Source organism: Ciconia boyciana, chromosome 8 (assembly GCF_034638445.1).
Source record: "Ciconia boyciana chromosome 8, ASM3463844v1, whole genome shotgun sequence".
In the NCBI taxonomy this organism is placed as follows: domain Eukaryota; kingdom Metazoa; phylum Chordata; class Aves; order Ciconiiformes; family Ciconiidae; genus Ciconia; species Ciconia boyciana.
In genome coordinates, this window is record NC_132941.1 from 29,115,794 (window position 1) to 29,185,730 (window position 69,937).

At 45.4% G+C, this 69,937-nt stretch overlaps 2 protein-coding genes across 3 annotated transcripts; one reads left to right on the forward strand and one right to left on the reverse strand.

The window, feature by feature from the left end:
* The first annotated feature begins 3,495 nt into the window (after positions 1-3,495).
* SGPL1 (sphingosine-1-phosphate lyase 1) lies at positions 3,496-36,083 on the forward strand. Of its 2 annotated transcripts, none has more exons than XM_072869770.1 (14): positions 3,496-3,616; positions 12,382-12,547; positions 14,510-14,577; positions 16,539-16,686; positions 18,350-18,429; positions 19,943-20,071; positions 27,067-27,155; positions 28,335-28,440; positions 28,917-29,015; positions 30,074-30,223; positions 30,473-30,711; positions 31,389-31,535; positions 32,569-32,689; positions 32,785-36,083. In XM_072869770.1, exons 1-14 carry the CDS (start codon positions 3,614-3,616, stop codon positions 32,923-32,925), a joined length of 1,686 nt encoding a protein of 561 aa, XP_072725871.1. In that variant the 5' UTR covers positions 3,496-3,613; the 3' UTR covers positions 32,926-36,083. The 2 variants fall into 2 exon arrangements, with proteins under 2 accessions (XP_072725871.1, XP_072725870.1); XM_072869769.1 differs by lacking the exon at positions 3,496-3,616 and adding an exon at positions 6,739-6,783.
* Positions 36,084-36,687: 604 nt separating this feature from the next.
* On the reverse strand, positions 36,688-41,696 carry PCBD1 (pterin-4 alpha-carbinolamine dehydratase 1). The gene is made up of 4 exons (XM_072869771.1): positions 41,556-41,696; positions 38,366-38,497; positions 37,922-38,002; positions 36,688-37,367 (listed from the first exon to the last, which is right to left on the reverse strand). Exons 1-4 carry the CDS (start codon positions 41,556-41,558, stop codon positions 37,269-37,271), a joined length of 315 nt encoding a protein of 104 aa, XP_072725872.1. The 5' UTR covers positions 41,559-41,696; the 3' UTR covers positions 36,688-37,268.
* Between the last annotated feature and the right edge of the window lie 28,241 nt (positions 41,697-69,937).

The window sequence follows — 69,937 nt, forward strand, 5'->3', positions numbered from 1 at the left end:
CATGGGCAATGCTGGCAGAGTGGAGGTGGCCAGACTGTGCCTCTGCAGGAGAGGTCCTCTTGGCATTGCTGGGAGGCTGCAAGTGCTAAGAGTGATCATCTTCCAGCAAACCCACCCTCCTGGCTGCCTTCTGCACCAGGCTTTAGGGCAGCTCAGGCCATGCAAGCAGCCTGGCCACTGTGCTCCTCAGCCCCAGGCTCCCCTTTCCAGCCCTTCATGGGGCCAGCAGCAGCAGAGATGGATGGAGAGCGGGGCCAGGAGCTCAGGTGATGGCTGGCTGCTCCTGGGAAAGGCAACTCCCTTCTCTGTGCGAGAGCAGCTTCTCTGGCCCAGCTACAACACTAATCCTGCCACCTGCAAGGAGAAGCCAAGGTACTTTCATTTTTTTTCTTCACCCAAATATTGGCAAAAGTAATTTCTGCCTGGGCTGCAGAAGAGCTGTGTCATGGACCAGAGAAAAATGGAAACCCTGGCTTAAATAAATATGGAAAACCTAGTCTCCATGGAGTAAGTCTCCCAGTTTCAAGATAGGTTCTTAAACTCAGATGTAAAGCTGTGAAGAAGCCATGGTCCTTTGCTGTAACATGCTTTGGAGAAGTGGCTCTGGCTTTTGAGGCTTGTAAGTTGTTATTACTCTAAAGAAAAGGCTGTTGCAGAACCTCAGCTCTCTAATGGCTACAAACCTTCTTCCAGTTCTCAGCCTAAACGGGTTCAGGGCCAACCCGCATCTATTTGTTCTCATGCCACCATTGTCCTTTCACTCAAAACAGCTCCTCTCACTCCCTGCTGTGTCTCTTCCTCCCCCACCCATGTATTTATAGTGAGATACAGTATTCCTTTCTACCTGTGCTTTTAGCCAGATTAAACAAACCAAGCTCTTGGCTTCCTGGCATTATGTGAAGGTGTGTGTAAAGATTAGCAAGGCTTGCAATGATGTATCCTAAGAGGCTTTTTTCAGGGTTGAAGGAACAAATAAAACTTCTTTTCACCCCCTTGAGAGCAAAATGTTACTTAGACATAAATGTTTTTAAGGATATTTTCCAAATAGCAGCATTTTTTCTGGAAGTTTGGGGGCCTTGATGCTTATTGCAGAGGTTTTTTCAATCAGAAAACACAGCATTTTTGGGGCTGAGATGCCTTCTTGCTTGGCAAGCGCATGGGAAGAAGACCTACTTTGTGAGACTGATAGTGGGTTAGTAACAGATCTGTTTGTTCCCTTTTCTGCTAAAAAGAACATCTGATATCTAGGAATACTTCTAAAAACAATCCCATGAGGGCAGTTTTCTTGAGATAAAAGTACTGTCTGGTGACTTATGTAAGATGCCATCTTCTGTGAGGAGACAGCTTGGATGGCATGGTGACAGCTCACAAAAACAGTTACAAAAACTAGTAAATACAGCACAGTTAAATATTTGTACTAACTTCAAGTGCCAAGAGCTGATACTTGTATACTCATTTCAAAATATTGTAAAAATAAAAGTATGGGAGATTAAATGCAATCATCTGAAAAGCCACACCTGAATCTGTGCAAGAGAATGTACAGATTTATACACTTTAAAACCAAGATGTGTTCTGGAGTGACTAACCAGAAATCTTTGGTTTTAGTTTAGTTTAACGCAATGTCTTAATAGGTTTGGAAGCTTGCAACAAAAGGTGCATCTCAAACACTTTATGGATACAAGGGGCATAAACCCTGCAGGTTTCAATTCAACTCTGGCAAAGGCACCAATGGTTATTAAATAACTGGCTTGAGTGTGGCCTTCAGACTCTGTTCTCCAAGAGCTCCTGTGTAGGCTCAGGTGAAGATGGGCACTTGTTCCTGCTGCCATCTCCAAGGAGAGGGACAATTGCTCAAGGTAGTGCACCAGGCTGGTGACAGAGGCAGCACCCTGTAATGCACTGAGCTGCAGTTGCCCCACGCATTAATTTTTGGGCTGGAAATGAGCCAAATGCTACTGTGGTATTTGTCCAGTTCATACCACTTAATGGCAACCAGAGCATTCACATGTGTGTTTGCCCTCAAAACACAACCCTACCTGAAGCTAGGCTGCTCTGCTGTCAATGCACAAGAAGCTACTTATTTGAAATGTTTCCCTTTTTGCCATTCCCCATCTCTCCCTCTTTCCAGGTTGCTTTTGGCTCCCCAGAGGCAGCCTCCCACTTCCATGCTGCTGTCCTACCCCTGGGGCATGCTCCCTAGAGCTGTGGAACATTGCATGGCTACCTCCCTCTTTGCCAACTGGATGCCACATAACTGGAAGCACCTGATGAGGAGTGACTAAGGACTCTGGGTTAGTCTAGTTTGGAGAAAAGGAGGCTGAGGGGTGACCTTGTTGCTTTCTACAGCTTCCTGAGGAGGGGAAGTGGAGAGGGAGGTGCTGAGCTCTTCTCCCTGGTACCCAGTGATATGACATAATGTGTGGGAATGGTTCAAGGCTGCATCAGGGGAGGGTTCAGACTTGACATTAGGAAATACTTAGAGGGCGGTCAAACACTGGAATGGGCTTCCTAGAGAGGTGGTTGATGCCCCAAGCCTGTCAGTGTTTGAGGCATGTGGACAATGCCCTTAATAATACGCTTTAACTGTTGGTCAGCCCTGAAGTGGTCAGGCAGTTGGACTAGATGATCATATAGGTTCCCTTCCAGCTGGAACTATTATGTAACATGATTTCTAAATGTTGCTTCCCACAACTTAAATGCCCTTTGGATGTTTGCCAGGTGGTGTTTGCCCTGGATGCCTAAAAATTGCTATGCTTGTATGAGGTTGGTCCCAAACAATATTCTGCTTGTGTTTGAAACCCAGCACCCAACCTTTGCCTTGTGGGGTCACACCTGATCCACCCAGAACAGTTTAATGCTATATTGACCAGTAGCTCCTGCCTTACATATTGCACAGAATAAAAACTTTTTTCCAAAAAATGCAGGAACACTGCACATCTAACAAATGTATCATAAAACTGGTAATATAGGTTAAGAGCAACTGGATGCTGGAATAATCTCTGAATAAAATTTCTCATCAGCTGATCTTGTGCTAACCAAGTGCTTGTCATGCACAAGGATGACTGTGTGTTAATGCAGAGCTCTTGAAGCAAGGGGGTCTCCTTGTCTTTTGCAGCAGCTGATTAAGCTCAAGCTCTGAGAACTGCATGCTTGTTAATCCCCTAAATCATCATTATCAGGAGCTCCTCTCTCTGTGGAAGCTGAGTGAGGAAGCAGTGGTGTGAGGAAGCAGTTCCTCAGAACCGGGGTGTCAATACTGGGCAGGGATCAGAACGAGTTTATAAACCCCCTTTTTTGGCCTTTGCAGGCTTTTAACCAAAAGTCTGTGTGTTCCCATGCTGCAGCACTGACTTCGCAGCCCTTATATTGAGGGAACGGCCTCAAATTAGGCCTCGCCAAGCTGCCGTGCCGCCTGCCCTCCGCTTCCCGTTTCGCGCCGCTCCTCCCTTTCGGCGGGAGCGCGCGTTGCCCGCGGCGCGCCCAGCAGGGGGCGCCGCCGTGCGGGCGCGGCGGGGAGGCGCTGGGCAATCTCGGTGCCGGGGCGGGGAGGAGCGGGGCCGCGCCGGGGCCCTGCGAAGGCCAGGAGACGGCGGCGGCGGCGGCGGCAGCAGCGATGGTGAGCGGGGAGTGTGGGGTGGTGGGGCCCCGCCTCGGCCGGCGCACGGGGGAGCGAGAGATGGGGGCGTCCCGGCGCGGCCTGCGCCGTCCCGACCCTGATGCAGCGAGGCCGGGGCCTTGTCTGGCGGGGGGCGGGTGTGGGCCGGGGGCTCTCGGTCGCCTCTCGGGGGCCGCCTGGCCCCCGCCGGGCCGCCGGCGGGGGTTCGGGGTTCGGGCCCGTTCTCGCCGGAGCCGCCCGCCCCGGCCCCCCGCCGGCGGCCGGGCGAGGCCCATGCTGTGCCCCTAAACGAGGGGGGAATGACTCTCGCAGGCCTGCTAGCCGTGCAGTGCTTTCCTTGCCTCCCACAGGTGTCTCGTTTCAGGGTAGGGAGGGTTAGAAATGGTATTTTCTGCTGGCCCTGTGGATTTATTTCAGCGGGCTGGGGTAGAAATTGTATTTTCCGCTTGCTCTGGATTTTGGTGAAGGTGCCTAAGCTTCTGCTGAAAGTTATCTGGCTAATAGAGACCCTGTTTATTTTATTATTTTTTTTTTTTGGCTAGACGTAGTAGAGAAGCAAACTGTTCAGTTGCAATCGGGATTGCTTGAAATATAGTTGGCTCTGGCACGCAGTGGTGTGGCATGCAGTTTCTGAGTCTCAAACCTGGAAGGGGTGCTATGTTCCCCCCCCCCGCCCCGGCAGGTACCTTGAAATTGTGGCTGCTACTGGGTAGTAGATGAAAGAGCATCATCTCTGGCCGACTGCCTTTTCCCACTTGGTCACGAGGCGCGGGTGTCGGTGCCCAGACACTCAAGTGCCGCTTCCTCTTCCCACTCTGGCGTGGAGCTGTGCCCAGCAAGTGTATCACCACCTCCGTGTGGGGACAAAGGCAGGGCCCATGGCATGCCTTGGCATCCGTCAGCGTGCGTAGCCCAGGAGGGCATCAAGAGTTTGCACGGCTTGTGCTTCAGTTGCTTTCAGTTGCCAAAAGTTAGATCTTTTGGAACAGAGCAAATACTGCGCACCTTGTGCACAGCGTGGTCTAGACTGGCCTGGGGTTGCTGGAAGCATGCTGCGTGGTCAGGCTGTTTTCACCTTAGTCTCTCCGTGCCGAGGCTTCGCAGAGAAAACAGCTACTTACTGCGTCTAGAAGACCTGTGCAGGTTTGCTGTTTTATTCATTAGACTAGATGGCAGCTTTTGCACAGGGTTCCTGGCTTCTGGAAAGCTAATGAAGTTGGCTGTATACTCAGGGCTTGAAGGTTTCTCTGGAGAAACACTGATACATGGCATTTTTCCTAAATTGTGGTTTGAATCTGCGATCTTCCCCATGACCTTAGCAAGAGGGATTGTGAGGCACTGGAAATTCTCTTACCTAGAAAAAGAAAAATCTTGCTTCTCCCATGCGCTGCTCACTTCCAGCCTACTAAGCACAGTTTTCTACTCTCTTGCTACCCTTACAAGTTATAGATGAATTGCTAACCCGAGCAGGGGAGGATCTGCTGAGACGATGCCTTGCTCCTTGCCTTTAATTTCTCCAGCACATGCTTCCACTGTTTGGTGGTGTTAAGATAAACCTAATCATAGTCTTTATTGTGTATATATAGTTTAATTGCTGTGGCAGTGATCAAAACCTTGTTGTGACTGTCTTGGCAAAAGGGATTCAGTAGAGCCTGTTTCCGTGAATACAGATTTTGAGGTGATGCTTGCCTCTTCTGCCAAACACATGGTTCCGGTGATAAAAAGGTATAGTTTCAATCTGATCTCTTGCACCAGCTATTTCCCACCGCAGACCCTGGCGTGCAGTGCAGGTTGTTTCAGAAGGCCTGATCTGTTCACGCTCTTTGGTTTTTGGAAACGAAGTGATGCGTTTTTGACCTAGAACCATTGCTTTCATTCCCTGCATCCCAGGTGGTCAAAGACATTCCCCTTCAAGTATTAGCAGACCTTCCTTCTGGAGTATTTAGTAGTGAAATCTGTTTGCGTACTGACTAAATGGCTATGGCCCTTTACTGGTTAGTGTAGAGATAGGGGCTTTGAAGTATGTTTTAGTATTGTCCTTAGAGCGTGATGTGTAACTGAGATTTGGATTCTGTTGATCGATGTTGTAGCAGGTTAGTTGGTCTCTTTGCAGTGGGCTGTGATGACTGTGATACGATTTTCTTTATTTTTTTTTTAGGAAAGATTTGTGTTTCCTAGAAATTTACAGGTAAAAGTCGCTTGGAAGCCCTTGTGTTCTGAGCATTTCAGTTTCCTTTGCCCCTCCTAGCTCATCGAGATCCATCCATGCCACGTATTGGGAATAGCATGCGACTAGGTATCACAGGGGCCAAAGGGTTTTGTGCGTTGGTGTTGATAAGATAGTCTTTAAGGATCCTGCACTGTGGTCAAAGTTGCCCAAGAACAGGGCCCTTCCTGTATAATAGCGGCATTCAGTTTGTGCTGATACTAGGGGTTTTGTCGGAGGCTTGCATAACCCTGCTAGGAAGCTGTGCCAGGTCTTGGTGCTGCCTTTGTTCGCGGATGCCTGTTCCCAGAACAATTGCCATGCTATCATCTGCTTTCAAACAGCTCCCGCCAAGACTTTATCTTTTAATGCTGCGTGTACCTCTGCATGGTACTGAGCTACTTGCAAAATGTTTCAAATAAATACCCGTTTTGTTCTCCAGAAGGCATGCAGAAAGGACTTCGTGATCCGCATGAGAGGATGCTGAGTGGAGGAATGAACAAATGTGTCCAGATGAGTCCTAGCACACAGGGAACTGAGCGCTGCTTTTATCCTGATTATTGCGGATGCTGGGAGAGGATGTTTCCTTGCAGAAACTGCACCTTCTTGGAGCCAGTGGCCCATATGGAGATCCATAATGGGTTCATGTAGGGCACCTATCGAGTGAATCTTGTCTCTTATGAGATTTGAGATCTGTGCTACCTGGAGCGTGCTTAGATGTGTGCAGAGACTTTGCTTTTATAAAGTGGTTTGTTGTAGTGAGTAAAGTGAACAATAGGTAACAATATCTTGTGCGTGTTTTGGGTTAAATTAAATTTGAAATTGCACCTAATTTTGAAAGTCCTTTGGGTTCTTGTAAAACTACACATTTTTTGAGCCTTGAATCAGCCTTTTTCCATCTGCTTTGATAGTTTTATGTTCCTTCTCTGCAATGGAAGCTGGGATGCTGCTGGTCTTACTTGTGAGTTGCTGTCTTCTTTGTTTTTGTGCTGAAGCTATAATTAGCCGTTGTCTAGCCAGTCCCCTTGAACTGTCGGGGCTGGTGGGATAGTACATATGCATTCATTTTGCATACACTGTATATGGCCAAAAAAAAAAAAATTGCCATCCCTCGGGGGGAAGAAAAAAAAAGGTTTCAGTTCAGCAGTGGTGGAAATAAATGCAGCGCAGAAGCAGCTGGTGGTACCAAGGAGCTGTGGTAAGACAAGCATTACCTGAATGTGTTTTTCTTTCACATAGTTCAGCCTATACATCTAAAGGTTCATGATTCTTGATTTCTGAGAGATCCTGTGTCTGGTATCACTCTGTATGCCCACATCCTTTGGTGAGGGGGCCAGCACGCAGTCCAAACCTCAAACTATAATTAGGAGCTGACTAACAAATATTCTCTGCCTGGTGCTTGTGTAAAGATGTTTGTCACGCTGGGGGTGGCAGGGAGGGACGGAGGAGCAGATTCATTACTGGGGTGCGAATCAAAACACTGCAGGCACATGCAGCAACTAGCACCCTCTGAGGCTGAGGTGGCATTGCTCAATCCCATTTCCTGGCTCTCTGGTAGGAAGCTGGCTGGCTGAAGGCTGCAAGTCCAGTACTTACCTGCAGCTAGGCCAGTTATGCTGCGTAGTTACGCTGGTCAGACGTGCCTTTTGTGGCCAGAGCCTGTACTGGCAACAAGGTGTTAGCTAAGGTACTGCTAATTGAAGTATTCCTTCTTCATAGGAGCAGAATAAACAAACAAAGCTGCTGTGTTGTTGCAGGTTTTGTGCAGTCAGGAAGCCTTCTCCTTGGAAAAACTTGCTGCATAGGAGCACAGGCCTTAATTATAGTGGCAATACCCATATTCCGTGCATTACCCTAATCGGAGTTGACCTAGCTCGTGCAGTCGCTGTGAGCAATCTCCCTCTGCCTTGATTTACTAGGTGCTGAGTTGTGCGACAGGCCGCCTCGTTCATCCGCTCTGAAGTGAGGAGAGACAAATGGCAAACACAAACGTTAGGGTCTGGGCATGGAGAGGTGGTCAGAGGGTCCCTGATTTGGGAAAATTCAGGTGAAAGCTGAGGATGTGGTTTGATCTTAGCAGTTTCTACTCACACAGTGAGCCTAAAACTCATGCTATTGCTTAGAATAAGCTTGCCTTTAAAAGCTGCTTTTATTCTGTGGCCCACTTTAGATGCTGTCCCGGGGGAAGGAAGATTCTGCTGATAAAACCTTTTTTTCTGACTCTTCCCACAGGTAAACTTTAATGGTGCTTCCACATTACCATGTCAGAAACAGGAGGCACTTGTAACAAAAGTGTGAGGTCCTCCAGTTTATTGCCTTTTTGTTTTTCTCTCTCTCTCCCTTTTTTTTTTTTTTTTTTTTTTTGGTAAGGCTTGTTTGAGTCCTAAAACTTGCAGCCAAAGAAGTGCTGTTCTGGCAAAACTGCAAAATCTGCTCTTGTTAGTTTTGGCATTTTTTCCCCCCTTCTTTCTTTAATATCATCTGGGACAGAAGAGCATTACTGCAGTTAATTTGTCCTCTTTTGTAGTGGCATAAGTGCTATCCCTGGAACCAGCTCAACTAGCTAATGGCTTTTAGAAATAAAGTACTAAGGATGTATTCCTAATCTGTGGAGCTAAAAATTCAATATGTAAACTGCTTGGGTTGCTGAGTGTGTTAATATCAGTACAAATGAACACTGCAAGTCCTAATGATAGCAATTAGTATTTTGTCTGATACCTGGGCCTGTCTTAATGCTCTGAGAATTAAAAACAAATCCTCCAGTGGAGATTTTTCCCGCATGCTTTTTAGTCTGCTCAAAAGTCAGGCTTTTAAACTGCTTCTAAAATAATCCTGCGTCTTGTGAAGCTTTTGTGGGGGGAAGGTTCTCTTAAAGAAATAAAACCAGCTTATCTACTCTCCTATAATGGGAAGGGAAACCTTTTTTTTTTTATGTCTTCACAAATAATCAGGTGGTTGTTTTACATGAAATTCTGTCCTGTAGATAGGCTTAAAATCAGGCCAGCTTGTTGTCTTTAGCCCAGCTGGGTCAGTGGTGATAGCAGGGGCGAATGGATACTATAATACCGTGAAGCTGGAAGTGCATCCTTTCTTATTGCATGTGACGAACATTTCTTTTGGCTGAGGTTGATTGGAAAAAAAAAAAAAAATCCCTGTTTTTCACTCTGTTATGAGCAGCTCCTTCAGGGCTGCAGGTGAAGGGATTCAAATTGCTTGGCTGAATGTAGGCAATATATTTTGCCTCCTATATTTGCCTTCTTTGCAATATAATTCTCTGCCTTCTCCCTGTAAAATAAGGAGGTGGTGTAGGGCCACAGCAGTGGGGCTGCAATCACATGTTGTTGGGTGTAATAAAAACAGAATACATTTGAATGCAACCTTCTAAATGCCCTCTAGTTTCTATAGGATTAAGTTAGTAATTTGGAAAGTAGAGGTCTCTCATATCTTGCTGGTTGCTTTGGGGCAAAGAGGCGCTTTAAAAACACTGAGTGTGTAGTTAGCCAGGGAGCTGAGAAATTGTATTTCATTGCTAACTTGTCTTCCGTGCCAATTTTCACTTTTTTTAATCCCTCTTTTTAGTATCTTCCTAAATTGATCAATCTCATCCTTCAAACTCTTTTAAGTATGAAATGACTGAAGAAGGAGAAAGTGAGAAATACAGAGAAAACTTTACCCTGTCAAACTGTATTCTTTGTGGAGTGATCTCAGATTGTTTTTTAAAGCAAGAAAGGGAAAGAAATTCTTTAAAGGCTTAGAATTAACATAATGAAAATAATCTCTTATTTGTTCAAAACTTGGACATACCATTGAGTTGCCATATATCAGTGCTGGTGTGCATGCTTCTAGCTTGGGCTAAACTTAAGGTAAAATATTTTGTCTTGCATGTCAATAATGGAAAAGTGAGCTGAGGCAGAGGCACGGTGCCTTGTATATGTGGTAGGCTAAGAGCAGAAAGGTGGGTGTTGCTCATTCATCCATGATGTCTTTGTTATGCATCTAAGCCTTTTTTTGCTGGTAATCTGGCTGAGAAAATACCTTCGTGCAGTAGCAGGCTGGGGTTACTGTGGTGTCACGCATTGCAGATGTCCTATCTGTACTTTGCTTGGGATCACCTGAAGTTCAGAGTCAAGCAGCCTGAATTCACAGACCAGAGTGCTGGTTTGATGGGCTCTCAGAAAAGAGGACACAACAGCTTTTCTGAGGGTCTGCTTATCCCTGCGGTAGGATGCAAGATTTGCCGTTGGTATTTGTTGCGTCTAGAAAAAGTGACTTATTTTTTCCTCCTGTCCCAGTGGAGAGCCGATGTGCTGCAGAATGCAGTGGTTTCAGTGAGGAGTGTGTGATTTGACAACAAAATGTGCAGTTGGCTAGGGTCTTCTGTCCAGAGCTTTTTCCAAGAGTGAGATCAGTCTCTTGCCAGATTAATTTATTTTAACTTGGTCATTGACTTAAGTGACTGCTGTCTAGAAGGTCATGTTCCATTTTGATTTTGGGCTTATACCTTACAACATCCTCTATCTTCAGGAAAAAAAAGCACAACCTACTTTATATTTGATGCTGCAGCATTTTCTTGCTATCAGTTGAGAACAGCTGTCGAGACACCAGCATGTTAGTGGCTCCATTTCCATCCTTTATGTGCAGTTCCAAAACTGGATGATGTCCCGGCATTAGCTCCTAGGCAATGAACCAAAGTTGCCGTTGATGGTTAAGCACGCCTTTCCAGGGATTTTTCAGAGAAGATTGTGCAAACTCGATGAAACTTAAGTACCACCTCTGGTTAGTTGAAAAAGGTAGCTCTTGCCTTAAATTCTAGGGTTAAATCAGCTTTGTGGTGACTGGATTGGAGGACTGGGCATGAGCTAGGACATTGCCTAATTGCAGTGGTTTATGTGGCTGTCTTGTTTTCAAGGCTGAAGTAGCTGGTGTATTTTTAAATTGCCCTTTGCCAAGCGGGTGGGTGCTAATTTGACTTCTCATAGCTGATTGCTGCTCCTCCTTAGACCTGGTTTCGCCCAGTTCAGTCCATGTCCTTCAGCATGTGCTGGGATGTGGGTGATACTAGTCCTCTGCAATGGGTTGACTGTTGTTTTGCTGGAATTTTTTAGCTTTATGTTTGGGTTGCTTAAATATTTTTAAACTCCTGAATTACATGCATTTTAATGCTTTTCCAAAGTAGTGAATATTCATTATTGGGGTTTTTTTGTAAGGAATCTTGCCTTTTTCTATTGATTATTTGGAAGAACTTGGCTTTTTGTAGGCTGTTTGTAGCCTTTTCAGTTGCATTGAAATGACACGTTTACCCCTAAATGTGATGTAAAAAAAAATTCAATGCTGCTTCTCTTGATCCAGAAGTGAGGTCTGTAAAGGGTGCTGAGAAGGGAAGTTTTAGCAGCTTTTAATGTAGTGGTTTATTTCTATCCATCTTTGCAAGCCGCTCTAAACCCACCAAGAGTGCAACAGCAATAGGTATCAATGATGTATTCTTCCAAGGTTTATTAACAAGTCTTCTGAAAGGCCCCATGTACTTTCTCTGTTGCTTGGAGGGTGAAGCTTTGTAGTGCTGAAGATCCCCCCAGAAAACTCTGCAGCAAAACTTGGGAAAACTAGGCTCGGTGGTAGGTTAAAAGGGGAGAAGGGTTGGGAAGAGTGCTCTGGGGGCGACTGAAGAAGCTTTAAAAAAAGTAAAGTAAAAATGCACAAACTTTTGTCTGTAACATGTGACAACCCCCCAAATACTTATTTTTGGTCATAGCTCCAAACAAGGTGTGGTTACCTGGATTCTCCTTATCTCTAGAAACCTTTTTCCAGAGAGTTGTACTGAAGACCCCTGTTTTGGGGCCTTTTGCTCTTGTGTACATCCGTTTTCCCCCACCCTGTTCTTCTGAGACTCTTGAAGAGAGTGTGGTTTGAAGATATTGATTAGGTACTTGGGCTCTGTCCTGACAGTAATTGCCAGCTTGACATTGTAATTGTTATTGCATCACAGTGTTCTGTTTTTTTTTTTTGGTAGCAGCAGTGTTTGTCTCTTCTGTCCTCCCTTTGTATGGAAAGTACTAATTAGATCTTAAACTTAAGGAGTTGCTGAGTACTTACATCTTCTTTAAAAATCCAGCCCTGGGTACTTAATAGACCTGTTTTGGTGGTACCTCATGAACGGTGGCTCCTCTGATGGGTGTATTGTACTAGTTCAGTCTTCACTCACCACCTAATAATTCCTTGGAAAAAATATTGAGATTAACACAATTGCTTCTCTCGGGCCATGGTAAGATCTTGTGATGAGTCTTGGGGCTGTGAAGCTTGCACATCTTACTCATCTGCCCTTGGCCCTTCTCTCTGAATATTTGAAATCTCTCAAGATGTTTATTTTTATCAGTAGCTCTTGGCTAGAAATGAATGATAACTATCTCCTACCTGTTCTGTTTACAGGAATTAAGGAAAGCATGGGGTCTGCGTACTGAAAAGCACCTTTTTAATAGACAATAGGCTCATAGACTTTTTGATGCCCTATTTGTATGCATTTGAACTTCTCTTAATATCAGACTCATTTTCTTTTGTACAGGATGCCATTATTCCCTACAAGGACATCCTCCAGATGTATTGGGAGAAAGCAACGAGCTTTGTGAATGCCCAGTGTGATGGACTTGAACCCTGGCAACTGGTTGGGTTGACGTTTTCTTCTACGCTTATAAGTGTATGGCTGCATGGCTTCCTCTTCCAGTCTGAGAGTAAGTATTTGAAATAGGGGATTTTCTTATGTTTGGGGGGAAGGGAGGGGGGACAGAGTTGTTCCTAAGTAGTGAAGGGAAAGAGGATGAAACAAGGCTAAACACTTGCTAAAACAGGCCTCTGCTGTCAAGTAGTATGAACAAAACTTTCTTCCAAATTAAGGTCAAGGCCTGTCTGACCAATGAAACACCTCCATTCCTTCAGAGGGTGCGGTAGGCCATCCTGGAATGCACCTGCATCTCCTTCCCTTCCTCTTGTCTCCTTTTTGCTTTTGGCTAAACGATTTACCTGTCACAACACTCTCTTCTTGCTCAAAACCTGGGGAAATTTATCTGAGAGCTGGGTTCTTGTGAACTTAGTCACTGGTGAAAAGTGTCTGGATAACTCTTGCTCTTGATTGTTTCCCTTCCTGCTGGGGGAGGAGACGTGGTTTTGATTTGGTGTTGGAAGCACGTTTCATCCTCAGGATATTCAAGATAATTGCATGTGGTATTGTTGTGTGGATTCCACCCCTCCTTCCCCCCCCAGAGCATCTTCCTGTTTTGAGCAGTTTCTGATATTGACAGCTCTTCAGTGAGATCTCTTTTGATGAACCTGCAGTTTTCTCTGTCTGTGTGATGGTCAGAGGTAACTACATTGCCCTCAGAGGAGAACATGGTGCTTTGCAGTTCCCAGAGGCCTTAGGGTTACAATCCAGTGGCAGTTTGTTAAAAATAGCTGAGTTCTTAACTTGGTGTTCACTTCTGTGTCTCTCCTCTGTTCCTCAACCAGCCTTTTTTCTTTTTAAAGACGGGAGTAGCTGAATAGTGGGAACATCTATGGAAAGAACAAAATGGGATGAAGCTTTTGCTCAGTACAGGATTATGTTAGCTTCTTGGCTAGTGTTTGTACTGTTGCACAGTGTGTTTTTTTTAAGTATTGACTAACTGTTACAAGATCCAGTTAGATTGTCTGAGTTTTTCAGGAGTTTGCAGTCCTCTCTTACTGTGGAAGTTATTAATGAAACAGTGTGCACACTGAAATGTTATTGTCAGAGTGTTAACGAGTATTTGCTACAGAATGTGCCACACTGCAATTACTATCCTTCTGTAGCTTTTCAAAATATATATGAAATGAAATATGTATGAAGTGGCGGGGAAAATGTAGATAAATATGCAAAGTTCTAAAATGGTTGATTTTTAAAGTTTGTTTAGTTATTTCTTGCTGTAAGTGTCTTGTAACTGCTGGTGCTCAATTGAAATGCCTGTAGGACTCAAAAGGCGTTTTTGGTGGCTATAAAGCATCTGTGTCATCCTGCTTTCATTCCTGCCTTTAGAGCTAGCCCTGGAGTTTTCCGGTGTTTGTCATCAGTGGTTTCTCTCATTTCAGTATTTGGATTGTGGTGGAATTTCTGCTCTTCCCTCTGTCCGTCCCTTTCCCCTGAGTCGCCTCCCATTGCATCATGCGTTTCCTATATTGGATGGCCAGACACCGGGTGAATCCTTGTCACGTTATGGCTGAACCACTATTTCCTCCTTTGGTCTGGGAGCCTGTTTCACGTTGCTGGGTGTTTTCATGTTACAGTATTATTCTGGTTAGAAGATGAAGAAAATAATTTCAAGAAGCTTTTTCCCTTTTTGCTGGAGACCTTGCTGTTAGCAAATCCTAGAGTCCCCCTCTTCTCTGTAAAATTCCACATGTGGGTGCAAATTCCCATATAAGTAAGAAAACGAGTCAAATTATTGATTCCCATAGATGGCTACTGTTCTGCAAGTCAGGTGTTTCTGTAGCCTGGTCCATTTCTGAACCTTGCGCTTTGATACACTAACCTATCTCACCATGTCCCCTTGGTTAGAGTGTTACTTTAGCTTGGATCAGAAATACTGAGCCTGTATCATGGGCTGTATCGGAAATATTGTACCCAAGTCCATTTTTTTGTTTCTTGAGTCTTATTAGGTTAATTTCTGACTTTTGTCTTTCAGGTTTAATGTCCCGAACTAAAAAACAGTTCTTTAAACTACTAAGAAAAATGCCGTTTATTGGGGCTATGGTAAGTATTTGAACAACTTTTCTTAATATTATCCCAGGTCCTTGTTTCAGCCTGCATAGTGCTCTCTGAGACCTTACAGTTCTGTGCATCTTTGCTGTTATGTTACTGTGATCCTAATGATCCAAGGATATAGGTATGGAAGGTTTTCTACTGCCACCTGGTTTAATGAAAGTTATAATTTCTACCTAGTCTTTTTGTCATAGTATCACTCTCGTAAAATGGGGGTGCCACCTTTTTTTTTTAAACCAAGAATCAGTAAGTGCAGTTACAGAATTTTCCAGTAACATTTCCTCATTGTTAAATTTTAAGAAAATAATTTTATTTATGGAAGAAGGGGGACAGGATCGAACTGGAGTTGTTCTTCTGAAACAATGTCTAATTCTTGAGCAAGTCTGAGATAACGAGGCATTTGTTGTGCAACACAGAAAGATAATTTTTTTGATCAGATGGCTGGCCATGATTAGTTTAGACCTCAGATACCTATTAGCAATAGTTAGCATTATAGCCCAAAGATATCAGAAGTTTGTGTAATCATTAAAATGAGACAAGCTTTAGTGTTTGGGAGATGGGTGTTTTTTGCATAAAACCTTGACATTACAAACGTCAGCATGTTTTAGCACGTTAATGACTTAATGATCGAGAAATGCACATCTTGGTTTATTTTACATAGTACATGGTAGTATCATACTTGATGATTGCCCTTCTTTCTGCTTGATGTGTTGGCGGATTTACACATTGATTTGGGGGGTCAGGTCTGTTATAGGCAATTTTATCAAATGAAAGTAGCAAAGAAGAACTTTTTCCTTTTGCCACGGACATGGAAGCAGTTCTCAAGTTTCTCCCCCAGCTGTCTGGAAGGGACTAGCATCCCCCCTTTATGTCATGTGAAGTACCCCAACTTTCACCTTTGGACTTGAGTAGCCTTTGACGAGTTGAATTAATGACTTGTTCTCTTCTTATATTTGTTGTCTGCCTGTTAGAAAAGGACACCTTCTGGGCCAACTGTATATACAGTCCCTATTTTGTCCAGACTTACCTTCTGTTAAGCTCTCCTGTGCCAGAGGACTCCTGGTGTGTCCTATCTGTGTACTGTTTCCGCTCTTTGGTAGGCTGATACCTGATAACCTATCAGTTGCTTACAGGAGGCCTTGACTTTGAGGCATTCCAATGTCCAAAAGTCTTTAAAGCAGATGATATCCCAGCCCCTGTGTTGCCTGGAAGAAGAGTCTCTACTTTGGAATGTGTTGTGAGGAGAAGTCTGGGCCTCCTGAATGTAAGGTGCAGGTGGGAGGAAAGAAATCTCCTAACTGTGCCTGTAGTGGAGATTTCTTTTTTGTTTCTCTCTATTTTCAGGAGTTTCTAAACTGTGTATGATAGCAGAGCAGACAAGGTACAAAATAGAATGCATCTGAAGACTTCCACAAATCAAAAACTGTGACCTAAAAAGGTTCAGTGGATAAAAATGCAGTATTTTTGCCTTGAGCTTTGTTTTCTGAAGCATTAAGGATGGGGTTCTAAGCTCCCACTGCTCGTTGGTACCCAGTAAAGAACGTATTCTGTCTGAACGTTGTGGTGGTGATGGTGTCTGTGCTGTTAAATGAAATGCAGCCAAGCAGTGTCCCAAGCGCCACTCTGCAATCGCCCATAGTGGTTACTTGGCACAATTCTGGACTGTGCCAGCTAGCATTCCCATAGGCAATTCCCCATGTGGTTTAGAGACTAGTGCATGCCAGTTCACCATTCCAGGCAGCTTGTTTTTGGAGGGAGAGGTTGGTAGGAAGGAAGAGTTGAGCTGTGTGGCTGTCAACTCTCCTATGCTTTTTGGTCATAGAGCTGAAACAGTTCCTGTCTATTCTGCTCAATAGTATGGATGTAGCTAGTGAGTTCAATCTTGCATGCACTCAACAATTACTTATAATATGGCCAGCGCCATTGTTGATAGGGTTTTCCTTTCTTTTTAGATTCAAAAGAAGATTGATGAAGCCTTGAATGATGTCACTTCCAGTTTATCCTTCCTGAAAGATGAAAAGGATTATATCAAAGCGCTGCCGGAACAAGGCATGAGCCAGCCTGAAGTACTAGAGAAGATGAAAGAGTACAGCTCAAAAGGTATGAATGTGAGTCTGTACTGCAGCAGAGGTGGGTCTGTTTCATAGACCTAACATTAGACTTAATCTCTTAAATGAGATCTAATGACTCCTGCTCATGTGGTTTCATCTTAAATATTTCTTTCCTGATGCTCTTTGCTTGCAAGTTTTTGTCTGTTTTCCTTCTGGAACTGGCTAAGATCAGTATTCATGACTTCTAATACTGTATTTGAGCATTTACAGTGAAATTCCGTTCCTTCCCCAAGAGTTCTAGACTGATAATGGGAGAGCTGAGGAGAAGAGAAATAGGGAGGAAACTATTTGAATGCATTTTCAATTACATTTCTGAGCAGTTGCCTTGATGTTCGACTTTACCAGAAATGTGTTTTCTGTGAAGCCCTGGGGAATACTCATAATAAAAAACCCCAACTTCCAAGCAGGATTTTTAGGGAATTTCCAAGACTGTCTCTTAATCGAAGTCATAATGGTTTGCACGTTGAAAATGCCATTTAAGGAAGGCAAAGTCATGATGATGTTCTCCTGGCTTGAGTCCACATAAGCAGTGTCTGAAACTTAATTTGAGTTTCCTCACTCATGTAAATATCTCCACCCTGATTCATGTACCTATTACTTGTAATGAGCAAATCTGGGTGACTTGCTGTCCAGAGGAGAAGACATGACTGCCCTGTTCTTATGCCAAATTAGAGAAATGCCTTGAATTTTCTGCTAGAACAGTGCATCTACTCCAAATTCAGAAACAAACAGTTTTGCAATGGAGTATCCTATAACAACTTCCTTCTTTTTTACTTTTATATATTGCTTATGTAGCTTCTGTCTGGGTTTTCCCTCAAATTATTATTTCCTTCCTTCACTGGGTTCTTTTTTCCTTTTTTCTTTCCCTGTGGCCCCCTCCTTCCCTCACACATGCACTCCCCTTTGAAAGTTGCTTGGAAATGAGGGTTGGATTGTGACTACGTTCACCTTATATATGCTTGTGAAGCTGATGCCGTTGAGTTTTATGATGGGGAGTAAATAACAGTTAGGAGAGGGAGGAGAGGGAGTTAATAACCAAACAAGTGCAAATACACTGCTGGGGTGTTTGGAGGCAGAAAGTTACTTGGTTAAGTACCATCATGTTGGGCAGTGGGTTGAAACACTTTTCAGCAGGGTGTGCTGCTGATGCTGGTCCATCCACTTGCTCTCATTTGTTAAAGCTTCAGCGGCATAGTGTTTTAGGTGAAATTTAATTGAGGCACCCGGCATTGTAGGTTTCAGCAATACAAGCTTGGCCTTTCCATCACAGTGGTGATGGGTGCTCTTTGAAAGTGACTTTAACTTTAGCCACTTTAGAGTTCAGTTGGTTGGACAGCAGTTTGGGGAGACTGGGTGGGGATTAAGAGGATTACATATTAATATAACTGCTTGCTGCAGCTAGATGTTGTTTATGTGCTGACTCTTTAGTCATCATTTACTTGCAGTTTGCTAAGTTCATGGGATACACGATGCCGGAGGCTTAGCATCGCACACAGCTATCTCTGTGGCACAAAAATCATACTTGTTCCCCATCAGTGAAATCTCAAAAGCTGAATCCTCATCTGCAGAACTGGTGGAGGGACGTCTCTGTGCACTTCTAAATGCTTTCTGAGAATGGCTGTATTTGCAAGCAGTGAGTTCTTCTCTTTCAGGAGACGTACGTTGGCAGGATGGGAAAGTCTCTGGGACTGTGTACAGTGGTGAAGAGAAACTCACCCGTCTGCTAGTGAAGGTAAAGTGCAAGCAGTCTAACTTAGCATCTTTGCAGATATCCTTAGCATCTTTGCAGATGTCCTTAGCATCTTCAGGGTGACTAGAAACCCCTCAACACTGTTCCAGCATCTTTCAAAATAATAGGGAAGATATGAAACTGACTGCCCAACTATGAAGACAGAGCCTAGGGTAAATGAAAGTGGAAGGGGAATTATTAGCAAATCATTTGGGCAGTGTAAAGCTGGCCAAGTGACTGTCCCTGTGAAAACACCATGTAGAGACAACTAGGATCCAATCAGATGAGATGTTATTTTGAGTAAGAAAGTAAGAAGCTGGTTACAAGTGAACTGGAAACTGGTACTGACCTTCTAATTCAGGGAATGGTAGGAGGCATAAAATTGCCATAGATCAGCTTCAGCAAGCCCCCCGACAGATGTGCCTTTGCTGCAGGCTGGAGTGAAAGCATCCTTGTCTGTCCTGTTACTGGGAGGCTGTGGGACTTTGGACTGGAACAGCTTCACTGACCAAAATTGAATTCCTCTTGGTTTAAGCAAAAAAGAAGTTTGTAAAATGTTTTTTGGCAGTCCAAATCTTACAACAATGGGGCATTGGCATGCTTCAGTGGTGTCTTTGTTAGGTCTGTTTACCTACTCAGGAACTTTTCCCTTTGAGAAGGTTGGAAAATAACCTAAACAGCCCAAAGGTCTGCTTTCAAATATATCTACTTCAAGAGGTTTTTTGCTAGAAAGGGAAGTCTAGCTCCTGGGAACAGCTTTTATAACAGCTATAATGAGCTCTGTTTGGTGGTTGCTATTGGTGTTTTCTTCTGCTTGTTGACATTTTCTTTGCCACTTCTGGGGAAACATAAAGCTCAGAGCAGCCTTTCTAGAGGGGCCTCAGCTTGGATTGAGTGTTGTGGAAACATTCCCTCTGTTTGTGCTGATTATTCGCTGGTTTTTCCTGCTGTATTTCTTTTAACATCCCTGCAGTTGCTTTTTGATCTCAACTGCAGGAGGTCGGAACTGGCCTGTTCCAGCCTTATCCTGTGAGCCCGCAATTGCAGAATGAGCATGAAATACTGGTTTCCACGGCTACTTTTGTTGCGGTGTGGGTGGGCAGTTGTGCTTCAGAATTCCCCTTTAATAGTAAACTTTAAAACTAGTTCTTCAAAGTGAGTTTTTTGGCCTGCTTTGTGTAAAGCAATCATAGGGTGCATATTGTGTTCTTTTTAAAAAATAGCTAAACAATTCAACCTGTCTTTACAAAAAGAAATATTGTGATGTTATAGAATCACTCCAGAGGCCAGAATGCCCTAGAAAAACAAGTGAGTTTTTTTCTCCCCTCAGCTGTAGCTTGCCAGCTTGTGATATTATTTACTTGCAGCAGGAGTTAAGTCCAAGGAGATCTGCAGTATTGTCTGGGGCTAAATGCAGCTAATTTGCTTATACAGTGTGCATGGAGAGTTCCGAAATCTGCACTGATAATTCAGTGCTTCATCTGCAAGGCTAACTTTCTGCCTTTGTTTTCTGAAGGTGTATGAAGAGTTTGCCTGGAGTAATCCTCTCCATCCGGATATATTCCCTGGTTTGAGGAAGATGGAAGCAGAAGTAGTGAGGATTGCCTGTACGCTCTTCAATGGGGGCCCCAACTCTTGTGGTGCTGTAAGTAGCCTGTCTTCAAGTGTCCCATGAACACTTTAGATACTTCCGACTTTGATTTAAGTGTAAATGCACCTTCTGCTATCCGGCTGAGGTCAAGCTCCTTCTGGTATATGCCATGCCAACATAGCTGTACAGAAGACTGTTGCTAATTGCTCTTCTCGGTGAAGCTTTATGAGAGACAGTTTAACTCAGGGAAGTAGTTCTTTAGACAAGACCATTTACTTCAGCTTTTTTTTTTTTTTTCACACTCTTAAATGATACAGGCTTGATGGCAGTTGGAAAAGAGAACCAGTGTAATGTAGCCAGGCTGGTTGTCAGTGGGGGATGGTGAATGGAGCAGTGTCACTTTGAGTAGCTCCCCTCAGTTTTAATCGCTGAACTGGAAATCTGTGAGCCTGCCAGAATGCTAAGATTGAGGACAAGGCCAGCTGGCTGGCTGGCTGGTCACCAACAAGCAGCTTGAAGTATTGGTGATCAAGCAGGCATGGCATGTATTGTTATCTGTCCAGCTGGAAAGCTGTCTTTCCAGGCTTATGTGGCCTTCCAGTGTGCTAGAGTGGAAACCAGTTTTAAAACCTTGGTAGAGTTCCTAGCGAGAGTCCAGGTGTGTGTCCTTAAATTGATGATTTCAAAGTTGGTCAAAGAGCAAAGGTTGTGAACTTACACGGTGAATTAGTGTTATAAAAATGAGCCATGTTTTCTTATGCTCTTCTCTCTTGCTTTACCTTTTTGGTAAGGATCCTGAATTCCTTAGGCCAAATTCTCTCCCTGTTTACGTGGTGCATGGGACAGTGAGGTATTATCTCCTAGCATGGTGATCAGGTGCAGCTGTGATACAAACAGGCTACTTAATAACTTGCGAGGACGTAGTTCCATTTGTGAGAAGAATCCAGATGAGATTTTTCAGAGGCTGGGCGTGAGGTGATTGCTGTCTGTAAATATGCTAAGGAGGGAGAATGCTAGCAACAGCTGAAGATCCATATGGGAAGGCAGTGTTGACCCAAGAGCTTATGAGGTGAATGGGCCTTGAATGGGCTTAATCTGGCAGTTGGAGGCCTGGTTGTGTTAGGAGGTAAGTACTAGAGTAGCTTTATAGTAGGTGTAGTTGGGACCAAACTCCAACTGGATTGAAGATGAAACTTGACTGTGCAGTGTCCGGGAGTACAAGACGTGATTGCTTTTGATAGCAGGAGGTTGCACCCTGTGACCTGACTTTTCTTCTTGGGACTGTATTCCTTGTGCCACCTGCAAGCTTAGAGAAGGAGCATGCCTCTCTGCTTATAAAAAGCATTTAACCTCCTTCCTGGTTTTCAGTGCTTGGAACACATTATCCCTGGAGTGGGGAAGAGGCTGGGTCTAAAGCTATTGAAACTCATCTTTATCAACAGTTGAGATGTCAATTGATACAACAGTCAGATAACTCTGTGAAGCTTATTGTATGCTTGGAGAACTTTGCTTGCTGAAGCCTGCAATGCGTGTGTTTGGTTTTTGTTATGTAAAGCGTGTGTTGTAGAAGTGTCAACCTTGGCCCTGTGTTCTCTTTCACTGAAATTTAAAAGTAGAATTGCCTAAGAGGAGAGGTTCAGAATGGGTAAAAGACTGTTCCAAAACAATCAGACAGTGATCACAGCCAATGTGAGACCTCCACAGATGCTCTCTGGGGAATCCCACTTTTCCCTCTGCTCCTTTCTTCTTCCCCTCCCTTTCGAGGATTGTGCTGCAAAGCCGCAGCTGAGATTCAAGCAGAGGCAAAGCAAACAGGGAAGCATGCAACCTGCCATGGAGTTACGTTCTAGCTGGTTGAACAGTCAAATTTGCAGGGTGACAGGGAAGGTCGAAAAGTTGATTGGCCGGAAACATAAGATTAATTGCATCCCTGTAATTATCTTGTCCAAATGAGTGTCTCCAGTGGACTTTTTGTCTTCCTCCCATGTTGCCCTTCCTGACTGTGAAGAGTGTCCAGAGTTGCTAATCATTGATGGAGGGATGTGGGTGGATATATGGAGGTCACATGCTCTTTAAGTAGTTGGGCTCAAAGACTTCTTATTTTCTTCTCCCCAAATCAGAATGAACATTTCAGAATTATTTGTGGAGGCTTGGACAGTTACAAAGTCATTTTAAAAGGGCATTTTTTCAAACTGATGCTATGCTTTCTGTCTCTGGAAGGCCCTGCCGTAGCTGGTCGCTCAGACTGCTGCAGTTACGCTTCAGTAACCGGTGAGGCTGTAAAACAGAGAGATGGCTAAACCAGGGAGGGTGCAATGTCGTGAGTTATTGTTATCTTTAAATTGATCTGTTCGGGTGGCGCTGCTGGCTTTTTCTACTGAGAAGGCTTCTGGTTTACCTGATTCAACTTTTGCAGCGTTGTAAACTAAAACAAATGGTTTTTCTCCTAAATTTCATCACTGAATTTCATCACTTTCATCCAAGAAGCAATGTGTCTTATTGCCAGGTCCACATCCGCTGGATTTGCTAGCTTGTTTTAAGCAGCTGGGACTGCTTGTCCAATTTTGTTGATGCCTGGTGATGGTCCCTGAAGGCAGATGGAGCTTGTCGGTGTTTCTGGAGAGTGTATCTGTGGCTGTGCTATGTGGAAAACACCAAAAGTTTCTGTCTGCTTCTCAGTGGGACAATTTCACTTCCTTTGTGCTCTGATGTCCGTGACGTTGCAGAACAGCACTTTTTGGGGCTAATACTCTGCTGCTCAGTCTGGGAAAAGCAGCACAGTGACACATTTGTGCTGTTCCCAGGGCTTTCGGCAGCCTGGGGATCCCTGTGCCGTCCTGCCCCGTGTCACGTGGACATCTTCCGAAGCAGGATCCCTGGAGAGCAGTCCCTTGCTTCCTCTTTGAAGGCTTTTGGTTTGCTTAATAAATGCTAAAATGAAACATGTCTTTTTAGATTTCTGAATTTTAAATCAGATGAGCAGCTTGCATTATTTATAGAAGTTGCCTTTATTTGAGACATGGGGGCTATAATTCCCCTTAGTTTAAACATGGGCGTAAAAACACTAACAATGCCCTTGTGGTGGGGGGTGTGCAGGCATGCCTTTTACCTTAAATTGCACCGAGAGATGTTCTAGGTTTTTAAGCAGTTTTTAAAAGTAATCATTTTCAGTAGTGGATGGACGCTTCCTATTTCTCACTAATTACTACTTTTGTTCTTACTTTTAATCACGTTACACAGGAGCAAAGAGACAGGAATTGGTGATTTTTGGCTCCCAGGAGATTCTAATCACATTCTTGCAATGATTTGGAAGGACTAATTAAGCTCAGCACATAGAGGAGGAATGGGGGGAGTTTTGTTCTTGTCTGATGTGTGCATGTGTTCCTGTTGACAAGGTGCTTTTGTTTTGCAGTGCTGGCTCTGTGGATTTCCCCTCTAATTTGAGGAGAAATCACCACTTTTATGCAAGCTTCAATGATTTTTTTTTTTTAATTTTAGTAGTTGTTTGAACTTTAAAAAGAAAGGGCAGCTTTGAAGTGCAGGGGAAAATTGCATGGGGGTGTGTGTGTTTGATGTCAATCTCTATGAATTCTTCTTTGCACTTTCTGCAGCTGAGGACAGGAGAGAGGAGGCAAAATCAGTAGATGCAAACCTAAGCCTCCTATAGAAACCATCTTGTCTCTTCCTCCCAAATTCTGGGGCTTCCAAACTTTGTCGTAGTGCTGGCTGCACGTTTGAAGTAGGACTTGAACAGTGAAATGAGTGATGTGTCTTGCGGGGGCTTAAACTCTGCAGATCTGTCAGGTTTTATCTGTAGTGATGAGCAGGTCACCTTGCGAGAGACAACTAGTGGAATTTACAACTTGCAGGTTTACAGGGGTTTTATGTGAGTCTGCCACTACATTATGACCATGCAGTGGATTGTGGTATATTTTTACTCTAATGCTACCTTAGAATTAAATTGTAGTTCGCTTTCTTATTCATGGGGTAGTTCAGCTCAGTGAAACTTTTGGTCAGCTTTGTCTCCAGGGTCTGAATGGATGTGTTTCCTAAGGTGAAAATGCAAGCAAAACTTTAGAGACCATGAACCAAAGTGGTTCTTTTATGTCTGATGGTTTGACAGTGACATGCAAGTGGCATGGCCAAAGAAATCCTAGAATAGGGACCGTACCTCTTATTGCTGTTTTAATGATTTGGAGGGAGGGAGCAATGGAAGGGATATACTGAGTTTAGAAAGGAGAGGGGATATTTTTTCCCTGTGCTTTCTTCTCTCCCCTCCCATTTGGAAAATAATAAATAAATCGAGAACAAAAAAGTCTGTTTGCTTGCCTTTTTCCACACACTTTGCCTGGCTTTTGAAGATAGCGCAGGGTTGGAAAGCTGCTTAAAACAATGCCTGTTTCCAGTCCCTTTTCCCCATGGCATCGCTTGAGCCTGTGGACTTCCATTTAGAGGAGAGAAAAAAATATTTGTGTGAGCCATTGGCGGGTGCTGAATCACTGTGTGTTGGCCAGCTGCCGGCGTGCCGCAGGCGGTAGGGAAGTTGTATCCTGTGACAATGATTCAAGCCCTGGCTATAGCAGAACGAGTTTGCTGTTGATAGCTAAGCTGACAAAGCCTCCTGCAAAGGAGCAGACTCCCTCTGCAGGTATAAACCGCGTGGACCAAAAGAGTTTTTACTGCTGTAGCTGCACCACGCTAAAGGTGCTGCTGTAGATCAAGCTGCTCTTGGCACATCTCTGGCATACGCTCATGTTGGTACTGATGTGCTGACTGTGGGCCAATTTAGGAACCTGATGTGGCTGAAATTCAGCTTTTTGGGTGGATTTTCAGCTGCCTGAACAAGCTTTCTGTGTGGTCACCTGCATGCCAGTCTTGGTGCCTGGGAAGAGGATCCATCCTGGATTCTGTTCCTTAACCTGCATCTGACCAACTGCCGAAAAGCATTGACTCTGACCTCCCCAAAACTGTGTGGCTCAGCATTTGCATGAAGGTGATAAGCCAGACTTTGAAGGAAGGTTTGTCATTATATAAGAGTAAGGTGTTGGTACTTTGGTTGAAAGATCGAAAAGGGAGTAAGACTGTATAGAGGCTGCTCCTTGAAGAGCAGGTTATCTAGATGAGAGTAGAGGGTAGGGGCTGCTTGCCCAACAAGGAAGCAGGCCTGGTGGCAAGAAGCATCTGGTGTTCAGTAACATGAATCCCAAGATCCTTGAATCATGCCTAGCAAAGTTTTCACAACCACTGCAATATCGTAAGCAATGTTGCAGGCAGTGTTACAAGTATGCAATAATCCCATTCCTCTCCCACCCGGCAGTAGTAGGAAGGCAATCCATTTTATACCAGCTGTTGGTTTTTGTTTTTTTTTTTTCCCCCTGAAGGTAATAGCTGACAACTTCACAAATCTTTTCATAAGAAAGGTTGAGAAGTGAATGACACAGCCCATGAAACTTAGGACGTTGTGTTCCTGCTACCATGTATTTGCTTCACGATAAATGCAATGATTTCTTTATCCAGTGTTGAGGCTCTGTTAGGGTTGCTTTTACAAACTACCAAAAAAGCAGAAGTTGTCAGTGGTGTGACAGTCACTTCCACACTGCCTGTGGCAGCAGCTGCTGCTGGCTTGGATCATGTTAGGAACAAATGTGGCAGGCTGTTTTATGTGCCTGTGAACTTTGTTCCTTATCTCTGTACTTAATGTTTAGTCATTGTCATGCAGTCACGCTTCATCTTTGCATTTTGGGGTTTTGCAGCTATGTCAGCTGGGAAAAAAACCAAAAGAAAACAGACTAGCAGATGTCATAAGGCATGCAAATGTGATTGCATCCTTTTTATGTTTATTTTTTTGGGGAAGAGGTTAAAAGGGGAAGTTGCAGTTGGTTCAGCGGGTCTGAGGATCAAAATTAGTCTTCCATAAGCACTATAAGTAGCTTTTGATTCCTCTCTTTCACCTGCACTTCTGTATACCTGTCCCAGGTACCCCCCATCCTCAAGTTATGGCTCACCCAGCATAGCAGTAAGTCAGTCCTGCAGGATGCTTCAAAAACCAACCTCACATTTTACTAGGTTAAAATTTTACTTTGGAAGGTTTGTGCCCACACACTTTTCTGTCCCCTGCATGTCAGAACTCAAAGGCTGGCTGACGAGACAGTCCTCCCACTTGAGGAATTTCTTCCTGTAAAGTTTCATTTATTTATTTGCAACAGCTCTTGAGTTCTAGTATGCAATAGTAAACTTGATCGAACAGCTTGTGTGTGTACCTTCCTCTCTTCCACCTCCTGATGCAAACCCCCTTGTTCTCCTATGGTCAGGGTAAAGAGGGCTGGGACAGCACAGGTAGTGGGTTGTGTGGATACCAAAGTACTTGCTGGGGAGAGTAATGCAGAAATTCCTCCTGGTCTAAAATTTCTTGGGTCCTTGAGGACTTACAAGCTCTGGCCTGGTGTTGATCAGACCTAGGCTGGCCTCTGCAGAGAGAAGGTGGGAGAGAGCTCTGCGCTCTACAGTGTTCCAGGTTCTGGGAAGGTTTGGTAGCTCAGGAGCGGTGTCAACACTGAGCTGGCTCTGTGCCTCAGTGTGGCACTGCTCCAGACCTGATAAGCCCTGCTGGACTTCAGTTGACTTAATACAGAATAACTTCTTGTTTCTGTATATGTGGTATAATTAATCTGTAATCCAGATAAACAATCCCTGGGTAATCAAGAGCTAAGTATGTACTAGTAGTTTCATGAGGTGCAGTCATGCTTGCCAGCTAGTGACTGTGCAGTATGGTCCCCTCTTGTCAGGCTTTTGAGTTGGATATTTTTTTTGTTTTCCCTTTCCCCTGCCCCCTTTAAATAGAGGAGTCAACATTTATTTAAATGTGCACTTTCAAGCTGAATGTCAGAAAGCTACCTTGAGCTGTTCAGTGGCTTCTGCTGCCCTTGAACCATGAGTTTTCCTATACATCTCTGGACAGATGCTGTGGCAGCATCCCTTTTTTGCTTTTCTCTTCTGCAACATCCATGTAAGCAGTTGTTTTTCTTGTTTGCTTCTTTTCTTCACCGCAGATGACATCTGGGGGGACTGAGAGCATTCTGATGGCTTGCAAGGCGTACCGAGACCTGGCTTACGAGAGGGGCATCAAACAGCCAGAAATGTGAGCAATACTTCTGTGGCTTTGTTTTTGCTTCGGGAGCTTGTGGGACTTACTGTTCCTCTGAGTGGAGGTGGCTGCTAGACCCCAATATTCCTTCATTTCATATCTCATTACTGCCTCCTCTTTGTCTATCTGTGTCTGAAGGAGAGAAACCTGGGTCGAAAGAAGCGGTGCAAAAGCACAGGAACCTTTAAGCAGCCTGGGGGCCATGATTTTGCTGGGGGGCTGTGGTAGCTACACTGTGCAGATGTTTTTGGCAATACCTGCGTGCTGCTCTAGGCAGAGCCCACTCGTATCTGCTTTGGGCCCCTCTTGAGCAGAGATTGTCAGGGCCTTTGAAGTGTTTAAGGGTTTTGATTTATTCAGATCAAAGAGGGTTTAGCCTGAAAACTCTGGGACTAAAGTTGGGGCTGGTTGGAGCTGAAATGAGGAATTGTGCTAATCGTTGCACTGCTAACAGAGGATTTGCTCTTTCTAATGTGCTTCTTTTTTCTAGACAGTGCATCAAAAATATTTCTCTGGTTAATTGCTTACGAGGGGAAAATGTAAAGAGAGATGAAACACTGTGGTGTTCATCTTCTGCTGAATTCCCGCAGTTCTTTTCTTCCCTCTCTAACATTTTTGCATGTTATTAAAGGTCCTGATAAAGATGTGATGCCTCAGAAAACAAGGTTAATTAAGGCTGTTCAGCCACTGCTATCTGAGATGGGAGACAGCAAATGTTATGTTCATTTGGTGTTAGTTATGCTGCTCCTTCCCTTTTGTATTGTCTCATATGCCCCTCTCAGGGAGGGTAGCTGGTTGGAGATGGTACAATATTGTCTGATATGACAAGAAATTAACTTTCTTGGGAACTCTGGTTCCTGGTTCACAGAAGACCACGTAGTGGAATAGAATACTTTAACAGGTTTTCTCTGGGTTGTTCAAGATCCGAGTGTCCATCATTTTAGTTCAGAACAGCACGTGGCCTCTCATCTGTCCCAGAGAGCATTTTCCCCAACTTTTTTCTTTTTCTGGTCTGTATGACTTTTGGCTAGTTGAAACATGCAATTGGCTTGTTTGTGACCTGTCTGTCACACACAGATATCTGCAAGTTGAATTTTTTTGCTCTTTCCCTCCAGTTCACGGTGAGGCTTAGGTGCTGCCTGGGTTGACATATGCAATCTGTTACTTTTCTAGGTTGGTCCCGGTGAGTGCTCACGCAGCATTTGACAAGGCAGCACACTACTTTGGACTGAAGTTGATTCACATACCGTTGACTAAGGCTATGGAAGTGGATGTTCAGGTATTGCTTTAGGCAGCACGGCACACTTTCTGTGGGAAATTAGCATTGTACAGCAAATAGCAAGAAATCTACCTATCCAGGTGGCAAGTCAGTGGATAGAGAGGGATGAATGCTTCCTGGAAATAAGAAAAAATGGCAGGAGTAAGTGCCCGTCACTGCAGATAAGGTTTTGTTTGAAATAATTGTATGCAAACCATCCCTTTTTCCGGTGTGATTCATTTAGAATCAAATAATTCATGTATTTCAGAAATAGTCCCAGATTTCAGATGAGGGCAAATGAAAGTGTTCTAGTATTTCCAAGTGGATGAGTTAAATTATTCAGCTGATGTCTGCTTGTAGCTCATTGCTTTGCTTTCTATAGGCTTTTGTATGTTGGTTTTTAAGACCAGACGCTGCATGTTTTCACTTTTTATCTTTTTTGGCAGGGTGGCACTTGGTAAATGGAATGTGAGCATCTTCTCTCTTTAAATCTTCAGGCAATGAGGAGAGCTATCTCGAAGAACACAGCCATGCTGGTCTGTTCCGCTCCCCAGTTCCCGCATGGAATTATGGACCCCATTGAAGAGGTGGCAGAGGTAGAGTGCCCCTGGGACTTCTGGGTGCTGTAGCAATAAAACCAGCATGTCCTTCTGTACAAGAAGACCAGAGGGGTTCCAGAGTGCCAGCCAGTGAATCTGGTGGGAGGAGCAGGCTGGTTGGGAGGGTATTACTGTCCTTAAATTGGGTATTAGCCAACAGCAGGGTATGTACGACACAATTTGGAAGTGAGGAGGAATATGGGACTTTTTTCTTGCACTCTGTAACTGCTGTGAAAGGGTGGGCTTTAAATACCAGATGTACCCCTGGGCATTGTTGTAAAGCTGGTTGTGTGGCGCTGGATTTCGGACTTGAGCTGGTGCATACAGCGTGTCACAGCAAGGCAAAGTGGCAAGCCTTTTGCATGTGCTTTGTCTCTGAACTCTCAAGTCTGTGCCATAAACTTCTGCTGTAACTGAAGGTATGTATTTTGTATGTGACTGAGCTCTGCTTGCACCCGCTGCGAGACCAACCAGAAGGGCATTCTTTGATATCCGAGAGGAAATAACAACAAAATAGTCCACCTGGTAAAAAGGCTTTGATTTAGGGCCTACTGGTTGTAGCAAGCTTGATGCAGGAGTTGGAGGAATGCATGGAGGGAGTAGGAGTCAAAGGGCTGGGATCTTATTTTTCAAACACGCCTCTTGATTTTTCTCTCCATGCTCCAGTTATTTATTTTGTATGTAACCAGCCAAGGCCTCTGACCTTATTTTAATTTGGATCGCACCCTTACACTCTATTGCAGATACTCCTTTCAGACCACATTGTCACATCTCTTGGGAAATATGGCAAACTGCCAAAATGCGATGTTGTTTTTCCTCTTGCTGGCAATCTTCAAATATGTGGAAAGCAGGAGAAGGCATCCCACAAGTAGCCAGCCCTTCCAGATCTCCTATCCTCAACAGCGTGAGAGTGGCATGATGTTCCAAAAGGGTCCAGGAAATGTTTAATTGTGAAATGCAGAGTACCTTTTGGTGACTAGAGTTTGGGTGCCCCGACAACGTTGTTTTCTTGCCTGATTGCGTGTTACTCACCAGAATCTCTTGTTCACACACAGCTTGCGGTGAAGTACAAAATCCCCTTCCACGTCGATGCCTGCCTGGGTGGTTTTCTTATTGCTTTCATGGACAAGGCAGGGTTCCCTCTAAAGCGTCGATTTGACTTCCGCATAAAAGGTGTGACCAGCATTTCTGCTGATACCCACAAGGTAAGAAGTGGGGAGAAAGGTCTTCCCATGCTTTCATTTTTGGGGAGCAATTCCCAATGCCTTCAGGCATTTCTGCTTTGCGATGTGGAGAAGTGCTGAAGTGCAGGCATAAGGGCTGCCCTATTCAGATGCTTTGTGCAATGTGCCGAAGTACGGGCAAATGGGATCTTGATGACGGCATGCAGTGAGTGCTTGAATGTGTTCCTGTGCCCTCCTGCTGCTCTTCAATGCTTTCTGTGCCCCTTGCAGTATGGCTACGCTCCCAAGGGCTCCTCAGTGGTGCTGTACAGCGACAAGAAGTACAGGAGCTACCAGTTCTTTATAGCACCTGACTGGCAAGGGGGCATATACGCCTCCCCCTCCGTGGCAGGCTCCAGGCCTGGTGGAATCATAGCCGCATGTTGGGCAACTCTGATGCACATAGGGGAATCGGGCTACGTTGAGGCTACGAAGAGGATCATTAAAACGGCTCGTTTCCTCGAATCAGAGTACGTGCGTGCCTTAGCGTTTTGATCACACTCTTTAACCCTGTTCTGGACTCTTCCTCCCAAACTGCTTTTTTCTCTTGCAACTTTTTTTTTTCTCCCCTGAAGAAACTATAGCATGTTACCTGCTGGGTGTGGGGATCCACTGGGCAGTTATGGGAGAAGATGCTTTATTTATGCCCAGGTTTCTGCCCTGTGCCAGATAGCTGAGAGGCACAGAGAGGAGGGATGCAGGCATCTTTATTTAGCTGACTTTGCTTTGAGAGTTTCTTCTGCCTCAGCCATGGCTGAGGAAGAATCTGGAAGGACTTACTGAAGATGATGAAAGAAGGGTTATACTCTCTCTTGTTGGGGTGATTGTGTTGCGATGTGAGCTGATAAGCTGATCTTCTCTGCTACTCTGTCTTCCCTTGCCTCTGTGTCCTCCCTCTTTTCCATTTCTTCCTGAGTGTACTTAACTTTAGGGCCTCTAATGGCCTGAGTCCTCTTGCAAGTCTCAATGGCCTGGGCTAGTTGCGTGATTTTTTTTTTTTTTTTTTTTTTTTTTTTTTTTTTTGGTAGGGGTGTGCTGTCATCTGTTCCCTTCTGTAGCTTTTCCTTTAAGGCTCCAGATAGATGGACAGAATGTCTGGCCCCTGTAACCCTGGTCAGTCACTTCTTTTCTCCTTTTTCTTTTTCAGGTTGAGAAAAATTGACAGCATCTTCATTTTGGGGAAACCTGAGGTGTCTGTTCTCTCCATCGGTTCGGACACTTTTGACATTTATCGATTATCTAATTTCTTAGCTGCAAAAGGATGGAACTTAAATGTCCTACAGTTCCCATCAAGGTGAGTTTGTGGAGACTAGTGGAGTGATGTGCGTAGCCAGGGTATGCAAGGGTCATCTTCAGGCCACGTAGCTCTCTTGATTTGCTGAGTGGTGGTGTCCATATCTGATAAATTGTATGTAGACTTTTCCTCTGCAGAGAAGGAATTACTTTTGTAATTGCTGATACACAGCAGTTACTGCAGTGAGGATAAGGCAATAGTAATTTTAATGAGCCTGGCAGAGGACATATCTGAAGCTCCTTTTCTATTTACCTCCGTCTAATACAAGCAGAAAAATATTAATAACCAGGGCTTTATCTCATGCTAGTTAACTGAGGGTTTATAGATTTATTTATTTATTTTTAGTATCTTGCTGCCCACTGAGGATGAAGGTAATTGAAAGAACAGCGAAGGGCTGATCATTTCCAGTGATCTTTCCAGCCTGGTGTAAAATGAACGTTTGTCAGAGAGTTTCCTTGAGCGTGTAGTTGTTTTTCTGTGAGTAAAAGGGGCAAACGCTCTCAGATGTAGCTGCACTGAAAAAATTTTGGACTTGCAGTTAGCATAAAGCGAAGTCTAGAGAGCCTGAAGTGATAGCTCAGAGGTGCGAGTAGCCCTGTTCCTTCTGGTGGGTGCTAACTTCCACGCTGTGGGTGGCTGATGGCTTAACTAAGCTGCAGAGGAAGTGGAGGGAAGTGATGGCAAGGATTACCATGCTTGCAGGCAGCTGCATTTTTCTCACCAGAGGTACCTGGAATGAGGTGAGAAAATTATAGGCCTTTAACTGTGTACAGTGAAGTTGGGAAGGAAGGAGGAGTTGCCATTTTGCAAAAGAAGAGCTGAACTCTCCGCAGCTTGGTTCTAGCAAGTATTTTGCAGGGATTACCTTTAATTGGAAGGGAGTGGATCGTCTTCTCCCATTATACTGCTGAAATGCTATTTTAAGGAGATACATGGTTGTCACTGGCCAGGGAAGGGCTGTCAGTTGCTCAGAAAATGTGGAACTGCACATACTTGAGATGGTTAATCTCTCCCCTCTCCTCTGCCTGCCCAGCATTCATCTCTGCATTACGCAGTTGCATACGAAGTCCGGTGTTGCTGAACAGTTCCTGAAAGACGTTAAAGACAGCATCGAGGAGATCATGAAGGACCTCAATGCCAAGACCACAGGCATGGTAGGGAGGCCAGCATATAGTGAGGGTGTGTTTGGGGTGAGCATGTTTCTCTGGCATTAACGATCCTATGTAACGATCTCCTTTTCTCTGCTTAGGGAGCCATCTATGGAATGGCCCAGTCTGTCCCAGACAGGAGCTTGGTAGCGGAGATTTCTCAGGCATACTTGGACGGCCTCTACAGCACGGATGTTCCTTGCAGTGAAAAGCACATGAACGGCTCTCCCGGCCACCACTGACTGTAGTGCATCAACTGGTGCCTTGTCAACTAGCACTGGGTGGTTCTAAAGGTTTCCTAGGGGAAGAGATTGCAGTAAGCCTTTGTTCCTACAATTGCAGGTCTGATGGTGGCTTGATCTTGAAAACTTCCTTCGCTGTCTTGGTCTGTTCTGATACCTGCATTATTTTCATGCCCAACTTTAGTTTTAGGGCTTTTCTTCCCTTCCTCCGCCTATTTGCATCATGACTATTAATGGTGAATTGAATGTCCGTTCCGCAACTCCAAATTCCTCAGGTATTCTGTGTGTCACTTCATTCCTTGCTGTTTCTTCTCCTCAGACCTAGTATTCAGCCAGTGTCCAGCCAAGTGTTATATTTTAGTTCTCATGTTGTGTTCCAAAGCTTCAATCTTCCCAGAAATTGAAGGTAGAAAATAAATTGAATATTTTGTTTTCTTCTGAGTATTCCTCCAAGCTACTGCATTTAACAGACCGTGCTGGGAGCCTTATATCTTATGTAATGCAGAGCTGATAAATTGGCAAAGGAAAGATGGTCATGTACTCTTTTTGAAATCCCCTCTGGAGATCTCAGTGAGACTGCAATCAATATCTGCTGAGGGGAAAAAAACCCAACACAAAATCCTTTTCTGGAATTTCTTGGTTTGAATAACAGCAGAAATGGAAACCAAGTGGATGGTGTAGGGAGAGGAACTGGATGGTACTGAAAATCCTAGGTACGTAGTAACTGTTTTGCTTCCCTGCCTCTTCTAGGAGACATGCATTTACCACCTAGAGTGCTTGTTGTACCTTGCACAATTCTGCAGGGATGTGCAAAACAGTGATTTCACTGTTCATAACTTGAAGGTTTTGCACTATCTCACAGTGCTGTAGTAGAGTCAGGCCCTGGCATGTATCATGGCTAGGGACTTAATGTGCAAATGGATGGCACCAAAGCTGACCTTTTTTTACCATGATCTTTTAGTATAAAAAGGTGACTTTTGTAATAGTAGTAATCTCTGCTCTTTGCACTGATTTTTTTTTTTTTTTTAAGGCACATTCTCAAAAGGGCATTCACCATTGTGCCTTGACGCTTCTCTGGCTTTTTTTTTGTGGGACGCCAGGGAGGGTTTGAGGGTTCAGCTGTTGACTGCAGCGTTTGCTGTGGTCATTTCCTTATGGTACTATACTAAAAAAAACCTCAAAGGCAGACTGGCCTCAGAGAAAGTATGCTTGCCTGTAAGGTAGAATAGTAGTTGTATTGAGCCAAGTCCCTTCACAGTATTACGAAGATGCTGGCATAGCTCTGAGAGGTAGATGATAGCATGCAGCAAGTTGGAGGTATTCAAGCCTTGCGCGTATGGCTCACCCTTCCTATTTTTCTCTGCTGTTTTTACGGTTTTCCCAGTGCAACTTGTGAGGCAGTTGTTGGCCTTAAGGACAAGCTAGAATCTCTTGAGTTATTAAACAGCGGTGGAGTCACTCCTGCAGGGCCTTCCCATGTATTTCCTCTCAGCTTTTTGCATGCTACCGAGAGTTTCCTGGGCAGAGTTCAACACTTGCGAGAAGACTTTGTGCCACGTCTGCAGAGTCTTGTGCAGGGCATCTTAAGCCATCTGTCGCTCTGCTGTAGTGGACTTGTTAGCCCGAAGCTGACCCTCACTGGCTTAACGCAGGTGAAGCACGCACTTGCACAATAATTATACTGAATGGAAAGCCTACTTACCAGCCACTGCACAAACCAGCGCAGCAGCCTTGGGCCCAGTGATTGTGGGAAGAATACTTGCTTTTTAACAGGTTTATTCTCAGTGCTAGGAGACAAAAGTATTTTGGCCATCTGCCCTTAAATTGATGACTTTATGCATGTCTCTGAGCCCTTTTGAAAACACCGCGTTTGAATTGCCTGATAGTCTCTTGATGGTGTTACCAGCTCTGGCAGTCAGCATTTATGTTGGACCTATTTATTCTGTTAACGTCTTGCCAATGTGACCATTACTGCAGCTCTGAGTTTGCTGTACTTTGGAGACAGTCTTAAGTGTCTGGCTACTGTGATGGTTCTCTTTTGAACCGAGATTTAAAAAAACAAAACAAAAAAGGGAGGTACTCTTTTTGTTTCTGCTTTAAAAGAAAAGGGAGATGGATTGGGGTGGGGTTAAGGAGAGAAAAACTCCCTCCTCTTACCTGGTTGCATTCTCCTCTGAAGAAGTAGATGGATCTAACAGATCAGTGCTCCATTTCACATTTTTTGATGTATTTGAAGATGTTATTTGTAAGTCAATGTATTCCATTCTGTGCTTCACTTACTAGTAATATTTGTGGGTTTAATTATTTTATGTGTATTTGTTCTATACTGTAAATGTAATCTTCTGGTCAGGAATAGGCCACTGTAATTTACCGTTGTGTAGTCTTTATTCATCCTTGTCATCTAACATGTAATCTGCATCTCCTTTATGCCAAATAGTCTTAGGAGAATGGTGTGATTAACAGGCTGTATAATTATTTAAAAGACAAAAAAGAATTTTATGGACTGGATTATTTTCTGAAACAGGATGGTACTTTAGAACTGGAAGGATCTTCGCAACTATTAATTCCTCCGAGATTTCTGACTGTCAGGTTTTCCAAGTGCGACACTAAATTTGTTGCTTGTAGAAAGCACTTCCAAGGGATTTGTGTGCTCTTAGGTACTAGACTGAAGAATATCCAATGGGATGGACCAAGAAGAGATGTGTGTCTTCATGCCACGGATTTAATCTGCACTTTTCTGATGACTTGGGGGAGTGGAAGGGTTGCATACAACACAATATCTTGCCCAATAAATACACATTGACTTTTTAATGAACAAATGGGACGAGTTCATCTGATGGCAGTATTCTGTATTGCTCTAATTTGCCACTGTAAAACTGTAGGCTGAAATAGCTGAAGAGATGGTGAAAATGGGCCTAGTTTGTATTAAAATGGTGCATTTAGCTATCTAGGCTCATTGAACTCTTATTTTTTCTGTTTCAATGCTCATTTGAATGTATGGGGACCTATTGCTCCTGGTCTTTGCTCATGCACAGCCTAGTCTGTGGCAGGGAGAATCGCTTCTGAATCTTACTAACTCTGCCCGAGGGCTGTTCTTTCATTCTGTCTAGATAAAGGTGGTGTCTGTGGCCACATCTTTTGTGTGACGTTCAAGGATGCTGAAAACTGTCATTTAAGAGCGATGGATTTTCTCTTAATGCTTTATAGAACTTTAAAGGGTTAAAAAAAAGGAAAAAAAAATACCAGCATTGAGTGTTTGTAGTGCTTCTCCCAGACTACTTTGCTGAAAGCAACTACTGTTGGTTTCACAGCAAATTGTTCCTTTTGTACTGAAAATGCAGCAATTTGGCTGCAGGCTCCCCGAATGCTGAGATAATTGTGTTACTGGAGTGAAGATCTTACACCACCAAATCCACCTACAACCTCTTTTGGGAGGTATCCCACTGTAAGAAGCCCCAGCCCGTTGCTTGTGCTGCTTTCATTGTGCCTTCCCTGTGTTTTGTGCCTTGGCTATGGTACACTTCTGATTTTAGCACAAGCAGTTTTAATCTGATCTGCTCTGGCTTTAATAATCTCATTCTCTTTCAGACCCCGTTCACTTCGAGGTGCAGGCCTGCGAAGGCACGTGCCATTTCTCCGTGTTGCTTCGTCAAGAAGCTTTTCCATGGCAGAAGCACCTTCTTGAGAGCAGTCAGGACAGTACCTGCCTTGGGAAAACCTATTGGTGCAATTTTGACAGTGAGGCCTCCTTCCAAACTGACATCAGGTTAACCAAGACCTTTATTGTAAACATTTTCAGTCGGTATCCTACTAAAGCCCGGTTACAATAGAGATGAGATCACATGCCTGCTTATAATACTGCTAGAGAAAGAGGTTACAGTAATAACCAAATTGCACATCACAGTTGCTGGTATGTTATAGAGAAACCAAAGGGTTCATGTACCATGTTTTACGTAGAAAGCATATTCCATTAGGTAAGAAGCAATAACACAGTGGCTGGATGGGGTCAGGCTCTGGAAAGATTTACTGGTGCAATTGTGTAACGTGACTCCTGATAAAAAGGGCATGTCTGCTGAAAGCCCGAAAGGCTCAGCAGTTTGCGGGCTGGTAGCGCACAGCTAATGAAGGGTTTAAGCAGCAAGATTAGAGACGGATATATGTACGGTGCCCAAGAAGTGCCTCCATCCATCTGAGCTGTGGTGGGGCGTTTGGCATGGTGTTAGGCAGTCCGGATCTAGGAACTAGCTTGGGAGCAGGAGAAGGCTCTAGGTGCAGCCATCCAGGCGAGATGCAGGTTGTGGCAGTGGCAGAGTTGATTTTTGGCTTCATGTGTCTCTCTCTAGTCAGGAGAGAGAAGCTGCAACCTGCTCGATGAAGCTGGCCAAGTTGATGTCTCGCTCTGATAAGCCTCCACACTCGTGGGTGCTCAAGGTGATATGAACCTAAACCAGACAGACAGACAGACCGACCAAGTGTTGCTGGCAGAAAGAGCAGGAATGGTTTCCCGCAGTGCTGTAGGCAGTTTGCATCTGATGAGGCAGGTAGCACTATTACTTTCTCCAGACTTGTTACCAAAATTTCCCGGGGGGGAGAGGTGGTCTAGCATTTTGCCTAGTTTTTTCCTTCCTACAGCTCGTCCTGGCCGCAAGCTGTCACTGCCACCCCTGCCTTGGTCACAGCAGCCAGCTGTGCTCACTTTTCAACTCACACTTTCTCCAGAAGCTTTTCCCCTTGCTGCTACTTCTGATACTGATTTAAAAAGACAACCCTGGTGCCAGCCTACAGGCAGCTACTGCTCATCTGGACAGGTAAAAAAAGGGGTGGGAGAGGATCTGTAGGTGATAGCTGTAGGCTGTCTGTGATATGCCAAGGGAACAGCATCTGAGGAGAGAGGTCCCACTGATCTGAACAGTACTTTCTGCTGCTGTTTTATGCCTCACAAAAGGGATGCATTCCCTGAAGAGCTCTGGTTGCCCCCACCATCCCTCTGTCTTACCTTATTGTACACATTGAACCATTCGGGGTGGTGATCCAGTTTTTCTGCCTGTAGAGCCACTCTGGTCATGAAGCCAAAGGCCTGCCCAGTGGAGTAAGAAGAGTTAGCTCTGAACCACTTACCTGCGATAAAATGTTTTTTCACTCCATTGCTATTAATTTTACACCACATGTTTCTAGGTAACCCAACCAAATGCAAGGCCTGGGATGTTCGGTATCTTTGTTGAGGTTTTCTATGGGCTTTCCTCTTTTGGGGGAGCTTTTCCCAGACAAATCATGTGCCTGGGTTGAGCACTTTGGTGTCTTGGGCAGGTTATCTTGCTCAGCCATTACATTTCAGGAGAAACATGGAGGGGTTTCTTTGGCTGAGCCTTGCAGATGGGACTCCCTGCTCTGCAAACCAGGTCTCCCGTGTTGTAAAACTCTCTACCGCCGATGCTCATACCCGGTTGAAGTCCTTGAAGTGGAACTCTTTGAAGATGGCGTCTCTGCCTTCCACCTCGTTCCACCCCACGGCTCTCAGGTTTGGTAGCAGCTGCTCCCTCTCCTCCGCACTCAGCCTGTGGGCTTTTCCTGCCTGATGCCGCAGAAAGGAAAGGGAAGAGGAAACAGGTCAGCGTGGCAGAGGTAGGATGAAGCAGATGTTCAAAGCAGCGAGGAGTCCCGTGAGTCATGGACTTACGGGTCCAGGGAGACAGCTGCAGGCTGGGTGGGAGGGTTAGTGTGTGTGTGCGGACCTGAATCGGGGAGTACTGATGATAGGGGATATCAATGCTGTCCTCTGCTTCCTGCCCTGGGTACATCCTGCGTGTACCTAGGTCAAGTGAAGTCCAGCTTGTTGCTTTTGTCCTCTGACCTGCAACACCTACCACTTTAGCAGTGTATATATGTATTCAGTATAACCTAAGGTACTAAGAAATGATGGCTGTGTGAGGTTAAGCTCCCAAATACATTACATATAATTTTCTGGGAGAAAAACCTGAAACTCTGTGATGGCTTCTACAACTGAGAATTGCTTGCTTTTGAGGTTCATGAAGTACCTTCCTGAAGCAGGAGGGCTTTATTTGCAGGTCATCTGCACTGGAAGCCTGCTTTAGAGGAGGAAGAAGTGGTGTGAATCAGAGAGATGAGTCACACTAAATTGGAGTTCAGCTGCTTTTCCTTTTCAATCTCCCTTATGTTATGGTGCAGTTTAAGAGGCTGTTTCTCTCTGAGTAACAAAGGGCAGAGGGAGGGATTATGATTTAGCATTGTCTTCCCTCTTGGGCAGAGCTGCCGTTATTTGTTTTTTAAGGTGGGAAGAAAAAAAAAAGCAGTTGTTCTTGGTTCTGGGGAGTGAATATGGGCAAAGATGAAACTGAAATTGAGTTATTGGGCACAGGGGCTACCCGAGCCAGCTTGGGTTGGCTCAGTGGGGAAGGCAGGAGTGAGTGTGGAGGGGTATTGCTCTATCTGAAAGATTATGTTCTGGCAATTAAAAATCTTTCCTAGTGGGTGATCTGATCTTTTGAGTGGATGAGGATTGTTGTTTCTCAATGACAAAGACCAACATCTCTGCAATTTGTTTTCTTTTATATGCTGTAGAGCAAAGCATGGCAAGTTAGATATGAGTCCCAACAAATACAGCCCAGTGTTTCTTGTGGGTGTTTGCTCAGCTGTTTAAGATGCTACTTCTGAGCATTGATGCCCAAGTGAAGCGTCTCAAGGGGCTGCTGACCAAAGAAGGCAAATCGTTCTTTCTTACAGTTCAGCTACTCACAGGCTGTACAAAACCAGAGGGGCAGCCATGGAGCTGATGGTTTTGTGGGTTCTGTTTTGATTTTGCATGTTTTGAGGAAGATTGGAAAGATTATGCCCTTATTCCCATGTTATTGGGTCTGCTAAGCCATCAGGCTGCGTGGGTGCCTACCTGTCTGCGTAGCCGTGACCCTTATGCTTAGAGAAAGCTGTCAGCTGCAGAGCACTTAATGAAATGGAGAGTGCCAAAGAGCGTGCTGAACCCTAGCTCAGGGTGGCTGGATGTGGGATGGTTCCCATCCCTCTGGCGTCGCGGCTGCACGCATTCCCTCTTGCATGATGTTTGGGGAAAGCCTTCCTTGCCCGTGCATGCTCCGGCCTCGCTGCTAGCCTGCAAATCACCTGTGCCACCCTTCAGTTTGCGTGGCATTGTGGATGGTGCCCTGCCAGCCCCGGCTCCACACCGCTCTGCCCCCCCCCCCTGCCCCGGCTAAGGTCAACCCCATCCCTTCCCAGTGGGAAGGTAGTGAGCAAACACAGCTCAGCGCAATAAACCCTCAGCTGTTGCCCTTCGTGCTGATGGCGTGATAAGCAGGTAGCTTAGCAACTGGATAACGTGGGGACGGAGGCTGGCTCTGCACAGGGTGCTGGCAGGGGGGCACCCGTGGGGGCTGCCCTGGGGGACTCTGGGGAGTGGGATAGGAGCTGTGACAGGTTTTGGGACCAGGGGCTGAAAGCTCCTGCTTGCGTATTGGTGCTAAAGAGAGGAAAGGCTGCGTAAAGTCGGAGCTGTTGCTTTCCTGGAGGGAGAGGGGTATGGACCTGGGGGCTGGGTGCTGAGCCAGCCTCCTCCAGGCAGAGCAAGAAACCAGGCTGCTTGGAAGGGATGTGGCTTAATTGTTCTCTGAACCCTTTTCTGTGTTGCAGCTACATGGGAGGATGGGCCCCGGGGCTTTTTCCAGACCCAGCTCCTCTCTGGGAGCCCAGCACCAGTGGGAGGCATGGCCAGGCTGAGGTTTGGCCAATGGACCACACGAAAGCCAGGTCCTCTGGCTGCGTCTTGTGGTGGCAGACCCTCTGCCTGGAGCACCCTCCATGCCCTCCACCCCGCTCCCTTCCCTCCTCCTCCACACCAGCACACTGACCAGCCTGCTGTTTTTGTCAGTATGGCGTGCTAATGCTTTCATGTGCACTTACTCCTTTAAAACACTCTCTTCTCATTAGGGAAATTTAATTATTTTGTTTTCTTTTGCATCGGGATTTTTTTTTTTTTTTTTTTTTTTCCCAGCAGGAAACCAAGTAGATGCATTGTGCAACCGAGGGAAAGGAACCAGCATGGGAAACTGGGAGATCTTTGGGCTTTCTGGAGTTGAAACAACCCTCTCCGCTCAAACTAAAATCTTCCCTTTTAAAGGTGACTTGTCACCTAGAAGAAGGTAAAGGGGACAGCCCTGGCGTGGGCAGGACCTGCAGGCAGGGCTGGAATGAGGTATGCCACAAGGCCCACGGTCTTTTGCTCCTGTTCCCTCCGCTGCCGTGAAAAAGCTGATTTCCAGCCGGCCGGGGTGGGTTGCACGGGCCGTGCAGGCGGAGCACTTGCGGAGGTCATACTTGCCACGCAGAATTTGAGCGGGGGTCGCACCGGCAGTGCGGTTTTGCTGGCGGACCCTTTCCCTCCCCCTCGCAGAGGAACCGAGCCTGGGCAGCACTGGCTTTGGTAATTCAGCAGCAGCCGGCGGAGCTCCCTGCGTTACTTATTAACCACAGCGCAGAGCTCTGCTCCTTTCTCCCTTTCTTCCTGCCTTTTCTCAGAGGCCGGAGCTGCCGCTGAAACCTTCCGGCCCCGTCCTTTGCCGCCGCCTGCAAAGCAACCGCCGGGTTTCCCAGCAGCAACTTACCATCGCCCGGGGTCTCCGTGGCCTCCGTCCCCGGTCCGGGCTGGGCGCTGCACGCCGCTCCGTCGCCCGCTGGAGCCGCGGCTTGTCCGGGGCAGCGGGAGGCGTGGCGAGGGGGCCGGGTCCACCCACGGCGGACTGCTGCCCGCGCCTTTCCCGGCGCTACCCGGCAGCGGTCACCTGCCCGCGGGGCCCTTCGGGGCCCTTCGGGGCCGTGGGGCTTGGGGGATGCTAAAACGGGGCCTCTTTGAGCGCCGCACGCCCAAGGGGTGATGCATCCACCCCTGAACCACCCACCCCTCTCCTGTCGGGTCACTTTTTTTACCCTGTTGCACAGGAAGAGGCAGAACGGGATGGGGGGGGCAGTTAAAGCCAGCACGGCTGGATGCTGCTGGCAACAGGTGATGAATGTGACAGTCATCCTGGTGGAGCAGATACGTGTGCCTGCCAGCCCTTTGAGCTCTGTGCAGTGATAATCACGAGCTGAGGGCTGCGTTGTCTGGGGACAGCCCGGATTATACCGCAGCACGTGGACCAAGAGCCAGGGTCACGGGGGGAGTGTGTGCAGCACAACACTTCTGAGCATTTTTAAGGTGTTTTCTCCCGTTGCCAAGGGAACCGTGTTTGCACGGATGCCGCGTGCTGCTCCCCGGCATGTTTTCGCTCTCCAGGCCTGCCAGATTTGTGCCCATGTCCTGTAGCTCATCGTCCGTTAAACCCACTCACGTGACAGGCAATTTTCCAGTGCTGACAACAATTTTGTGCCATGCTGATGTATGTGGTAGACAGAAATTCAGCACCCTGCTATACCCTCATGACTTTCTTTACCCTTGAAGCAACCGATTCTGGAAATTTTTTAATATAGTATTACATACATCCCTTGTATATACTCATGTGCACTTTGTTTTCTACTGTTAGGGTTTGTGGGTGCCACAGAGATGATTTGTTTCTCCAGCAGGCAAGTTAGAGGGAAGCAAATTCTTCCTTTCTTTTTTTGCCCTCTATAGATTTGCTTGCCAGGGTAATGAAAAGGAAAAATGAGCATCTCTTGTGTCCTGGGAGACCCTGAGTGTCTGTCAGGGGAGAAAAGACTTGGAGAGCAATGCAGCACCTGAGAAGAAAATAATTGTGTGCAGATATGAAGCTGGAAGCTGTGATATGGACGAGAAGAGGAGGGGTGCTGTATGGTTTCCAGCAATGAAATCAGGAGGTGGGATTGTTTGTAGGGTTAGGAAAGGCCAGCAGAATATTTTCTTGGCATAACTTTGAATTGCAGGACTGGCAGTTTCATCAGCACGGCACAGCAGAAGTGCCCCTGTAAACAGTGGCATAAGCAGGAGGTAAAGGAAGCAATATTGTCGTGAAGTTGCAGGTGGAGATACGGGTGCTACAGATAACAGCTATGTTCAGGGGATCTTAGCTGCAGTTTTCTTCTCGAGAAAATGTAGTGGCAGTTTTGATGGCGACTTGTCAGGGCCTTGAATGCACCTTGGCTAGGTTACAGTGCCTCTGTTGGCCTCCCTATTGATTTGGAGATGGGGGAGGAAGCAAATACCCCACCTCTCTTGGTACCCCGCTTTCCCTCTGTTGGATTTTACTCCACCACAGCTGGGAGCTGGTCCCATTTACCTTGCCAGTACGCATGCTGCCAGTAGAGAGCAACTGACAGACACCTCAGCTCATTAGAGGTGAGAATTTCTGTGGTTGGAGAACATCAGGAGAAAAACGATTAATTATACAGTGTCTACTGATTACCCAGCTCCTTTGTAATGGCATTTTCTTTCCTAGGTTATAAATCAAGCCTTAACTGCCAACCTTACATGTGAGAGAGCTCTTGCAGAGGGATGTGCTTTTGCTGAAAAGTATCAATGGGGCAGTTGTGATTTTCCTCGGTCTACGGTGTGAAATTGTGGTCAGGGGGATCCTTTGGCTGTCTCCGACCCCTGAACCCCTAAGTGCATGGAAGTCCCCCTCTGCACAGCTTTAATTTCTCTTTTTGAGATGAGACTCTTAGATTTGCTTTTAATGATTAATTGAGTGATGTTGGGCAAGGTGTTTGCTCAGAGCAGTTTGCAGCCCTGTGCAAGGGGTGTGCTTGTTTACTGGCAACAGATTTTTTTCTTTTTTCCTCTCTTGTTGTCTAGTTTAGGGCTGTGCTTCTTTGGGCTAGGTCAATGGCAGCTAAACCCGCGTGTGTGCATTGCTTCTGTGTATTTGGAAGGAGCTCTCATGCCACTCACCTGCTATTATTATTTTTGTCAATACTTTTTTAATAAAATGTACCTGACCCTGAAAACTGCTTTGGTTGAGATCCATGTACTATCTCCCATCTCAAGATTTGCTTTTTGAATTCCCCCCCTTTCTGATTTCACGTTCCCTGAAACATTTTCTTGGTCCTTTTGAGGGAAGAGGGATACTAGTTTCCTTCTTTGAAAGTACTGGCTGCAACGTGTGACTGCTTGCAATCACATAAGAGATGTGGAGAGCATGATCCTTGCTGCTTCCAGGAGAGGAAAGCTCCCTGCAGGAGCTTAGGACTCTCCAACACAGCAACAAGTGGCTTTATTTGGTGTGGGTTTTTTCCCCCCACGTGGTTTGATTTTTTTTTTCTTTTCTGTTTTTTTATTTCCCCACAGTTTGTGCTGGCTGCTCACTTAACAATATTAAAAATGTGCTCAAGGTCATCTTTCTGCAGGTGCGCTTTTCGAGGCGTCCCTTGGGAACCACTGACCTGTGGGGCTAGCATTAGCACGGTTCAAGTCATGGTGAATTCACTCTGCCTTTGCATCTTGGGCCCTCTCGCGAGGCAAATGGGATTAATCAGCAAAGAAAGTGATGGCTTCTGCCATCTTGTTTGCTGCAATGCAAGTTTGCATTGGACGGGCTGTTAGCAGAGCCGCTGACTCAGCAGTGAGATGTTTGCTGATGACACTGGCAGAAAGACTCTTTATCTCAAGCAAGGTGCAGTTACAGGGCTGGGTGTTTGTTTTATATTGTACTTTGGAAGAAGGGTGGGTGTCCTCCAGCACTGCGTGGGAGAGGTTTGTCTGTCGCGTCCGGGAGGGACCCAGTGTGGGTTACTAAATATGAAACACACATCATGTGAAGATCTCCTGGGCTGAAAGCAGGTGAAGGCAGAAAAAGGGAGAAGCTTCATTTGTGCTTGCTCTGTTCTTGCATTTCCCAGGTCCACTTCTGGCTGCAGCTGGAGGCAGGATGTGAACTAGATCCTGTGTCAGGATGTCCCCGCTCCTTAGAGAACGCCTTTAGAAAATCCTGGGTGTGCTGTTAGTTTGCTTCACCTTTAACTGATGTGCTTGGCACTTCTTCAGGTCTGGCACCGTCTGCCGTTCCTTCTTCCCACCGTTTGGGAGGGGGAAGGGCTTGCTATGCTTCACCTCTTTTCCCTGAATGGGGAGACGCAGGGCAGGAGGACTGTTTAGCAACCCACGAGATGGGGAAACAGATTTTTGCCTGGTGGGTACCGAATTGTCCGTGTATCTATGGCTTTGAGGTCGCTCCTTTGATGAGACTGAAATTCATGTGTTGTGGGCAGGGGGGACAACTGCTTAGTCAGCAGGGAAACAATTAACCAGCTGCAGGACCTCAGGAATTCACTGGGAATATATTTTCAGAGTTTGCATCCCTGTTAATGGCTTTTGTGTGAATAGCCTGGGACAGGGTCGCAATTCCCTGGTGAACCTCAGCCCCCAAAGGGTGTTTTAAGCCAGGGTGGGCCAACCTCTTTCATCATTGACTACTCTGCTGGTATCTGAAGCATTGCTCTTGTGGCACAATAGATTTAATTAAAGAGTTTATTTAGCACTGGAGGGGATTTATGGCAGTTGTGACAAGTTTAAGTTGACAAAAGGGCCCAATAAATAGAGATAAATCGTTAATTATTCCTGTGTGAGACTTCCTCTTGCAGCATCGTTTCATCAAAGTCAATGAGGGCCAGGAACTGGCCTCAGCACAATGAATGAAATAAATCAGAGGCTGATACAAATGTGGGCTTCTCTGGTCTGCTCACATGATGCTTTAGGTAAAGGGCCTTGATGTCAGGCAGCATGCAGGTACCCCTGGTGAAGGCTAGACTGAAAAAAATGGCAATAGAAGTGGCATAACCACTTCTAATGTGTAGGAGACATGAATACCAAAGTGGGAGACAACTGTGTGCAAGATGGTGGAATATCAGCATCTGGGAGTGAAGACATGTTGCATTGAAGGGATGTTTCCCAGAAGAGGAGGATGATGCAAACCTGAGTGCGCATTGCCACGGATGCCTTCTCCCGTGTCAAACTGGTACTGGAAGAGAACAACCCATTGCTAGCCGATGCACAGAGAAGCCTGGCATGAATTAGATTTGAAAACTCAAGAGTTGAGCCAGAATAATACTGCTTTGACTCTGCGTTTGTCCTTGAAACCAAGTGGCATGACAAAAACAAGGGCCATGGGCCCTGGCAGCTAATGTACTCCTGTGTCACAAGTCTTGTCCTCAAGGTCCCCAGGAGTTTGCTCCATGGTCCGTGGTGGACAGTGGCGAGATCATGCAGTTTGCTGCCCTGTCAAGGCCTTTCTATTCCCTGCAACAGGTTGCATGTGCCCTGGGGGAAGGTAATACATCAAAAGTGCCTTCTCCCCACCCCTTGCTTTGTCCAGTCTGCTGATGGATTAATCACGTAACCCTGCTTCCCTAGGCACAGCTGGAGCCTGGTGCAAGGGAAAGTTCTTGTATTCAGTTTGTTTCCTAACTTTCAGTCCAAATTTGAGTTTCTTTGCTAAACATGTTGGATTTTCTGGCAAATTTGCAGGGGTGGCGGAGGGCGAGTATCTTGATGGATCTGGAAACCTTCCTCCTGTCTTAAAGAGTGAGTTTTGCTCCTTGTTTATGTGGGAAGAGTTGGGCGCTGCATGTTAAGTGACTGCTGTACAGCCACGTCTTGTCACTAGGGGTCAGGAAAATGCTGAGAAACAGGAGAACTCCCTGGAACCGCAGCCCCTGGCAGGAGGGCACAGGGTTGGGACTCTCAGAAACCCATCTGATCCCGAAAACCAGGAGTGATTGCTGACGTTATCAGCTCTGCCGAAGAGTGGCTGCACTCAGCAAAGTGGCTCTTTAGCTGGACCTTCATGACCAAATTGTTTCTCACGAGAAGCACCTCCAGATCTTTTGGTGTGCACCAAAGCATCGGTGTGCCGCTCCTGGGGCGTGCTCGCCTGTAGATACGTAAGCATTGAGGATGTCTCTCCAGCCAGATTGATAGAGGTCTTTGGTTACCAGTGCTGTTTTCAAGTCCTGGAAGTCCTTGGGTTTTATTTCCAGCTTCCCAATTGCAGGTCTTGCAGTAAGCCGCCCTGAGGTAGGACAGGAGAGGGGCCCTGGGTGTGGATGTAAAGGCAAGATCTGTCTGTACAGACCTTTTATTGGGCAGGATTAGAAGGTAGGAGTAGAGAAGGTAGACAAGCTTTTGGGCATACAAGCTCTTCTTCGATCGGAACTAGAAATGGCAGGCTTCAAAGCCAAATGAGTTGAAAACAGTAGCTCAGAGGTTTGTGACATATTTAACACGTGGTTGCTTTAGAAGGAGAGAGCGGCTGTAAGGTACCGGGGATGATGATAGGTGAGTGGAGAAAGAAATGTGCTAAGGCAGTGATTTCCTTGGAGACAGAGACAGGTAGTTTATGGGCCATGGCACATGGTGAGGCTGGTAGAGGGCACAGTGGCCAACTCCAGGAGCTTTGCTCTACAGCAGAGTTGTGACTTTTATTTCCCAGATCTGCCTTTTAGAGATGTTTCATAGTATTTTTTTTTTTCTCAGATCAGGGCTGAGAGAGCAGAGGGAGTGATTTTTTTTTTTTTTTTTTTGTGATAAATGGTCCCCTGCTGGGTGTGTTTGTCCCTCTCAGACTGTCTGTGGGAGTCTGTTTGGGCACTCAGCAGGTGCTCAGCTTCATCTCCAGCCTTCCCAGAAGTGTGGTAGGTGAGCTGGGTGAAGTGTATCATATTGCTGGAAGCACAGGGGTAATATCCAGGCATGGAGTGTGGCAGAGGGGGAGCTGCTGGAGATACATTGGCAAGATTTGCCTTTTTTTTTTTTTTTTTAAATGCAGAATCTGATAGCAGAAACTCGTGTGTGAAATTCATGTCAGGTGCAGTGCTGATTTTTTTTTTTTTTTTTTTTTTACTTGTAAGCATTAAACATACTCTTTTGATGAGGTTACTCTCTTATTTATATTACCACCTCTATTTCTCCCCAGCCTAATGAGTTTGTACTGCTTCTTACAATCTGAATTCATCTGCTTTGCTTGTTCTTGGTATTAGCGGGAATGACCACTGGACCATGCTGTCTGCACTGTTTGTTCAAAGCAGGATAAAAATTAATGGGAAAATTGTGTACGCAGCAATCTTAAGAAACCGAAATGCCACTGTGCCTCACCCGTTGTGGGTAGCAAATTAAATAATGTAGCAGCTCGCTTCAAAGTCTGAGGATAAAGAGTTCTTGTGGCAGGCATGGCAAGGAGGGGAGAGATGAAATACTACAAACTGTCACTGATTCACAGCCTGGGCTGGAAGTTTGCTGATGTGCTACAGCAAAATGGAGCTGTGCTTAATTCCAGCCGCCTCTGCTCCCTCCTGCGACAGCTGTATCTTGGAGGGGCTTTGGGCTCAAAAGGAGGGACCTGTTACTCGTAATGGTTTGCCTCAGCTCTTGGACCTCTGCTTACATCCCTCTGAGGTGCTGTTGCAGGTTGTCTCAGTAGTACCCTGAACTGGCCTTGGAAATTGCTACTTGGCGTAGGCTGGGTTTATGACCTTGCAAAGGCGAAGCATTGAAGCTGGTGGGGAGGAAGGAGAAAGGGAGGTGGTTGTTTCTGACCTGAAGTGGAAAATTACCGGTACCGTGAACTCCTGGGGGACATTGCTTGGTGGCAGCAGCTGCCCTGTGTTGTTACCTCAGAGCTAATGTCCTGTGGTAAGATAGCTTTCACCAGGTGCTGCTGCTGTCTGCTTGAGGCACCACGAAGAGTCAGGATGTTGGTGACACCTTGTAGTGCTGGGAAGGAGGATTGTGCTGGGAAAGAGAGCTGACTTCTTCTGGAAGGAGGATGTCTTGTAGGACTGCTCTGAACCATGAGCCCTCCAGAGGGTCCTTGTGAGAGCTTGGTCCTCATGCTGGTCACACAAAGGGAAGGTGAGGAGCAGGAGTGTGCCCCACAATGGGGAGACGTTGTTCAGGGGACGGGAGGGTTTCCAATGTGAGAGTATATTGGGGAATCTGCCTCTGACATAGCATCAGGTTCAGGAGAGCTCATCTGCTGGTGCTTTCCCCTCTCAGCCAATGTGGCGGCTGTGGCTTTGGACAAACTGCCTGCAAATTAAATGAAGAAGGAACAGTTGGTTGAAGTGGAGCTGGGATAGGAACAGACCCAGTGGCCCAGGGCAGAAGAAGAGGGAGAACAAAACAGGAATTTTTCTCCCTGAACTCCTATTCCTGGATCGAGCAAGTTGTGTTAATAAAAAGGACCAACAGTTCCAGTGCAACTGGGAGATGTGATACTGTCTACCGTGGCAGCAAGCACTTAAGTCAGCAGGATCAAAAAGCAACCTCTGTGCACTAGCAGCAACATTGCCTAGCAAAGAGAGGGTTTCTCTCCGGGAACCAGCTATTGATCAGCAGTTTACAATGAATGCCCAGCATGTAAATAAACACAGATACTGTAGTGGTGCTGCAGACTTGAGCTTGCCCTTGAGGCCCACATGGCCACGTGCTCTGTGGTAACTCAGCTGTCTCTTCTGATGCACAATTGAGCAGGTAAAGCCTGATTCACTCAAGCCTGGTGACTGCAGCTGATCTGCCTGCTTAAGCAGGTAACTAGTGGTTTATATGACTGACAGGTGTCTTAAATCAGCAGGGATACTCCATGAAGTATTTGAATGTACCTCACTCCAATACATGCTTGAGAATCCAGTCTTGCTTTTGCTATCAAATTCAGCATAAGGAGGGAGGGAGGAAGGAAGGGCTGTGATTTTTAAAAGCACCTGCATTTTTGGGTACCCTCCTGGTGCCACTGCAGTTCTCCAGTGCACAGATGTGGCTGTTGGGGTGGGGGGAAGGAGTGAGAGCCCATCCAGTGAGAAATCAGGTGTGTCTTACCCACCCTGTCTCCACAGTAAAATTTGGAATCTGAATTGTTCTTCTGGAGCTTGGGTGTGGACTGCAGCTTAATGCTTCCATTTTCCTTAGTGGCACATAGCTTTCTTTAAGTAATGCTGTAAAATACTTGCATTACAGGTTATGAGTGAGAAAAGTCAGACCGTAGTCGCTGTGGTTCTGGGTCATGTTTTGCATGCAGTTCATTGACAAAAGTTACCAACCAGCAGGGGTGAGTTGAGTAGAAGGTTTTTTACTGTCTTTGTGGTACCATCTGATGAAATTTGAGAGGCAACCTGAGCTCTGCTCCATGTTTAGTTTAAGAGGAAGAAATAGTATACTGTTTTTTATTTAACTTGCTTTCATTTACACTGCTGGAAGGTTTAGCTCTACTTTAGAGCATGGAATTGCTTTTTCTTTTTTTCCTTACAAAACCCCAGAAAAGATATTTTAGAGCTTGGAGGAAGGGAGAACAGGCCAGGATCTTCCCCCTCTTTGCCCTGTGCCTGTATCTTCATTGGCAGTAAGCGTGGTGCAAAAAGCACCTTATTTTCCAAATCACTATAGCCAGTGATCAAGTCTGCTGTGTCACAAAAAGCATTAAGACCTCTGCTTTCTGCTGATGCAGAATGATAATTTGTGGTTTAGGCATTACTGAGATGTTGGATGCCGAAATTATGACCACTCTGTCAGATTGGCTGGATAATTTTTACTCCTAAGCCTTCCACCAAGATGATTTTCAGTGCTTGGAAATTAGTCCTACACTGCAGAGCTGTCAGTGTCTCTCAGCTGTGTCAGTATGTGCTCTAACAAATGTGTGTATATATGATATAGCTATTTCATCATCACTCCTCCAGACACCTGATAAGCTTATCTTAAGTGCAGCTCTCCTCTTCCAGGAGTCACTTTTGTTAATTCTTTTTTTGGTTTGTTTTCCAGTAGTGTAGAAAAGCCCCAGAACAAGCTTCTTGGTTTTTTTTTTTTTGGGGGGGGGGGGGGGGGGGTTTGTTTTGTTTTGTTTTTTTTTAGGCCCTGTAGGCACACAGGGAGAGAGATTTCGTGCTCTGAGTAGGTTATGCTTGAAATGGATGGGGGGAGGTTTTATTTGTACAGGTAGGAAATTGAGGGAAGGAGAAATCAAGACCTCGGAGGTGTTAAAGACCCAATTCTCAGCAAAAGTTTGTATTCTCAAAAGGTAGAAGGCAGAAAATTGTTGTATATGGAGGCTGTGCTGAGGTCTCTTGGGCAGGTCTGAAAGGGTTGCAGGTCTCCTTGCAGAAAGGGAAAAGCAGCGCTTAAAACAACAGATCCTTTGAGAAACAGAGCGTCCATCTGCTGACCTTCTGCATCGCTTGATGTACAGCCACGCTCTTTGGTCGACGGAGAAGGGGCCACCTCCATCCCCAGGGCACTGTTCCTCCTGTAGCAACTCATCCTGGAGACATCCCTTCCTAGCAGGAGGTGGGAGATGCAAACAAGCCCTCTGAAAGAATTTCTGCCTTTGTTGCTTGCAGTGAAGGTGAGCTGCAAGCCTACAGTTGCCTCCTTCCTTTTGGATACATTCCCCGACCGATCAGGGGTCTATTGTTATTAGCTGACGTGTTGCTAGAGTCACTCTCCTAGCTCTGCTAATTAATCAATGCACCCCGTGACAGCTCTTGACCATTAAATAATTTTCATTAGTATCCAGACCCCAGCAGCATGGATGAACCCATCTATCTTTATTAGCTCTTCGATTTCAGCATCAGGAACAGGAGCCAAAAGTGGCATTAAAAGGGCAGTTTCCGGTCTAGTCCCTTCCTCATCCAAGTGAAAACTGACCTTGCTGATATTTTTCTTTCTTTTCTCTCCCTGCCCCTTGTATGTTCGTTAAAGGAGAAGATGAACAGTAACTTCAGCGCCTCTCTTTCTTATCCCAAGTGATTATCCATAGGGAAAAAAGTGGACAGGATCCTCTTTGAAGGTAGATAAATAACATATGATTATCCTAATTTTGTAAGTAATCTGAGAATGTGTCTCAGGTCACAAAGGAAAGAAAGTGAAGATCAATACTTATTGATGTCTGAATTACCTTTCTCCATACTAAAAATTAACTTTGCCAGTGGTGTAGCTGCATCTGCGCACAGGTAACCCTGAATTGGCCAAAATTGTATGCACAACCTCAAAACCAGGAAGGAGGAGTTGCACTTCTTGGAAGCATTTCCTGATCTCACTGAACATCGGATGTTTTCCTGGAAGTGATGAGAAGCCACCGCTGCACTCTCAGCCTTGCTCTCCAGAATGAGAGGGCATTGCTGTCTTCGCTTATCTGTGAGGTTATTTCCTGAACACCGGTGTGTAACATGGCAAATATTCAGTCATGCTGGGAAGCCATGTAATTTCCTTCCTGCCAGTTGAATCTGCCCTGAAGCAATTGCTCCTTTTGTCAGATTAACATGATGTAGAATAAAGAACTAAAAGGACTCAGAGAGGCCTCCTGAGATGCTAAAGTTTGTCCTCTGCTCTTGGATTACACGATGTGGTCCTCCAATCCATGAATGTTGTGGGAGTGGTAGGTTTGGCCCCTATTAACTTCTTCTCTTCCTCCTAAAGCATGTCCTTTCCTGTTGGTTGGGGAGAAAAAAAGAGAATAAAGGCTAAGCTTTGAAGAATTGAGCTGGCTGAGCAGCTTTGCTACTCCCATCAGGAGTTGTACACCATGCGGAGGTGTAAGGTCTGCTGCCCAAAGACCCATTTGGCCATCCCAAACGGTGGTGGTGTGGGGGGCAGGGAGCACCTACCCATCTGTTTTCAGTAAGAACTGCAGAAATGCAAAGTGGGCTTTGCATGATGCTCATCAAACCGAGAGGAGATTGCTTGTACTTAGCTGCAGTGCTCATAGGGTGAGTTGCGAGGGTGTTTTGTGGGCTCAGGGTGTTTCATCAGACTAAAAGTGAGAGCTCCCAGAGACTCCTGGAAATCTCATGAGGCAGAGCACCAAAAAGGTGCATTTTGAGCACAAGGAAATTTCTGTGTGCTCCTTTGACCTTTTGCGGCATTGATACCATGTCCCATGGGTAGCCCAGGGAGGGGTGGATAATTGCACTGCATCTTGCAGACGCATTCAGGCCTTGCTCCCTCCTGCACTGTGGGTGCCAGACATGAGCAAGAGATGTTACTCTTACAGCTTGCTCCTCCCAGGCCGCTGTGCGTAGGCACTGCTTGAGCTTTCATGTTTTGCTCTCTGTTTTTCCAGTAGTGTTTCTGGGATTATCTTTTTTCCTCTTCCTGTAGAACTTACTTGGAGCCACCTCTGTTGATACGTGTCTGTATCTGCTGAGAACCCTTCTATCAGTTGTTTGCCCGAAGCCATCGCTGTAAGTTATTTATACAGTGATTAGTTAAAGCTTCAGATATTTAATGCAACCTTTAAATCACATATCCACCAACAGCTATTGGTCACATAAAATTTCATTGAGCGTTATCTATCACTTACTGTTTTTCTCAATGTGTGCATATATTCAATTTTCTGCAGGCCTCTCTTGCTGATATTTTCTGCTGAGTAAATAGTAAATCGGGGGACTTCAAAAAGTGTTTTGTTGCATTGCAATGAGTGAATTACTTGTAAAGAGAACATGGCATATAAAAATTCATCTTGCAAAAAAGTTGCCCTGTTGTATAAATCCCATCTCTCTGTGTTAAAACAGAATCAAACCTTAAAATGAAATGTATTTTTTTTCACAGCATATGTAGCTAGTAAGGACTCTTCCAACCAGCTAGCTTTGAATAATCAGCCTTGTTGGGTTTGCTTCTGTTTTTTGCCTCTTCTGCCTCAGCTTATAGTATGCTTATGGGACAACATCTGCTTTGTACTAGGGGTTCAAAACTGTACATGTAAATGCTTGAATTCAAAGACACAGTCAAAATTTAATATTTTTAAGTTGGCTCAGAAAGCCGAGTTCTTGGGCTTACCAAAAGAAATGAAACTTGGAAGAAATGGAAGTAGAAAATGTAAATTTGAAGTCTAATGAAATGAACTTCATTTCTGGAACAAGTAGTAATTAAAAGAAGTGAAACAAGATTATGCCTGCATCTGCAAATGGAGTAGCACCGAGAGCTGGGCTGAGCCCAAGCCAGCATAGACCCTGAAGTGGAGCATCTGGCTATCTAATCTCACCCCATGGTCAAGAGAGGCGGCTTGAATGAATCTCAAGGGATGATTCAGATCCTGGGTGTATTGAACTGTTCCATGAGTGTCTGTCCATGACCCCAGTTGGACCCCACAGCGGCTGGGACTGGGAGCAAGGAGCCTGGAATTGGATAGGTTGAGTGCTAGCCTAAAGATTCAAGTGCTTCTGTGCATGGGCAATGCAAATCCTCCTTTTTGGGTGTGTGGGTCAGTTTGGAGAGCCACACTCAATTTGTGTGTCCTCAGCTTGGAATTTGGGGCACTATTTTTCTGTGCATTTGAAAACATTGCAGTTCGGTTGGTCTGGAGTAAAATATTGCAATATGTCCGTGTAACGTTGTTGTCACCATCTTAGCCGGCTTGGACTGAACAGGTCTCTCCCTTTCTGTAGGTTTCTGTAGGGTTGGTGAAGAAAGGAGGAGGCCAGGGATACCGAAGGGGAAAAGGCACGAGCTTTCCCCAGCTCTGTGTGCTTTAGCAGAGACCTGCCAGCCCTCCCTGCCATTGCAGAGCTGCCTCGATAGCCCCACAGCTACCTTGTAAATGGGACATCCACGTGCATCCCCTGCTCTTTCAGTCACGGCTTGCAGTCTGTTTGGTGGTGAGCAATGCAAACCCTGAAACAAGTGCGGTTCTGGGGAGTGACAGGCTGATGTTTCTAGCACCCTCTGGGAAAACAGCTGCCAAATTTGGAGCCCCATCTGCTTGTGGGGTTCGATGGAAAGGAAAGGGAAAGTTGCTTGTGAGTCTAGTGCCAAAACAAGGGATGTGCAGTGCTAACAGGGGCTCACCCTGGGGTGCAGACACAGCCTCACCTCGGCACAGCCCTTTCCCAGTCCAAATATGGGGCCAGCACCTCCTTTCTCCTGCTTTAATCTGGTAATAAGGAGCAGAAGAGAGGAACAGGAGGGTATAAAAGGAGAAGCTGAGGCTGGGGAATGGCAGGAGAGGGATCTCGTGGGTAGCATGGATGGCTGGGTCCTGGGTCGGCCACCTGCCTGACCCTCACCGGGGCTAATAATGTTTTCTGCAACTCCTGACTGCTCACTGCAGTTCATTAATTGATTTGGCAGAGCAAAAAGGAAAACAGTAGTGACTGAGTGAAGTAAAACTACATATTTTAAACTGTCCTCCTGGATCCTGGCAAGATTTCCTTCATCCTTGTTGGAGCTGGTTGCTATGTCGGTACCCTGCTGTTCTGCGTTCCCCTTGCCCAAGGTTTGATGGATGCTGAGATCTGATCTTTGGCTAAGAATTGGGATTTCACTCATCCTGGAGGCAAATTTGCTGCTTATTCCTGTGGCAAATAAACTTCAGTCAGAGTTAGCTGCTGCCCTCGCTACAGAAAAGGCCTGGTCTTACTCTGTGCTGTAATCAGGTCATTAATTAAAGAACTCTCTGAATATTTTTTCTCTTCCTTTTTTGAAATAAAGGTGGAGTCAGACTTCCATTTGGCCAAACTGTATCTGGTGGGGCTGAGTAATAAAGACACAGTGGCAGGTAAATGCAGGTGATGGAGAGCGCTACCTGTGTGTCTTCTCACACAGCTGTGAGTACTTTGTTCCAAGCCTCCTTATAAATAGGGGCTTGATCTCTTTTTAACCATAGTTAAAAGCAGTGTAACCCCTTCCCAGCATTATGTGGTATGGCACAAGGGAAGGCAAAAAACCTCCATGGACTTCAATGAACCCTTTCCAGGTGTGAAGGAGCTCCTGCTGTATTTAAAGTTCAGAGCCAAAGACTATTTTTCAATACATTGTATTTAACTTTGTCCAATTCCGTTCCCTTTTTCTGCAGCGATAAAACCACTATTGCTCTTTCATCTCTCCCCCTTTCTTCCCGAGTAGGTTCTGTGAAAACGGTGTTTGGGGGCAGTAAATCACAAAATGGAAGCATGCATTCATAAAATGCTTTATGCCTCCCTCCATCAATATTTCAACGTGCAACACAGACACCAACATTTCATTTTAATTATGCTGCAAATTTCCCTGTCGAAGAAGAAAGCTGAACTCTGCAAGCCAGCCCAACCCCGTCTCCATCCCCTCCTTGCCATGGGAGCGCTGCGACATCCAATTAGCCACGTCTTTTGTTCATCTGAGTCATGGGGCTGTATGCGTGCCCGGTGCGTGTCTCTGCCACAGGAGGAAGACTTCCAGCTGGGCTGAATCTGGCCTGGCTTGTCCTTTTCTTGCCATGGGGTGAAGAGAGGTCTTGAAGCCATTTGTGGAAGTATCTGTGGGAGCTGGCGCATTGCCTGGAGCCCTCCAGTGGGGAGGAAGGGCGATCCGGCACAAACAGAAGGTTTTGGAAGATAGGCTCTGACAGTGATTAGAGGCGAGGGAAGGCTTCCTTGCTACAGCGAGTGTCATGTTTTTTTTAAAGCTGTCCTTTCTGAGGTTGCATTAGTTGCTAGGACTGTTTCTATTCACAGGAGAAGAGAAAGAATGTGACCGAGGTGTGCAAGTCACTGAACAACACAGGCAAGTCAGCCCGTACTCTCTTGTAGCCCTTTCTAGGAGGTGTAAGAGATGGCACTTGCAACTGAGTGGCAATACAGGAGTTGATATGTTGCACACCCAGTTAACGTGCTAACCTGCAAAACTTGCCAGAAGATACTGCTGAGTCGTCGTCCCCCCCCCCCCAAAACCATAGCAGATTTTCTCGAAGTATAATATTCACAGGTATGTGAGCTAGGATAAAAATATACGTGGCAAAATGCTTAAGGAAAGGAGAGGGTCCCCTAATGCAAAGGAAATATGTCCCTCCTGGTGGTGCTATTCCATCGTTGTCAATTATAAGGAGTGTTAAATGTTCCTCTGTAGCAGCTGGTGTGGGGTATTATTTTAGAGAGGGCATTAAATTAGATGGGTTATCAGTGTAATTCAATAAGACAGTTTCTGTGGTCATATCCTGAAGACAGTGGAAAAGGTGGGGAGAGGGAGCAGCACCCGTGACACACACAAATGCTAACTGGAAGGGAAAGAGGCATTCATTTCTTGTTAGCGCATACAAATGTAAATGTACTGATTTATGCAACTTCCCAAAGCTTAGCTGCTCGCTGCCTGAAGAAGCATTCTTAAAACACATATCCAAATTAAGATGCCATGTGTCAGATAAATTGCTCCATGTAGAAACTTTGTTTGCAAAGTCAACATTTTTCCCACAGCCTTTTTAAAGTCTTTGGAAAACCCAAACCAAACTGTATGAAGAAGCAAATGTCTGTATGTTGTTGGTATCAAGGTCCAAGAGGTAGTTTTGAGGCCAGCCGTGTCAGAGAAAGCCAGTGTCACAGTGTCACGACAGCCCAGTCTTGGGTGGACAAGTGTTGGCGTCTTTGGATATGTACTCATTAAAATTCAAGTCCAAACAGCACCAAAGAGATGATTTTAAAAAATGAATAGCCTTATTTTGACCTGCCTGAGCACAACAATTTGGGATTCTGTAATGGAGGACTACACGTTTCAAGCTGAGGTGTGGAGTGTGGGATGTGTTATGCTTCACCCAACATCTTAATGCAGCGTTTCCTCTGCGAGGGAAGGTGTGAAAAGTAAAGTTAAAGCTGTGATCTCTGTTTTTTCCTCTCCCTAGGACTGGTATCTCCCTCTCACCCAGAGCTACACCAGATTCACATAGAGGAGCTCTCAGGTGGTGTTATCCATGGGATAATGGGTATTTTCCTTCTCTGTATGTATGCTTAATCATGTATGTACAATGCCCAAATGATGTTAGGATAAGAATAGTTACTATTTTGGAGAAAGTTTCCTAGGACCTCCTCAAAGTTCCTCTGAAAAGAGCTCTCCGGGAGCCCCACTTATGCAAAAATTAATCTGATGTCTGTAAAGACAGAAGATGGGGAGGTATGTACAAGGCAGAGGGCCCTGAAATAAAGTTAATTTGCGGAGAGACCGTAATAGGTCAAAAGACAAGTCTTCATCTGCGAGTCTGGAGAGGGTAATGAGAGCTGGGAGCTGTTAGGAGGATGTGCAATGGGATGAAAGCTAGGCGCACCACCAAAAAGCATTTCTGAAGAGATGGGACCAGCAGTCCTGGTCAGGGCATGCTGAGTGCCAGGTGCTAGATGGGTCACCCCATGCATTAGCAAGGAAGATTTCCTCGTGTGGTCTTAAGATGACACAGACCATCCTCACAGCCAGAAGTCTTGAACAAGACTGTTTAAAAAGAGCTAGAATGTATTTGTCTTCACAGGAAAGGAGTGCTGGCAGGTTAGGGTTGATCTGCAGGAGAAAACAGGAGTCTGGATGGGAAGAGTTGTTTGCCAGGTTAATTTGCCTCCCTGCGTGGTGCAGCAGTTGCTGTAAGTCAGTCTTAAAGAACCTGTGGCTGATGTACATGGCCTGTATCTGTAGTCAGCAAGGTTTTTGGGGGTGAGACTTTTTTTATCTGGACCCTGAACAGGACTATTAGAGAGCAGGTATCAGGAAAAAAGAAAAATGGTAGTGTTTTCTGAGCATCCCCTCCCCAAATACAGGTTGGCATGTCCCTGTGCAGCACAGAAATAAGCAGAAGGGATCTATTTACGTGGTTATGGGTTTGCTGTCCTTGGATCCTGTTTGAATACACTCCATCCCAGAGTTGTCTTGCATTTCACTAGGGAGTCTTTTGTCTAAAGGGCATTGCTGCTACAGCAAAGTGGAGTGCGTCCCTGCCCCTGCTTTCTCCAGTGGATATCGCATTTCATTACCCTGATGAGCCTGAGCGAATTCTCCCGGTTGTGTTAATTTGCCCACAAACCAGCCTGTGTCACGTCCGCAAGAGGCCTGTGACATTTTCTAGCCTCCACCATCCCTCCTGGTTTTGGAACCTCAAATAATAATCGCAGCCTTGTCCTTTTTTCTACATACTGCTTCTGAAACGGAGGGGAGAGGGGGTGGAGGGGCCGAGACACCCTCTTCCCATCTGCACGGATGCAGTCAGCACCAAGCCGGGTGAGCGTGGGAGGCATTCGCCCCTCGGGGCTGTCTGTGTGCCCAGTCTGCTGTGGTGCTGCAAGGGCCCATGGCAGGGGCAACAGAGAGTGTGCCTTTGCACGGCCTTGGTCTTTGCGGTTTGGAGCTCATCAGTGAAATGGAAAGCAGGTGGTGGTGAGTGGGGTGGCTGTTTTGGCATCATCCTACCCTTTGGGCTGCCATGCGTTGAGAAGTAGAGTGCTCTTGTGCATTTGATACCTTCAGCAATGCTTTTTTTCCTGAAGCATGGGTGCATCACTAGGGGAGAGGACCATGTAGCGTTGGACAACAAATGCTTTAAACCCAGGATCTGAACACTGCATTTCAGAGTGCCCTGCAGGCAAGGCGTTGTGCTGGTTTTGGCTGGGGTAGAGTTAATTTTCTTCATAGTATCTACATGGGGCTATGTTTTGCATTTGTGCTGCAAACAGTGTTGATAACACAGTGCTGTTTTAGTGACTGCTGAGCAGTGCTTACACAGCGTCAAGGCCTTTTCTGCCTCTCACCCCACCCCACCCCACCAGCGAGTAGGCTGGGGGTGCACAAGAAGTTGGGACGGGACACAGCCGGGACAGCTGACCCCAACTGACCAAAGGGATATCCCACATCATATGACGTCACGCTCAACTTGTAAAGCTGGGGGAAGAAGGAAGGGGCGGATGTTCAGAGCGATGGCGTTTGTCTTCCCAAGTAACCGTTATGCGTGATGGAGCCCTGCTTTCCTGGAGATGGCTGAACACCTGCCTGCCCATGGGAAGCAGTGAATGAATTCCTTGTTTTGCTTTGCTTGCGTGCACAGCTTTTGCTTTCCCTATTAAACTGTCTTTATCTCAACCCACGAGTTTTCTCACTTTTACCCTTCCGATTCTCTCCCCTATCCCACCGTGGGGGAGTGGGCGAGTGGCTGTGTGGGGCTTAGTTGTGAGCTGGGGTTAAAACCATGACAGGCATAGAAGGATTTAAAATTAGATGCGTGGGGGCAGGTGAGAAGTAAAGTATTTGTGTTCCCAGTGTGGTGCTGCTCCTTCCTCATGTCTTCAGTTTAGCCTGTATTTTGGACTACATTGATAGTACCAGAGAGCTGCGGCTGTTTTCCAAAATGTTGGTATCTGAATGTGAAGTGAGGTGTGCTTCTGCATGTATCACAAACAATATTTTTGCTTTTTTTTTTTTACTTTAAATAATGAATTTTCTGATTTAACTAATTATACCTTTAAATGATGATAATTTTGCTGTTCTAGCAGCCCTGAAGTTGAGCCATTGAAAAATCAGTGGTGCTTGTATCAGCCTAACCTTAAGGACAGGTATTAACTTCTCAAGAAGTCAAACAAGCTCTAACAGGACAGAGAAAATTAGCTAGTGATTATTGGTACTTTTAAGAGAGATGAAGATGCGCTCTTTCAAAGTACTTCTCCTGTGATTATGTCCCTCATCAAACCATCCCAGGAAGGCAATTCAACAATCTGCGAGGCTTAGCTGTGCCTCGTGCTCTCGACTGGTTATTAGGCCTTTTGGATAACCATTGTACTCTTTAGTCAGGTTTCCAAGAGGAAAGGTTAATGCACATTGGCTCATAAACACCACTCTGCATGTGCTGAGATGCTTTGTACCGAGCACATGAGAGCCTTGGTCACGTGCGGACAAGAGTTACTTGCACATGGAGAACTGGCGACTGATTGAAAAAGAGTTTCAGGCTAAGTGTATGAAGGGGCCTTTGAATGGATGTGGCTGTAACACGAAGCTGTTGCTGGAGAGCTCTTTGGCAGAAGGAAAGAGGCTCCAACTAAGAATTGGTTGTGTGTTGTATCAAAGACGAGAGGTCGGGGATTGGAGTAAGTGGATCTTACAGTAAACGGATCAGAGATCAGGATACAGAAACTAAAGCGAAAGAAAATGACAGGTAAGAGTAACCACTAATGAAACTTGAAGCCCTGAGCACTTAAAACATGGTGAAGGAGCTCCAGGAGCTTCACTCAGCCCTAAATAACCAGGATAGGTGAGAACTGACCTGTGATGTGCTCCTAGATGGGACAGAGTGATAGTCTGGATGGCCAAATCGGCAAGGATTTTGGGAAGGATTCAGTTGCGGGATAGCATGGATGTAGCATGCATGCCCCTCCTCAGACCCACTTGGTAAGCAAAATCCTTGATTTTCCAGGAAAGGAAAGGCTAGGACTTCCAGGCAAGCTGGGTGACAGCTTGGAGGCTCACTGTGCACCAAGGCTTTTGTTACTACCCCTTGCTCGGCTTGCTTCACACCTGGGGACAGATACACAGCACCATGTATTCTGAGGATGTTGTTTCTGATTTATATTAACCATTTCACTTAAAACCAAGGTGGCAGGAAGGTTTCAAGCAGTATTAGGGGGAAAGGAATAACTGAGGAGGATGTTTAGGGTGTCCTGACTGAGTGGATCACCTTTTGAGGTGTCTGCTTCTCCCTCCAGGAGCCTGCGATCCTAACCTCACCCTTTTACCAGGTGCTTAACGTCTGGGGACATCAACATACCTTCATGGGACAAAGTAATGTGCACCCTGAGCTGGGCAGAAGCAGATGATCCAAACCATCTCCAAACGCTCCTTGCCTGGCCAGAAGCTGCTGTAGTGAGTGATTTCTAGTCCAAAGAGAAATTTCTTCTCCCAGCATCCCTCTGAGACATTTTTCTTTGCCCTGAAAGGATTCCTCCCTGCATGTTGAGTCATGCTTGAAGAAGTGCTTGTTAAATAAATACTACTCGGCTTTCCTTAAAACAAATGAAGTTGATTTAATAGGGCTATAGAACGGCCAGGTATCTGTGTTATTTAAGAGTATTGGCACTTTGAAGGCCGAGCACTAAAAGCACTTCATTTTTATTTCAACTGTTAATTGAAAATCAGCTGCTTCGTCTTGTTCTTTCCGCTACTGCTCCTTCTCCTCTGCTCCCCGCTCTCGTCTCCTCCATCCCCCTGCGATAGGATAACAGCTGTTAATGCAACACCCCTGCACAACGTGCTAGTAAAAATGTGGCACAAGGCCAGGCTTTCACTTGTGGTTTATTGGTTTAATTAACCAGGGTCTTGCAAATACTTCTTTGAGAGGCAGAAATGAGAGAATCTAATGTTTCTTGAGCTGGATCCTTACATCATTTTTAGGCACCTGGTGAAGGCACCAAGGTAAAAACTTGGCTTCTCTGATTAACCTTGACTGAATTCAATAATACCTTGGAGTCACATTATTGCTGACCTTGTGTTTTGCTACCTTCTCATCTTTCTAATTTGTCTTTTCTTCCTGCTGTTGCAATAACAGTCAGAAGTGTTAAAAAAAATTTCCTGCTGTCTCATGGGAGAGCTCCTCTACTTGCAGTGAATTTTTTTTTTTTTTTTACTTTTTCAGTATTTTTCTTGTTTGTGTTTTTCTTGCGTTTACACACAAACATTTGCATGAGAATAGCTACTTAAGAGTTGCTTGGAGGTGACCTTGTAATTTTTTTTTAATGAATTTGTGTGATGATGTGCTGAATACTGCCAGCCATCAAGATAATTTGGCATTTGTTCATGCAAAAATAAATTCTTCCTAATGTGCCATTTTGGGAGATGATCTTGACAATGTTAATGAGAAAAAGCAGTGTTGAAGCTGGGTAGTCCACCAAGAAAAGTCCAGGTGCTGCCTGGGTTTATTTTAAGTGATTTGCCCCCGCCCCCGGTTCCTGCTGATGTGATGGTCTCTCATAATTTCGGTCTATGCTGCTGAAGGTGCCTGTATTGTTTTGGGTGAGGCATGAAACAGAGGATCTGAGCACTTGTAGTGATCTGCAAAGCCCCTGGCATCTGTTTAGAGTAAACTCCAGAGTCTTGTTTAGGGGTATTTCTGTGGGTGCAGCAGAAATTTTGTACCTTAAAGGACAAGAAGACCAGATCTTAAAATCCTTTAAGGATTTTGAACACACTAGCCCTGTTGCAATTCCAGTTTTGGCGTAAATGCCATTTACTCTTACCTCTTGAGGCTTCTTTCTCTTTGCTTCCTTTTCCTTTACTGATGCCTAATGTCATACACAGTTCCTGTGGTCCACCCTAGAAGGTGGTAGCAGTGATTCTTTCTTAGGACTTTCTAATGATCTTAAGGGGAATGGTTGCCTTAGAGAGAATGTTGATTATCATCTTAATTGACAGTTCTCCCTTGCTAGGATCTCTTCAAATCAAGCCTATGGCAGGTCACATTCCCATGGGGTGCCCAAAGCATGCTGTTAATTTCTGGAAGCATCTGGTCGCGTGGGTAAATAGTTTATTAAGACTTGCCTTCCCGCAGTGATTTTTCCATTGGAGTTCAAGATTTCTATGCGAGAAATATCTCCTTTACTAGGAACTTTGATACAGAAATGTGGAGCTTGATTCAGGACTTCAGCAAGCAAAGTGCTTGCAAAATACCCCAAATTAGTACGGCCCTTGCTGGAGTGGTTTCTGGTCTCCGTGTGTGTGAATGGCTCCAAAACCCAGGTCCAGGTAACGGGAGTGCATGAGGCTCTTGCTCTGAGCAGGCCACTGTGTGAAGGTGCTTGTGAGCTATCTGAGATATGAAATGGACTGCAGGGTGTCTCCAGAGTTTTTCATAATGTAGCCCCGCATCTCTGGTGGCTGCCTTTCCTCTTCCCTGGCGTTCTCGTGGAAACCCAATGTTGTGATTCTGTGAGTCACGGGCAATTGAAATAACATCATCATCTGCTTCATGGGTGATAAAAGGTAGACAGACTGCAGCTAGTTAACTACATCATGCTCTGTCTCCTCTCACCTCCTAAAACTGTTCTGACATCACCCAAGTAGCTGCAATTGGTTCACCCACCCGCTGATGGTGACAGAGCCAAGTATAGGGAAATGACTGTAGTTTACTAGAGTTTGTAGGTGTCTAAAGGACATAGTTGGTATTTCTTGTTCGGTTCTGCTGTTTCAATTGCCTGATGCAGCTGGATGATTCATCAGTACGATCATCTATGTGATACAGGTTTGGCCAGAAAGTCTTTGCTTTTAGATGTAGGCAGGTGGGGCTGGCAGGACCAAGTTGTTAGCTCCAGCCCTCTGTATTTGTGGGCAACCTGAGAAAATGTTGAGTCCAGAGAGCTTCTGTTGTCCAAAGCCTTTGCACAGGCACTAGAGCCCAGGCTTGCTGCCAGCTGTGACCCGTCCTTGCTTATCCCAACGTCCAGCACTGGGAGCAATCTCTTTGTGAGACTGCACTTGCAACACACTCTGAAAAGCCAGCAAGTATAAAATCTGGTAAACATATTGCTTTTTTCCTCTCTGAAGCATGTTGAAATGCTAACTGCCTGTTTGCTATCTCGTGCAACTTAAGATGCTGATTGGAAGTGCGACGTCCTTAAGTGAGGTGGTTGCTGGCTACCTGAAAGGTTATCGCCTTGCTTGCATAACACTTCTCCACTGCAAATCACAGTCTTGGTAGAGTTCATAGTCTGGTGGATTTGCGTAGGACCATCTCATTTGGAAATGGATTTCATCTCTCAGCTAACGCTCTGCCGACCTGTTAGATGCATCATAGGTTCCAGCCATTTCTCTAGGACTTTGGGAAAGGGGTTCTTACCAGATGGGATGTTTTATCTTTCTTCGGGGGAGTGGGTTTAGTCCAAGAATATATCAATACAGAATTTTCTTACCTGCAGGTCAAGAGGAAGTCTGCATGTATTTTTAGAAACACAGACAGTCAAACCATTAAATTCATTTGTCTTTGCTTTAATAAAAGCGCTCCTTGCCTTTAGAGAATGATAATGGCACTAGATTAATGTATCCAGGAGTACCATTGTGAGTGGCAGCTGGAGAATGAGAACTTGATGGGATCTAAAATGAAAGAAAAATGTTTGCAATCAGTTTTGTGCTTGATTCTCCTCTTACCCCAGCTACCTGAGATGTTCAACACATAATTCTACAATTATGTGGTGTTTTTTCTAAAGAAAAGCATTGTAAGTCTTCCATAAGAAACTCTCAAGATGCTATTTTCATGCAAATAGCTTTGTGTGCTAAATTGAGGAACTTAAGAACCACAGAAAATATAGGAAATGTGGGCAGAATGCATTCGAAATGTAAAAGTTTCCTGGGAGTTGTCAACAGCTCTTTAAGAAGTCTGTTGCCCGCACCTTTCAGCAGCTTCTCTTTGTGATTGCTGGGGGAAAAAAAACAACAATTACCAAACTGAAAAGATTGTATGTAGTTGTTGCACTAAGGAACAACTCTCGAGAAGCGATAATGGAGCAGAACAACATTCTGCGGTTCGCCTTTCCAGCTTTGACGAAAATCGAGGTAACAACAATGCCCCAATTCTTTTTCTAGTTCCCAAGCTTTTAAAGTTAAGAGGATACCCAGTTTTCTAGATGGCTTTCCCTTAAGGGTTCTCTGACACCTCTGAACATGTGTCCTCATACCTGTGCCTTTCCTTCAGTGGCAACCCTAGCAAAGAAACCTGAATTTTGTGGTAGAAGGATCTTTATCGCTCACACAGGCTCGTACAGAAGATGAGTGTATAAGCCTTGATTCTTGAGGGCAAAACCAGCCTGGAAAGCATCCTCTCAAAATTGAGTGTGGTATGAATAAAGCAAGTGACTTTTCCACACCACAAAGATGAGTACTTTCTACTTCACTGCTGCGGATGATTAAGGAAAACAATTGCATTCTGACAACGTGCATTGACATTTTAAAATGAAAAAGAAATGAAGAACAGATTCTGGGAGGCTTGCCATTAATGATAATGGATTTCCCTGAATGCGAGGCTTTCTGAAAGCCTGATTCTGTTTGTTTGTGTGTGTGGTTTTTTTGGTTTTTTTTTTTTTTTTATAACGTTGCCTAGAACAGGCAACCCTGTCACAGGGGACAGCTAGTGGGTCAGAGAAGTTCAGGGCATAATCTGGGGAACCGTTCTCAAAGCGAAAGGAACAAAATAGCTTTACGCGTACAGTCATGAGCCCACTTAAAACCAAATACAAAAAATGCCTGTGGAGCAAAGAGGGGAGGGGAAGCTAGGTTAATGCTGATAAATGAATATTTTACGTTTAAGTTGAACTTTCATTTGCTTGCAAATGAAAACTGTTGTGTCAACACTGCAGGAGATGGTCCATGAATGTTTTTGGTTTTTTTTCACCAAAGGTTAATTCTTCTTTGATTAAAAAAAAAGTGAGAAACATTGACTTTGAATGATAGGCAAACACACGAAGTGCCTCCCTGGCAGTGCGTGCTGCACATTGACAGCACAACCCTGCTCGAGCATCTGGCAGGGGGCTGTGGTGTATGTGATAACACGGCATTCAAGGAAGAGCTTTCCAGACAGGTGTAAAATCTACTGCAGTTAGCCATTTTGCTGTAGGAACTTTTTTTTGCTCCTTGTGATACTAACTTTCAGCTGTGGGGTTGAAACTGGGACGTTTACAGCTGCATCTTTTTATAGGCACCATGTGATAGGTAATTTTATGTGAAAAATCTATGTAGTCCTCTGATGGAAGAAGTAAACTTAGGTGAGACTCATTCTCCTGTGAATTCTTGGCATGCCGTAAAAAAATGTTGCAGTTCTCCAAAATATCAGCTGTAAAACTTGTGCCTTGTTGAAGTTATAATCAGATGATGTAATAAACGGATTATTTAAGCATACGTTACCGTGTAATGTTCATCTTGGGGCACTTGGATTTTGACTCTGTAGTACCGTGCTTTGCCTGGCAATCTCACAGTGGCTGCTGGGGTGGGAAACACAAACCCTCCTTTAAATAATGCATCCCTTCCCTGCTGTGCCTCTCCTCTGGTTCAAAGATAGTCCCCCTTTAAAGTTTAATCAGTAGTTTTATCATTGCTCACAGGCAAAAGGTACTGATCCAAAAAAAAGCCTTGGGATGGAGAAGTTTAACACTGGATGGAATCACACCTTCTCCTCTGTTCCTGCTGTTTTTAATTGATTCTTCATAATGGTGTGTGCTTATTTGGAAGGGGTGGCCCCAGGAGGGTGATAGGAGTTTGCGAGCTGCTGCTCTGGCAGACACCTACACCGCTGCTGAACCCATCCATGGGGGAACCAAACTGAAGCAAAGCAGGGGACAGGTATTTTCTTGGGCATTTGGTTGGGTTACTTTCCCTAGGCACAGCTGTCTCCCAGAACTGTTTCTGCCCTTGCAAAGTGCCTTTTGCTTTTTTTTTTTTGGTATCTGTCACCTGTCAATGCTCCTGAAACACTAAAGGGGTAGATGTGGTGCAGTGTGGTAACTGAAACATGGATGTTATAAAAGGTATTGAGAGACCTGAGCTGATGCTTTGTCAAAACTTGCGCCGTTAATGTTGTCATTTTTCAGAGCAGAGTCCCAGTGGTCGCGGGCAGCGCTGCAGCAGGAGGGAGCTCCCCAAGGGTCGGAGAAGGGAGAGCACTGGGGAGCAAGCAGCAAGCTGGGAAGGCAGGGGTGTGAAATGCAAACTGCTTGAGTTTGGGCTTGTGTCCATGCCTGGTGCTCCCTGTTGGCTTTTCAAGGGCATTTGGAAGCGTCTGTCTAACAGGAATGGTTTGGCACAAGTTCTCAGAGGAAATTTAAGCCATCTCAGCCTGGGCCTTAATTTCTATGAGTACTGTTTGGTCCAGAGCCTGCTTGGCCTTTTGGGCTGACACTGCATTAATCCTGGCTTCTCAGAGGGTAGTTCGTTACTCGAGGATAATATCAATCTGTTGGTATATTGGCATCAGATGGAAAAGGTTAACGTTAGCTCTTTGGCTTCTCTTCCTGGGAATACCCAAACAGTTGGTCATTTCCAAAGTGGAAAGAGGAAAGTGCGTTTCCCTCCTCTTTCAAAGACAACCTGTGGTGGTGGCATCTGTGGGAATCTCCTTCAGTCTGTCCCTGCAATGAGGATGCACAGGCACGTGCATTAATGTTATATATGTTCTCGCTACTGTTGCTTTCTCTCTGAGACCCCTGCAAAGCCAGTATTGGGTAAAAGGCTCATTTCTAAATCTGAATCACTAGTATTCTTTGGAGTCTCCTGCAAGCCTAAATTTGGTTTACAAAGCTGGTAAAAACAATTCAATTTAGGGCAATTCACACAGAGGATGCTATTGGTTTTGCTCAGGGTGTACTACCCTGGCCCTCAGTCTTTTTTGCTTTTCCACCAAACGTGTTTCTTGGTCAGTCCGGCTGCCGCTTTCGATGTCTAGTTCTTCCCATGCTGCTTTTCTGTTCTAAGAGAGATGCAAGAATATCACCCTGTAACAACCAGGGCTGTGAGACATTTCCAGCATTTGAATAAACCGTACGGGATTTTTCTCTTTTTATTCTTCTGTGATTGCTGTTCGCATAGGTAAAGCCAGGCCCAGCAAATGCTGATAATTCAGATTAAATGCACAGCATTTAGGCCCTGTGTTGTTAGCTGTGGGGTGGAAAAGAGGCATTTAGTACAGCTTTGCAGTGGATTGATACAGAGATGGGAGCAGAGAAGTCTCTGGTGTGGGGTTTCCTCAGGAGCTTGGTGCAGAATTTTTATGCATGGCTTCCTGGGTAGCTGCACAGGTATTTATCCACTATATAAATAGGAGATTGGCATCTTTATAGGTCTATTACAAATGTGTTCTCAGCTCAAGGTCACAGTTGTCTTCGTTTCTTGCATGTAGCTCGTTTGCTGCCTTCTCTCCATGCCTTACACTTGCTCTGGGACTGGCGATCCATGCTGTGAACTCTCCTGTCTCTCATACTTCAGGTCCTGTTTTGCTGTCTTCTATCTGCAGGGATTTCTCCTTGAGCTGTAATGTGCTGATACATTTCCTTGTTGCTGTTGGTGCTGTATGGATAACATTTAAATACATATTTTTTTTAAATTATGCAGATTTGAAGTTCCCCCCCACCCCACCCTCTGCATCTAGTAAGTTTGAGGGTTTTGCTTTTGGTGGGAAAGCACTGAAGGTCTTTTTTTTTTTTTTTTTTAACCTCTTAACAGTGTTCCCCGTTTAATAGGATGGGTTACTTATGAAACTGGCTGGGTTGCTACTTATTTTAGCCTGAGCTTGATGCCCAAATCATGTCAGGTTGCTTGAAGCATCACAGAAACTTAATTCACCCCCACCCTCACCGTGGGTTGCACACTTACCTCTTTGGATTTTGTCTCCAGTTCAAAGCCAAAGGCTTATCTGCTGCCTCTGAGGCGCTCTGAAGATAGGGATTTGCAGCTCTGCCATGGAAACGTGCTGCTCCAGAAGCTGCACCCTTCTTGTGCAATGGGAAGAAGCCTCCAGCAGAAGCCATTCCTCCTGGGCAATGAATTCCAGTTTGGTTTCTCCTCCATTGGGAAATAAGGGAAGGTGGCTCCAGGCGGGCAAGAGAGCCAGGTGAGCCCTTTCAGCAGGAATTTTGTTCCTCTAGACCGTTGTTGATGTATTTGCTGGGCATATGCCTTGTCTCAATTTATATGATGAATTTTTTTTTTTTACTTTCTCTAGGTGAAATGTTTTGGAGATGGCCACAGTTTTCGCATGCTTCTATTTGTGGTTATTTGCCAGATTATGTTCTTTGTCTGTAGATTCCAAAGCACGCTAAGTTCCTGATATTTAAAACCTGTACTTAAAGAGGTGGATAATTTTGCAAGGGCATACCAATTGTCTGTTTCCTGATGTAGAGGAGTAACTTTTTTAGGAATGGCATTTGTATCATGAATGTCCCCTTCTGTCAATTCAGATTTCATTTTGCAAATGTTCTCTAATATTCCTGTAAAATTCAGTTTCAGCAAATGTTCCTTCTGGAAGCTTCAGCTGCTGAACCGTGCAGAGATACTGAACACAGAGGGAGCATGGCTTGGAACAGAGAATTCCTGAAGGTTGCTAGAAGGCACTCTTGGGAAGCTGCATTCAGCATTTCCTGTGGGATTATACCAAGGACCCCAAACCCCTTGACTCTCTAAGTTATTTAATTGTATTTTTGTGCAGCCTCAAGACTCACCACCTTCCCCGCTTTTCTAACCTGTAGCCTGCTTCTCCCCACCAGCCTCAGCCTATACTCACTTCCCTTACCTCCCTGAGCAATACCTTTCCTATCTAACCTTCAAGGCTTTCTCACTGGCAGAAATTCCTGCAGGTGGAGCTGGAATGACGTCCTGCTGCTGGAA

Excerpts from the sequence above, each read along its gene's own strand:
- SGPL1 (XM_072869769.1), top strand. The coding sequence starts at position 6,754 with ATGGAAGCTGGGATGCTGCTGGTCTTACTT. Across the intron at positions 14,578-16,538 it reads TGCCGTTTATTGGGGCTATG|ATTCAAAAGAAGATTGATGA; the intron begins GTAAGTATTTGA and ends CTTTCTTTTTAG. Across the intron at positions 29,016-30,073 it reads CCATTGAAGAGGTGGCAGAG|CTTGCGGTGAAGTACAAAAT; the intron begins GTAGAGTGCCCC and ends GTTCACACACAG.
- PCBD1 (XM_072869771.1), bottom strand. Across the intron at positions 38,003-38,365 it reads ACTTCAAGGACTTCAACCGG|GCCTTTGGCTTCATGACCAG; the intron begins GTATGAGCATCG and ends TCCACTGGGCAG. Across the intron at positions 37,368-37,921 it reads GGTTCAATGTGTACAATAAG|GTTCATATCACCTTGAGCAC; the intron begins GTAAGACAGAGG and ends TGTCTGGTTTAG.